The following is a 72,089-nucleotide window of genomic DNA, read 5'->3' as shown; positions in this document are numbered from 1 at the left end:
CATCATTTGATAACTATTTCAGATGTGCTGATAGCTATTTCAACTCTAATTGGAGCTATTGCTCTTGTTCTGTGTTGGGGACTGGCCTCCAATTTTGGAGCTACAACGAAGGAAATTTCTATGGTCTGGTCCAGATCTTTTAAACACTTTTGGATGGCCTCCTCTTGTCTATCAGTCCACCCTTCTAGCAGATTTATTAAAATCTTCTCAAAGGGGCATGTTGTTGCAGCCTTTTTTTAAGCTTCCAACAGACCTTATCAAACACATAGACTCTAAACCAATCCTTCTTATCACTAGGATGCTTCATTCCTTCAAATACATTGTGTTGACCTCCTCATCTTGTCCTTGTACTTTCAATTTGCCATTGTCAACATGAATGATGACTTTGGCTGCTTTCATGAGAGGTCTCCCTAGGATGAGCAGTACTTCTAAATCTTCCTCCATATCCATGATTACAAAGTCTACTAGGAAGTAGAACTTGTCTACCTTGAACAGTAAGTCTTCTACAATTCCATATGGATATTCAATAGATCTATCAACCAATTGCAATGTCATTCTAGTTGGTTGAACTTCAACATCTTGTATTGTTTTTAGCATAGACAAAGGCATTAAGTGGATACTAGCTCCAACATTCAACAATGCCTTGCCCACTGTCAAGTTGCCAATTGCAACACCCGTTTCAAGATGTTACATGGAATTTAAAACCACAAACAAAATCCACAACACTTCTCTGATACTATCCTAATTAAATAGGAACTTCTCAAAACCTTTATTTCATAAACCACCTACCAAAGTTTCCTCTGAATAAAACTTTATTTCTTCAAAATAAAAGAACATTTAAACTCAAGCCAATCTGGTTTAAGTTATCAAAGAAAACTTATTACGAATCCTTACAAATGAAAATAAACTTCTAACAAAGTCAAACTAATACATCTTAACGAGTCTCCTCACAACTATGCTTCTCCAACTACATCTACATCAACATCTACTCCCGTATAACACAAGTTATACAATCATCACAATTGGAAACCACAAAACCGACAGACAAGCGTGAGCTAACTATATAAAACATCACATAACAAATATATTACCAACATACAACTCACCTAGCATGATCACATATGTTCATACTCAACCATTTCATATTACAACCAAGTATTATCACACGGTATGACATTCTCTCCTAACCAACCATTTTCCTTCCCCGCGCACCAATGCCTCTTGAAAATGGCCTTTCCCCTACTTTTCATAAGACTTACAAGCAATAAATGTACCTGCTCACCAAAAACTTAGGTAAGAGCACTCTTGATAAGATCATGATAAAGCCTTGTGGTTGAAAGAAACTCTTTTACCTGACTCACCAAAGCCCTCTAAGCAAATGAACCAAGCTGGCTTTACAATTACAAGAGAATCCATACACCATCACACACATACATGCATATCATACTTACATGCATATCATGACTCATCATTATACGATCAACCATACATCATCTTGTCATACATATTCATCACAAAATATCACAACAACCATACCATTTTTGAATGATCACTTTAGGACATGCAATTCCATTCAAATCAAACAAATCAGACAAAATAGGCACTCTAACGCTCAATGCCATTCGCCTTGTAAATTCCACCACTTAGTGCCAAAACCAGCGCTCATTGCCTAAAGCCTCGTAAATCTACCGATCACTGCCAGAGAGCTAGCGCTCAACGCCCCAATTTCGCAAAAATACAAAAAACTAACAATTTTTATGCACAAGGGACCTATTTCAATACATCAAGTATCAAAAAATACACAAAAAAATACTAAGCATCCAACTATTTATTGACTTGACTATTGGAACCATTACCACATCCAAAAATTCTCATTCCAATTTTCCCACCTACCAAAATGATATAATCTTTACAAGTTCCTAAAATAAGAGGAAAAATATAATGCACCCGCAATCCATTTAAAATTGTATACACTTAACCACATTCACTCCATAAACATTCATCCAATTGATCAAAATTAACCCCACATTGACTAACTTAAAACACGAAACCATTCTTCAAGCAAAAATCCCCTATTTCACTATGCATCACAAACCCCTAATTTATCATGACCAGAAAAATTTCAATGTGCTAAAAAGGACCAATATCCATGTCACCAATTGTAGGTTTAAAATGACTTTCTTAGCCAAGAAAGGAGGAGGGGGTTGAATTGGTTGAGTACATAAAAAATATGCTCAATTAAAACTTGTAAAAACCCTTTCTATTTGAATTCAATTGACCAACCAATTAGATGTTTATTGCTGCAAGACCATACATTTCAGTCGATTGAAAAACAAAAACAATAAATTAATTTGTTCATATAATATGATTTAACAAATTGAAATATAAAATCAACTAATTAATATTATGGGAAATTATGCATAAACATGAAAGTCAACAAACTTACTCAAACAACATGCTTTATCATGCAAGATCGATTCCAATTGATATATCATACTTATTTATATCCCCAAATTACATTAAAGCAAATGCAAACCTCACAAAAATTGATTAAATGAGTTTTCTTGAGATTTAAATGAAGAACAATATAAGGGAGAGAGGATTACACAATGATTTTTATACTTCTTCACTCAATATCTGAGCTACATCCAATTTATCAGGATAACTTGAGCCTGATCATGCATTATATTAAAAGAATTACAAAATCCCTAAAAAATTACACTTTTGAATTAAGCAAAAACAATAAGATTCTTAAATCCTACAAAAATCTTAACCTATACACAGCAAGATCCTACTTGCAGACCTGAAATCACACCAAGAAACACCAAGGAGCAAAAGAACAACCAAACCACGGTGGTGGCTCTCCCTAGCCAACCAAAACGTGTTCTTCAACCTCCAAAACCAAGCAAAATTTTCTCTAATATACAAAGACCTTCCACTCACGAGTTGTACATTGGGATTGAGAGACAGTTTTCCAAATTGGTTTCACTATTTACATACTCAAAAATATTGAAAGTTCCTCCACTCTCTAAAAAACCAATTAATATAGCTTGATCATTAGTGAATTCAACATGTTGATTTATCTATACAATCTGTTGATTTCACTTGACTTAAGTGAAATCAATAAATTGAATAACAATTCAAATAATTGAATATATTCATACTAGAACTATACACAGCAAGCCCTTTAACATGTTAAAACCCTTTTTAAAATATTAAAAAGGACAAACACAAGAAAAAAGGGCATCTATACATATGTTGTACAGTCTACGAATTGTGTCCAATCTTCAAGATTTGTGATATTCATGTAAATTCCAGATTCAATATACATCTAGCTTGATCACCAATGAATCACATCAATTCCCTATCAATCACACATGATCTCATGCATTAGCTTCATCAAATCCATGTACTAAGGTCACTTATGCTAACACCAACAACATGACCACAACACCAAAGATAAAAACAAATATATTCCGTGAAGGCTTTTCATCTCTTTTTCTTTTAATGATAAATTCAAGCCAACAAAATATCTAAAATATTTCTAACCAACTTACCTTGTAACGACATGCACTTCATAACACCATAGGTACATCCATAAAGAAAAATCATTATCAAATTATACTCATCCTTAAACTTTAATTACCATCCTAAATGACCAATTACAACCATTTTCCTAACCACAATATCACATAGTAATGAGACGAAGATTACTTTCCCCCTACACAAAAAACTTAACTTAAAAGATCATTTCATATTACCTCACCTTAATTACGACCACTTACTCACTTTAATTAACCTTTATTTCTTGTGCATGTATCCAAATAAAATGAATCTACTTGATCGAACTCACCACCACCAAGTTCCAAACCAACACTCCAAACCAAACTGACTATCACATTTATCTTACCATTCAGATGCACGTCAAACATTACAATTAATAGCCATACAAATGATGCATCTGACCAGAAAATATAAACTATAATCACACCAATTGCATATAACAAGAATCGAACACAAGACCACTAACCCATAACAAAGCTTTAATGAACCATGCTACACTTCACTTCAATATATAATATTATTTTCTTAATTTAAACAATACCTTCGATGTCCAAACTGCCTTTATTAAAATTTTAATTATTTTCCTAGGTCTTACACCAATAGCCACATGCAATGTAAAAGTACCTAGATTGATAAGTCCCTTCTCTTTAGAGTTTTTATTAGCCAATTGCATTGTTTTGGGTAGGTTTAAGGTATTAATTAGGAATTGTTAGCCTAGAATTAGTTTAATTAGGTTTCTAGTCTAGTTTTGCAAAAGTAGCTTAATTGATGTTTTTGATGCATTTTTAGCATATTCCTTAGGAGTACCAATAGTTAGACCTGATTTAATATGCAAAATAGCTTTATAAATAGATAATAGCATATTATTTTAGTCTTAGTTTAGATATAAAATTCAGAAGTAGAATTGGTCTAGTGTAGTCTAGCTTTAAGAGTTTTTAAGTAGAGTTTAATGTGCTTAACATTCACATTTGAGGTTTCTGAGTTTGATGCAGAAATAAAGATCAAGAAAGGCTACAATAATCTAGGGGAAGTCATGAGAGAAAGCTGATCTAGTCAATTTACTCAAAACTGGCAGAGTTGACTTTCTAATTCAAGAGTTGACCAAAGTTTGACCTAAAGTTGACTTTTTGATTTTCAAATCCAAATGAGATGGCCACCACATAACCACTTTTGTTGATCTTCTTCACTCTTCTTCGCTGTTTTCTACATATTTTGTTGTTGTGCTACTGTTCTTGCTAATTCCTGAAGTGTTTGTATGCCTACTTTTTTCATTTCACTAGTTACAATTGTTGTAAGCATGTTCGTCTATGTTAGATTTGTATTTTTCTTTCATTTCCACCGATTAATTGCTATGCTTTAATTTTCCCACTATTGAAATGAATTCATGATTCAAGTTTGAATGATTGAGTGACGTTGATCTACCACAACACTGAATTCGACATGGAGACAAGTTGAATCTTCAGAGGATGCATAACCATTCTAGTTAGATATCAAAGGTCATTTGATTATGATCAATCATACATAAATCATCAACATGAATCATGAACCTCATTTCTATAGAACATGCACACTGTTCCATTCACACTATGATTTCGAGTTTATTTGTGTTTCTAATATGTATTCCCGTTTGCAATTTACTCCTGATAGTATACTTAATGTTTGTGAACTAATTCCACACTCAATCCATCACACAATGCTTCTAATTCATCACTGACGCACATGTTCGTTAATTCTGTTATTTAGGGTTTGTATTTTGGGATTTCGACTAATACTCGATTGTTTTGAACAATTTTTGTTTCTATGTTCTATTGAGACCATTTGCAAATTTTCTACATCATTACATTTTCATTTCATGCATTATAATTTTTTGATTTGATGTTGCCTTGCACTTTCGAGGAAGAAGTCGTCTCGGGAACTTTACAAAACTGTGATTTCTGTGTTTTTGAGTTTTAATCTGTGTCCAATGGTTCAATTGTGTTTCAATTAGGTATTAGAAGCATTCTATATAGTCTAATTGCATTTAGGATTCTCACATTGCATAATCATACATAGACACACTTAGTTAGTTTTAGCCTTTCATCAAACCCTTTAGGTGCATTGTAGTTCATTTAGGCATTTCATCGAACAATTTGCATTTGGACATATTCATGGCATTTTAAGTTTGTTTTAGTTTTAATTTTAGTAGATTGTACTATATTTCCACCCATTTCACAAAACAAGTTCAATAAATCATTCATTTCCCTTGCCTATCATTCAGATTGATCCTCGGTTGTCCACTTTGCTACATTAGTTAGTTTTAAATGAGGATATCGAGTTTTGCGTGTAGGCCAACCCGGCCCGCAATATGTGGGCTTTATGTTGGCCAAGCTGACCCACATTGTGTAAGACCCGAGAAAAATTAAATAGTTAATTAAATAATTATTTAATAAAGGCAGGTAAAGAGAACCTTTAAGGTAATAAATGCGAAATGTTATGACGTGGAAAAGTACTAACTCAAGTGGTTAAGAGTACTTTGATTGTGTGAGAGAACTTGGGTTCGAGTCTTATGCATGCCATTTTTGTGTGTTAGTAAATTAGTATTATATATATATATATATATATATATATATATATTAATCATGTTGTGGAGTGTTATAATAATTGAATCATATTGGTTAGCATAAAACATGAATTGGTTGAATGGTTTGGCATTGGCTTGGTATGTGCATGAGTGTGGGTTCAAACCTTGGAGGACCCAAATGAAACTCTATTTTTGCCATTTTTAGGCTTGATTTGAAGTTGAAGGGTTAAGGGAAATCCTAGCAGACATAACACTCAAGGGTAGTTGGGAAATAATCTAATTAAGTGTGCTTGAATGGCAATTACACCACTCCTTAATGCAATTTTCGTTTTAGGGCCTTAAACCACCATTAAAACATCATTAAAAAGCTAATTGTGAGAGGGGAGAAAGGTTTCTGCAGAGGTTATTGTGGGATAGGCAGAGGAGTGCGAATTTCAGTGAGCAATTGAGAGTGTGAGGGGATTTTTGGGGTTGTATTGAGAGAAGCCAAGGGAGGTCATTTTGGAGTCAAAGGGAAGAAGTACAAAATCACTCAAAGAAAGCTTTAATCCAGGTTAGGTGCTGCCCGCCAGGCAATACGAACTGGCTGGTCCGGTTCTCGCGGGTTTGGGGTGTTTCAGTGATGCTGGACGTTTTGGGTTAAATTATATGATATGTATATGATTGAGGTGTTGTGTGATTACCTATAATCGCGAAATTGGGGGAAGATTTCATGAACTTTCACTTGAATTGGGATTTTTGGGTTCCGCTTGGGTTTGGGAATGAATGTTATATGTGATGATTGTGAGCGGTGTACTGTTTTGTGTGATTGATGATAACATGATTGTATTCTGAATCTGGGATGTGGTGCGTGTGAAATTACATCATCCTGAGGGTGAGCTGTGAAACAATAGAGTTGGTGAGTCACGTCGAATGCGGGAGGAATATGGGCAAAACCCAGTTTTTTAAGTACCGCCTGGCGGTACTGAGGTTGCCGCCAGGCGACCTGTCAATAAAGCAGCACTTTCGCTTTGGTTGGCGTTCTTGCCATGGGGCACGTTGAATGGGGTCCTTATTGGAAGTGTTTTGAGATGGGATAGGTTGGGATTTCATTATCTATGATATTTAAATAATAAATGAAGGATTAAACGTGTTAAAAGGGTGTTTCCTACATGTTGGTAGCTGTAGTGTTAGTTAGAGTGTCCAAGTATAGTTACAACACTGATCAGATTGGAGAGGAATGAATAATATGAATAATAGACTGTAAGAATTTAGAATCCAAGGTACATTGAATATGAGAACCGGTTTAAGGTAATAAAAAAAAAAAGGAAAAGGATGGGTGCAAGATATAATTGAATAGGAAATAATTGTGTATATTGCAATACTTTAGGTATGGTAATGTAAATTGAATAACTTGTATAATGGTAAATGGTAGGGATACTATTGTTGTTTTGTGGCTTGTTCCTTTAGAGAATCAATTGAGGTATGATAAGACATCATAATATTTGAGTTGGACATGAATTAATTGTACTTGGTGTGTTTTAGTTGTGGTGATATGTCTTAAATAGTATGATTGGTGTGTGAAAGTGGTATTGCAAGTTCGAGGCCCTTAAGACCTGTAAAAAGTGCCAAAATCAGTAGCATTGCGCTGCTGGTATGGTGCCTGGCGGTAGGGTCCAAAATAGTGGCAGTGGCCATTGTCAACGCTAGGTGCCTGGCGGCAGGGTTGAGTTCGCCAGGCGGTGACGGAGCTCTGTGGCTCTTGTATGGATAGTGTCGCCTAGCGGTAGGGGTTTGGCCGCCGGGCGGTTTGCTGCCAGTTTTCGCCTAGTAGTGTCTAGGTGGTGCCAGGCGATTTTGGTTGCTGTATAATTGGTTGTTGCTTTGATCAGTGAACTTGAAGGACTAAGTTCACTTACCTTTGTGCTTGGGCTTGACGGACTAAGTCCAATAGGGGTCTCGGATGTGGTTGGTGGTGGAACGCATGATGGGCATGGAATTGGTTAGTTCCCGTCGGCTACTATTGGATGAGGAGTCCTTAGTATGGTGATTACATGTGTTGGACGCACGATGGGCAAGGAATAATTTTATTCCTGTTGGCTGCTATTGGGCGAGGAGTCCATGGTATGGTGATTGCGTGCGTGCCAGGGTCCAATCTGGGAAGGCTTGGATGTTTTACTACAAACGTGGAGTCTGTGGGGTTGGACTATGAGCAGGATGAGCTCGTAGGGTTGGACCACGAAAGGGATAGTTTCATGGGAGCACGGTAAAGTCCCAAGACCCAGTTTCATGCATATGACTCATGAAGGAATATGAGATCAGGGGTGGAAAATTTGCAGTTAACACATATCAGTAAAATTTATTTCTTGGGATGGGTGTCATACTTATTTTATATTCATATGTGCATAACTCTCCCTATCTGTTTGCGTGTGGCGATGAACGGATAATTTATTATCCGGGAGCAGATGTTTTGATAGGTGAACCAGAAGACGCTTGAGATTAGAGAGCGGGATTATATGGGCTTTTGAAGACTTGAGTTTTTGATAATTTCATGTTTTGAACATTAGCCATTTTGGGCTTTTACAGTTGTAATAACTTTGAATTGCGAACATTTATAATGTAAGCAATTTTGCGAATTTAATTTTCCTGTATTTTTTGGAACATGTGATTATAAATGAGGCATTATCAATATTATCGCGTTTTAATTTATTCTATTTAATTGTTCATGTTCTTTTCAAAGTAATATTCGTTAGGGATGTTACACATTGCCACCCAACTCCTAAATAGACACCCATTTTATTAGTCAGCTTAATGAGTTGGCTAAAAAACCTTAGTCCTCGTAGTCTTCCTCTAAAAATATGTTAGGATCAGGATTAAAGTAAGTGTGACCGTACTATAAAATTTTAATTAACTTATAAATATATTTCATAAAAGACTTATCTCTATTTTGATACAAACCGATTCAACTTGACTTTTGATATAAATTATTGAATTATTATTTACTGAAAAATAATTGTCATATTTTTCTAATCTGAATATTTTTAATTTAAATATATGTGGTTAATTACAGTAATATTTACCGAATTATAATATGGAAATATATATTTTATATATAAATGTAGAGAGAAAATCACTCATTTCTTAATTATTCCTACCAAGAAAGAGAAATCCCATGTCGTTTTTTTTTATACAATCATCTTTATCAGGTAGCACTTAAACATGAAAGTTCTTTAATGTTTTATAGCTTAAAAGGACAGAAAGAAAAGAAAAAGGCACTTATGATCTTTAGCCACAACTCAGAAAACACAAAATAAATATACTAATAAAACGCAACTTTCCACTTTTTAAAGCATGTTGTCTATAACATCACCCATAACGTCATTGTCACCTCTTGAAATTTTATAATTCTAAGCAAAGAATTTTCATCACCATCATTAAAGTTGCAGATTTCTCTCACTCTCTCTTTCTTACATGTGTGCCTCATTCAGATTCCTTTCAGTATATAGAACTGCTAAAGGTGATTAGGAGCATGAGAATCAGATGAAGTTCGCACACACAAATAATATGCAATTTGGAAAATAGAAGAAAGATTTGAAACGAAACTTTGTCACATTATCAGCTAACGTGTCGAAGTTGGCGTCATTCTTTTCTTTTCTTTGGTGGAAATTGTTAAGTGTGACACAACATAACAATGCTCATACAATGGCACAGAGCCACTCCTGCTTAATTATTACATAAACGAATGGACCAACGAAGTGAACCCTACTACAAAAAAAGATGATAAAGCAAGGGATATAATTTCATTATTCTTTAAACTGTGTAAAAGGTTATTGTTATTATGGAATATCATATTGGGTGGGATGCTTATGAATAAATTGAGTTTTGACTATCGGACTTCCACGATACGTGATATTGAGCATGCAGAAAAAGAACTATTTTATTATACGTGCTAGTTTTTCTTCAAACCAAGATGGTTTACAAGAAAAGTATTGTGTTAACTTACTATACGGTTTAAAAAAAATAAAAGTATTGTTTTGTGATGGAGCACAAACTCCAATCGAATAATACCTTAAATGCATGGCTAATGAAGGACAAAGGATTTATGGGACAGATAGTTCGTATTAGAACCTCGTTATCAGTCACAAGGTGGACAACAATGTTCCGATCCCAATTCTGGTGATAGAATTACTGTAATACAATGCATCCAAGCTATTGTCCACTTTGGAATATATACTACATCAGGGTGGAAGGAGAAAAAAAAATATTTAAACTATCTTAGGCCCCAAATTACTAAGTGATGTGAGACTATTGGATATTGTGGGAACAAATATAAAGTTTCTCGAGAAACAAAGTAGGTAATATTTAAACAAAATGATCTCTACTTTAAAATATAGTAGCGAACTTTTAATTTGATCTTTATTCATAAAAACTAATTAAATTGATTCTCATATAGTAAATCCCATTTATTTAGTTTATGTCATATTTATTCTCTTACTCATTCTTTATTTTATATATATATATATATATATATATATATATATATATATATATATGATAATTTGCTTTATCATGTTTTTATTTTATTTATTTTTATGTTTAATTGTTATTTTATTTTATATTTCAGGTTTTATTGAATAAAAAAGAAAAGATCAATGTGTGATTATACCTTGCAAATAAGTGAAGATCTCAAAGATTTAGGAAGATTATCAATCTTATCAACCGAATGAGTGAAATATTGAATAGTCGAATATTATGAATAGTATCAGATATCCACAAAGTTGGTTATTCAAATTACAAGTTAGAATAATTGAAGAATAATTCAAAGATATGAAATCTCCAAGGATTAAAAGATATATATGTTAGAAATATTTTAATATAATATAAAAAAATAAATAATTAAATTAAAAAACTTACTGTTACTGAAGTTTTTATAGACCTTTAATTTATGGGTTAATGTGTTTTATGGCTAACGATTATATTCTTATTACACTTTACTGCTTTGTCTCCTTTTGCTACCTATAAATACCACCTAGGTGCATGGAGAAACACAACAACAAAGACAACGAACACTAGAGATTTTCTTAAAAGTCTTCTTATTTTCTTCTCTATATTATCTTTAAGACAATGGTGTTCATAAGGTTCGGAGATCCTGGTTGTTGTATCTTGGGAGAGAAACGCATATGATAAGAAACACATATGATTGTGTATTGACATATTTGTTTAGCCCTGTGCAGTAGGGACGTTTTCTCTCTAAGGATAGCGCTATGCGTGCTTCAACCCAGAATATTTCTACTTCTTACCTTTTATCTATTATTTATTATTGTTAAAATAATTGTTGATCTCTGATTAATATTCATTATTTTATATATTGTCTTAGTATTATTATTGATTTAATAATTATTATTATATCATTTTATATTTTTATTATTATTAGTATTATCTAAGTAATAATTTTCTAACAATATATCAAAGATTTTTTCTTACAATTTATTCAAGTACCAAATCAAGTCCAAGTCCAATTATGAAAGTCTATAAATAGAGAGTCTATCATCAGTAAAAAAAACACGCACTTGGAGAAAAAGAAACTTGATATCTCTACATTTAAAGGTAGAAGGGTATTCTGAAGGATGAAGACATTCAATTTCAACCTCAGTCTAGTATTTAGTATGCCTAGGAGTAGCTAATTCCCTCATTCACGGGAGTTAGCGTAATGTATTCTTAATTCTCTCTAAATTTCATTAATCAATATAATTCTTTTCCACCACTCGTGTTCAATTCTTGCTTTAACGACATGATAATTATTTATTACATATTTGTAGGTATCTAATCATTGGACACATATTATAAAATAGACTATAATAGACAACTGATTGATTGCGCATCTAGACATAGAGTACATCATTGGTTATTCATACCATCAAAATTTTGATCAGTAATGCGAACTCTTATGATGTGTTTGGATCTGATTGAGTACTGTTCATGCGGATGGAAAGTGATATACAAACATGTTTGGTTCTACTGATTTGAGAGGACGGATTTGCACATGAGTTGTAGATTTTACCACTCTATAAAATGAAGAGAAATACAAGGAAAGACATCACGTTAAAATTACTTCATTGTCCTTGTTTTTAACAATTTAATTTACTTATATTTATTACTTTCTTTCATTCATATATATATATATATATATATATATATATATATATAATAATAAAATATATTATAAAGATAATATATATAATAATCGTTATATATATATATATATATATATATATATATATATATATTATATATCTATAACTATATATAAAGGGGATTCCCTCTTTTGTGTCCACATTTCATAATTCCAACTTTACCCTTTACAATTTAATTATTTATTAAATTTTTAAAAATTAACGGTTAATTTTACAAGTTTTTATAAAATTATTTACTTATCTCCTTTTTCTTTTTTCTCCTACTATTCATCAACAGTTATTTTTCTCATATTTTCTCCATACATTTCACTTTAATTTTTATAAATATACTTTTATTTTGTTCATTAACTTAATAACATTACAATATCATCAATTATAAATATAATCCAAAAAATTCGTACACACAGGCGCGATAGCGCCTGTGTTTACGCTAGTATATATAAAGGGGATTCCCTCTTTGTGTCCACATTTCATAATTCCAAATTTATCCTTTACAATTTAATTATTTATTAAATTTTTAAAAATAAACGGTTACTTCTACAAGTTTTTATAAAATCAGATGTCTCTGCTTCTTCTTTTCGTCTTTATTTATTAATGGTTATTCCTTCATCTGTTATCATATATTTCACTTCATTTTTAATAAATATAATTTTAATTTATATATTAACTTAATAACATTACAATATTATCACCTACTAATATAATAACACACATATTTAAAAAATAGATACACAGAGGCGCGATAGCGCCTGTGTTTACGCTAGTTAACAATAACTATAATTATAATTATTATAATAATTATTATTATATAATATAATATTATATATTAATTATACCTATACTATGATAACACTTTATATTATAATATATATATATATATATACTATATAATATAATAATACTAATTATTATTATTATAATAATTAGTATTATATAATAATAATAATAATAATAATATTATTATTATTATTATTATCGCGCCTGTGTGTACGCATTTTTTAAATATGAATGATAGTATGTTTATATATAAAATAAAGTAAAATGAATAGAGAAATTAATTATTGATAAATAAATAAAAAGAAAAAATGATAAACAATTTTATAGAAAATAGGTAAAAATAACCGTTAATTTAAAAATTTAATAAATAATTATATTATAAATGGTAGAATTGATATTATAAAATGTGGACACAAAAGAGAGAATCTCTTTATATATTGTTATAGATTATTTTTCAAATAAATATTTTTTGAATGAATTAATTATATAAAATAAAATAAATTTAAATAAATATGTTGATATAATTTAAATACTCTATATTTAAAATTATTTCGAGTTATCATTGAAAATATTAATAATTTATTTTAAGTTATTAAGTTATTGATGATAATATCAATAAATTATATTTTTCTAATTTTAAATAACATTTTTAATCTTATTTTAATATCATTTCTTCTATTTAAATTGAAGGGTAAAATGGTAATCATACAACTCACTCTATTAAAAATTATAATTTATTAAATTTTATCAATCACATCGTAAACAAACTTTCATCAACTTTCCAGTCATATTCACTCAAATCTTACCATCTTTTCCTTAATCCAAATAACTTCATCTTTATCTACAAATCAACACAAATTCACTCCCTTAGATCCACACCCCAATCCAAACACAACATTAATAAGGAAAGGTTTAAGACATTAGGATTCTTATTAAAGTCTAAACTTGCCGCTAAGACATTGGGGCTTGTTACATAAGGTTTGAATGCAAGAGTAGCAACGGTGGAACTTGAACCAAATATTCGGGGTGCCAAATTAGATTTTTTATATATAATTTTTTTAATTAAAAAATTCTTCCTTTACTTAATCCATGCAGTTCAAACTTTTCAATTTTTAATCTTCTTAATTCATTGAATTCACATAAATGAGTATTCTAATTTCTATTTCAATTCAAGACTATTCAACTAATTCATTGTATGCAGCAAAAAATACAAAATATCAAGATTTTATAATGTTGAGTTATACTAATTTGAGAAAAATATAATTAGGGTTCATGCCAATTTCATAAAAAAATTCCTAAAATCATAGTTAGGGTTCATACTAATTTAGGTAAAACTTAATTTGGCAGAAATATCATAATGGAAGAATCATAAATTTAACATACATAAATCATACTAGGATATTGATTCATGAAATCGGTTGAGTATGCATTCTTCGTTTTCTCTTTTCTCCAATTTCTTTTTCCCAATCTATCTTTCTTTTATTTCACACTTTCTTGATGACTTGTGAAAAAACCTTATAACTAGATATAGAACCTTAATCTCTTTAATAGTTATTAACCAAGGTCCATGATATTAATTTTTATTTTACTTTTTAAATAATAAAAAATATAATATATATATAATTAAATTCAAAACTTGGGGGAGTCGTGGCTTCCCTTAGTCCCAAGCAAGGTCCGCCAATGGAGAATAGGAATTATAAGAATATTTGTTTGGTGTTTTTGCTATGAATTGGATCATGAAACCCAACCCAATGAAGCTTTTATCTTATATTTTTCTAAATCAAGTTCTTTATTTTCATTGTGCCAATTCTTTTTAGTCTTTAAAATTTAAATATGAATTTATTTTATTTTATCTCAACCTAAAATGTTTTGTTGTTCTCTCCCTTTATCAATAACTAACTAATTAATTTAAACCACATTAGTCCTGTAGAATACAATATATGGACTTGTCCACTTTATATTACTTGTAGGATTTGGTACACTTGCCAATCCCCTAATAATATATAAACACATTATTGCTTTGCTCTACTACATGTATATATTAAAAAAAACATGTAAGGATCAAATTAAGAATGTTCAACAGTTACAAGAACTAAATTTGAACACATTTTTTCTTATATGTTTTCTTTCCTTTTCAATGCTTCATTTCTTCTAACTAGTCTTAAGTATGGTAAATGATAGTCCAAATTTTGACATACAAATAGGGGAACTCTAATTTCCATGAAGAATGGTGGTATCTAGAACGATAATATGTTTAGTGCAATCACAACAAGTTAGTACCCTTTGAAATCGAAAGTTTGGGAGAATGAAAATGCAAACAATGTCATAGGATTTTTATGTTGATTGTACAATAGACTCAAATTGACCCAAAAGGAAAATGTCAAAATAAGTACGCCTAATTTGAGCTTGAGATTTTTAGAGTGTGATACTTCAAAGTTCAACACACATGAAGATCCTTAACAATATGTCAAGGTTATAATAACCTAAAGCATCAACCATAGCTAGAGCAAGAGACATGAGAACCATGATCTTAGATGAACTTCTTAGAGCATTAAGATTTCATCAAGTAGACATTGAGAAGATATAAAAGGGATTTTTTCTAGCATTAAATGATAAGAAAAATAATATATAAGACACATCAATATGATATATTCTAGTATGAGTTCAAAAGATTTTGTACCCATAATCAATGAAGGATCCATGGAAGCACGTGTGAGACGTTACTGCTCTCTTCCTAATAGGTTATTCTAGAACGTATATCAAAAATGTGTTTTACATTGTCTCTTCGAACTGACTAATGGGGTTTCAGTTTTATATCCCTACCAGCAAAGACCAGGGACCTCTACAAAAGTAATTGATTATTCAAGTCTGTCACAAACCATTTACTGAACAATCCAACCCATCACAGACCGTTCATAAAAAACTCAAAATTATATATTACCCATAAAATTAATAACCATGTGCAATATAATTGATACTAACAAATAATTTAATTTATTGATTAACATTAATCCATGATAATAACAAAATACAAAATAATACTTTTATATAAGAAATTATATAAATACAATATTCTCCCACTTGGATAACATTAATAAATAAATAATTTATATCAATTATAACATAAATAGAAATACCAATTAGGAAATCTATACATGAATCGCAAAGATAATATCCAATAGGGATGATTACCATATGCTTAGATTTCAAAAATAATGGATAATAAATAAAATAAAACCTAAACATAATATATATGTGATCCCAAAATGGTTCATAAATTTTAATATGTTAAAAGAGATGTAAGGAAAATGACGTCATTGATAAATTTACATCCCATGAAAACCATAATAATATAAAACGTAAATCTCAAACTCCCACTAACCCAGTATACTAAAAGATTTAATCACAACCATATGAGTTACATGATTTTGAAAAAACTCTAGTAGCTAAGCCTTTAGTTAATGAGTCTACTAACATATTTTATGTATCAGTATACTCAATCCGAGTTTGATAATCCAAAAATTTCTCTCTAACAAATAGACATTTTATATCAAAATGCTTTGAGCGAGTAGAACTTTTTTTATTTTGAGAGAAATGCACGGCAGTAGTGGTTTCACAATATATCACAAGTGGCCTAGAAATACTTTCAATAATTTGAAAGCCATAAATCAAATTTTTAAGCCACATAGCTTGACAAGTAGCTTCATAAAAAGCAACATAATATGCCTCCAGAGTGGAAGTAGCTATAAGATTTTGTTTAACACTCTTCTGAGAAATAAATCTTCCTGCCATCATAAAAATAAAGTCAGAAGTAGATTTTCAGTCATCAGGGCAACCAGTAAAATCAAAATCAGAATAACCAATGACCTGAAGTTGATCAGACTTCTTATAGGTCAATATATGATCCTTAGTTCCCTGCAAATATCTAAAGACCTTTTTAACGGCTTTCCAATGATCCAAACCTAGGTTGCTCAAGTATCTCCCTAAAGCACTAACACCAAAAGCAATATCGAGACGAGTACAAACTTGAGCATACATTAAACTACCAACAGCAGAAGCGTATGAGAGCTTTTCCATTTCAATTTTATCATTATCATTTTGAGGACATTGAGCATTAGAGAGTTTGTCACCTGTTTGAACATGTGTTGCACATGAGGAGTAAGAATGCATGTTAAACTTTTTGAGGACTTTATCAATATATCATCTTTGAGACAATCCAAGAATGCCACGTGATATGTCACGAGAGATCTGAATGCCCAAAACAATAGAAGCATCACCAAGGTCCTTCATATCAAAATATAAAACATGAATGATGAAATGACTCTTATTTTTCTTCAAGTAAATTCATTGATCTGAGGTATTTCCTTGAAGCTAAAAGAAGTGACTACCTGGTCAAATTTTAAATACCATTGTTTAGAAGCTTGTCTCAGCCTATAAATAGACTTTTCCAACCTGCAAACCAATTGCTTGTTTCCTTTTCTAGCAAAGCCATGAGGTTGAACCATATACACTCCCTCAAATAAATCTCCATTCAGAAAAACTGTTTTGACATCTATTTGATGAAGCTCCAAATCAAAATGAGCTACTAAATCCATAACAACACGAAAACAATCCTTTGTAGAGACCGATGAGAAAGTCTCTTAATAATCAATGCCATCCCTCTTATTATTGTAACATCTCAAAATTTAGACCACAATGTTTTCAATATTTTAACGCCTAAAATTTTATAATACATACTTTTCATGTATATTGTATCTAGTATAATAAATTAAGAGCGTGCAAATATAAAAATATAAAAATTATAAATATTCGAGGAATCAAAATTAATTAAGTGTTAATAATTACAATAAAAATATTACTACAAAATAATAAACTTCAAATAGTAAAATAAGTTATAATACTTATAATATTTTACGTATAAACTACAATAAAATATATAAATTTATATATATATATATATATATATATATATATTATAATTATAATACAATGAAAGGGGAATATAAATAACCTACCCCACAATTTTTTCCTCCACGTGCATACACTAGCAATGGATAATACAAGATAAGATGGACAAATAACATTTAATTTCATGTTAATTTTTAATGTAATGCATGATAAAAATCTTGAAATTCTAATCTCTAACCAACTACACTAATCTAGTGAAAATTGAAAAAAAAAATAGTATATTCTAAACTAAAGGCAATGATTGCAAGATTGCAATAACTATTATAAATAGGGATGAGGTAAATGAAAGGGGAGATGAGAAGATAGAATTTAAGAAGAAAAAAGGAGAAGTAGAGTTTGTGAAAGGGTGCGAAAAGAAAGAGGAGAAAAATAAAATACAGAGATCATCTTCAAGCTTTTCAAGCATATCTTCCTTAACTAAGGTAAGGGAGGAGACATTTATCACTTTATCTTTTTAATTTAATTATCTTTCTATATGTTCATAGTTATTTTTATTTCTATATTTACCTTAACCTCATTCTAATTTTTATTTAGTTCTCGTGCTTAGGGATGACAACAGGGCGGGGTTGGGCGGGGCGGGGACGGGTTTCGATATCCCATACCCATCCCCTAGAAAAATTCATCCCTATCACCATACCCAAATCCAACTGGTATCAAACTTTTGTCTCATCCCCATCCCCATCAGGTAACGGGTATAATCTCGTACCCATACCCGTACCTGTTTTCTTACTACTTCAATATTAATTTTAATTCATTTTTATAAAATAATAAAAAATTATGGTGAAAGAAACACAATATTATCAAATATTCAATATTAAGAGAATGGTTGTTTCTTCGATGTCAAATACTTTGAAATAAATTATAATTGTTTACATTTTAGATTAGAATACCAGATATAAAATTTCATGAAAACCAAAACATTTATTAAATTTGTAAACATGAATGAAACCTAGTTGATAAATTTAAAAATATAAAAGGAAAACAAATATTCAAATTAAAATATATTTTAAATATTTGTTTATTTCAATTTTTTAAATTCTAATGAATCTCTTTTTTATACACTAATAAAAGTTATAATACATCACTTGATTAAAATGACACAAATAACAAATAATAAACATAATAATAAGATTTTAACATAGATCTTGTATCTTTTGAACTTCGTTTAATGGTGATAAAAAAATATTAATGGCAATTACATTAAATTTTTATATTGTAATAAATAAAAGTTATTTATACAATTATAGTGAAAAAAATTATAGTATGATTGATAATGAGTTAGAAAATAAGAAATAAATTAGATAATATATATCGAAATAGTATTCTAAATGATGAAAATAAACAACAAATAAAAATATTAAAAAACTAAGAAATGTGAGTCTTATGAAGAATTTGAGAGACTATTGAAAGAAACCGCACAAAAGAAAATAAATGTATAATTAAAGGTATGATAAGATGAAAAATACAATAGAGATCTCAGAAAACTTTTCAAATACCAATATATATACTCAATGGTTGAGAAATAACAAAAATTGTTTTAGCGAAACAACAAGTTCTTCAAATGAAACAAAAATTAATAATAATAAGTAAACTTTTTTTATTTATATTACCTAGTAAATGAAAGGTTTATGCTAATAAATAGTTAAATTCAGAGTATTAAACATTCTCATGTGATACAATAAATAAAAATATTAAAAAATAATAGAAATTCAAATGTGAGACATAAAAATTTTTAATTGACATACATCATTTTAACATAATTACACAAAGGTTATGATAAGATGAAAAATATATTTAGAGATGCAAATGAGGTTCATAACAAACCAAATAATTAGAAAAAAAAAATGAAAACTATATATATATATATATATATATATATATATATATATATATATATATATATATGGTCACTTAATTAATTGTGAATATTTTAATAATTTAAATGGAGATGGAGATATGGCGGGGATATGTACATCCTCATACTCATCCCCATAACTAATTGAAAAAGTCGGAGATTTCCTATACCCATACCCAGTCAATGCGGGGATCCGTCAAAACGGAGACGGGTTCGGGCAATACCCACGAGGATGAGTTTATTTGCCATCTTTACTCGTGCTTATGTATTTATTTATATTTATCTCCATTTGTGTCCTATTTATCCAAGTTACATTTACTATTATTTATTGATTTATATTTATCTCAAGGCATGTATCGATCCTCTTTATTAATTTATATTTATTTTTGTAACATCCAAAGATAAAATAAAAGAATATATAAAAAATATATATATTATTATTATAAATAACAATCTATCTATAATAATATTTGGTAAGTATATAAATAAGGCAATTATAAATATAAAGGATTAATTAACTAATACTATTATATATATATATATATATATATATATATATATATATATATATATATATATACTACACATTAAATAATAGCCATCAATTATTTTAATTTTAAAAGTAATTTCAAGGTTAACGTCTTCAAAGTTTTTGATGTTATAAAGAATTCAGTAGCGTAAACTATAATATTGTATATATACTATAAATTTAATTTTAATATAATTATTTGTTTATACAATTATTAATAAAAAAAAGAAAAGAAGAGAGTGATAAGGTTGCACATGGTAAGTGCAATCTTTATCTATTCTGATGAGCATTGATGTAAGAAAAAAATATCAGTAACCAAATGTTAAAAGCCAACCTAAAGGGAATAGTATTTACAAAATATAGTTAAAATTAAACTACTTGTAATGATTACATTAATACATATAAATAGGGGTGAGAGATGAATGGGTGAAAGTGTGAAAGTGGTGAAATGTGACAAAGGAAGAAAAAAAAACAAAGAGTTGGTGAGGTGAATCAAGGTCATTCAAAAATAGGTGGTGGGAGTGCAACTAATGTAAGGGGAGGAGATATTTATCATTTTTTTTCTTTGATTATTTTTATCTATTCATAATTATTTTTATCTCTATAAGTGAGGTTTCCCTAAGCTCATTCTAATTTATATCTAGTTCTCGTTCCTATTTATTTATATTCATTTCTAGATATGCATTGGTCCTATTTACTCAATTTATATTTACTCTCATTTACTTATTTATATTTATCTCCAGTTATGTACTGGTCCTTTCTATTTATTTATATTTATTTTAATTATTCATTGATCCTATCTATTTATCTATTTATTTATATAATTATATGGTTTAATATTGAAATAAAATTTATGATAAATAAAGATTTGATTATTGTAGTTGGAGGTATGACCTTAGGGATTTAAATGAGTTAGTATTACTCAAGATGAGATGTTCTTGAATTACTTTGTTGGCCATGAGCTCATTTATCCTGACTAGTCACTACAAAATTAATCAATGTCTTTATAAAGTATAATAAAATCCAGTTTTATGGATTTGGGGAGAATTTTCATTTCATTTTTATCTTATTATGATATACTGTATATTTTTTATGTGATATTTGTCTCACTTCCCTATTTTATGATTGGGTGTGAAAAACAAAATTTTATAACATTGTCATAGATGGCTGCTCCCAACATGCCTAATCCATTTTTTGCCGACATTGTGGTTGTTTTTCTGGAAAATGCATATGATGAGCGTGACCACCACCACCACCTCCTTAGAAGTTCCCTCAAGAAGGATCACTAGAAGCATGTCTAGAAGGGAGTCTTCTATTCCATCATCATTATCTTTGTTTTGCATTTCTTTAGTATGAATTCCCTATGTTGGTTTAGAGTTGACTTATTTTGGTTGACTTATTGACTTTGACCCAAGTTGACCTTTTGACTAAGATTAGATTAACTTAAACCAACATGCTAATCCTTGTTTATCTTGTTTTTATAGGTAATTAAGAAGAAGTAGAGCATGGCTAGATGGCACATGATGATTGGAGCACTTGGATGATGTGGAAGAGAGAGGAAAGCAAAAAGCATAAAGCAAAAGCAAAAGTAGACATGTACCTTGTCTCCTTTTGCCTTTTTGGTTTATTCCTTTGAAGGCTACTTGGTCTCCTTCCTCTTTTGGCCTAGAATCCTCATGGGAATGCATCCACCAATCATAATCCATCACTTGGCCGAGAATGCACATGTGTTAGGTTTCTAGGGTTTGCTTGTTAGTCCATTCCATGTTTTTGTAATTGCTAAAGGACCCATATGAACTCCTATTTAAAGGATGCTCCTTGCCTTTTAAAAGGGTTGAACATTTTGAAGTAAAAATACTCTTGTGTCTCAACCATTTGTGAGAGTTTTCTCCCTAGGGAATGAATATTCTTAAGCCTTATCTTGCATAGCAAATGGCGACACACATCCACTCATATTCAAGGTTGCCATGGCTTCTAGCCTAGCCTTGTAGTGGCGTGCTTCTGACATTTTTTTTTACCGTTTCTTTCCTTTCCATTTTATGTTTTCTTCTTCCTTTAATTGTTCTTCGTTTTCTATGGTTTATGTGCTTTCAATTTCCTTTTCGTTTTGAATCAATCCATCATCTTCTTCTCTTGAGCTTTGTGAGAGGAACCTTCACATCTAGATAACTTGCTATCTTAATGTTCAGTGGGGATTTCACTTAGCTTTCTTAATCACATCACACCATATTCAATAATCTTAAAAAGAAACAAAATAATCCTTCATCAGCGTGGCAAACCAATGTAGTGAATAATTCTGTAACATTTAAGGGAACAAGAAATTATACCATTACTTTTCTCTCTGCTCCAAACGTGCTGATTGTCATGAGGGGAAATTTCCAAACTCTACCATTACTTAGTACAACCTTGGTATAATTTCCACAATAACTAAGGTAAGGGAAAGATATATTTATCATTTTATTTTTTTTTCTTTGATTATTTTTATCTATTCATAATTATTTTTATCTCTATAAGTGAGGTGTCCCTAACCTCATACTAATTTATATCCAGTTCCCGTTCCTATTTATTTATATTCATCTCTAGATATGCACTGGTCCTATTTACTCAATTTATATTTACTCTCATTTACTTATTTATATTTATCTCCAGTTATGTACTGGTCCTTTCTATTTATTTATATTTATTTTAATTATTCATTGATCATATCTATTTATCTATTTATTTATATAATTATATGGTTTAATATTGAAATAAAATTTATGATAAATAAAGATTTGATTACTGTAGTTGGATGTATGACCTTAGGGATTTAAACGAGTTAATATTACTCAAGATGAGATGTTCTTGAGTTACTTTGTTGGCCATGAGTTCATTTATCTTGACTAGTCACTACAAAATTAATCAATGTCTTCATAAAGTATGATAAAATCCAGTTTTATGGATTTTGGGAGAATTTTCATTTCATTTTTATCTTATTATGATATACTGTATATTTTTTTTATGTGATATTTGTCTCACTTCCTTATTTTATGATTGGGTGTGAAAAACAAAATTTTATAACATTATCCTAGATGGCTGCTCCCAACATGCTTGATCCCTTTTTCGTCGACATTATGCCTGTTTTTCTGGGAAATGCATGGAAAATCAATGCAGTGAATAATTCTGTAACATTTCAGGGAACGTGAAACTCTACCATTACTTTTCTCTTTGCTCCAAACGCACCGATTGTCATCGAAGGACAAATCGGAGTTACCTTCTATTTACCCCCAACAGTCCAAGTGAACCCTATTCATAACCTTTTCCCTCCACCTGTTTGAAAGCCAGTATATGAGGGAAAAAACTTAAATAAATAATACTTTTTCCTCTACTAGTATAGGAAATATAAGATGTACTAAACGTGTGGATATAAGATGTATACAATATATTAAATACATATATATATATATATATATATATATATATATATATATATATATATATATATATATATATATATATATATATATATATATATATGTGTGTGTGTGTGTGTGTGTGTGTGTGTGAATATTTTAAGTATAATTAGATATCATTGTATAATTTTGCCTCTAAATTTTATAAGTATATTGTAGAAAATAATAATAATAAATAAATAAATGGAATTTTTAATTTTCAGTTATGCACTGATCCCATTTATTTATTTATACAATTATATGGTTTAATGTCAAAATAAAATTTTTGATCAATAAAAATTTGATTTGGAGGTCTGACCTTGGAGATTTAAATGAGTAGTTATTACTTATGATGAAATGTTCTTGGTTTACTTTGTTTGTCATGATGAGACTCATTTATCTTGATTAGTCACTACAAAATTAATCAAAATCTTTATAAGTATGATAAAACAATCCAGTTCTATGGATTTGAAAAAGTTTTCATTTTATTTTATTTTATTGAGATATATTATATTTTTACATGATATTTGTTTCACTTCCCTATTTTATGAATGTGTATGAAAAACAAAATTTCATAATCTCGTTCGTCATCGATGGCTGCTCCTAATATGCATGACCCCTTCTTCGCCGACATTGTGGTGGTCTTCCTGGGAAATGCATGATAATCAAATGTAGTGAATAAACTCTATGATATTTAAGGGAACGAAAATTTTATTATCACCTTCCTTTGTACTCCAAATGCCCCTATTATCATCGAAGGGCCAATTGGAGTTACTTTTTATTTACTCCCAATAGTCTAAGTGAATCCTATCCATAATCTCTTTCCTCCAAATGTTTGAAGGCTAGTACATGAGGGGAAATTGTAAATAAATAATATTTCTTCCTCTTCTACTGTAGACAATATAATGTCTATCAAATGGTGTAAATATAAGATACATAGTCTCTAATATATATATATATATATATATATATATATATATATATATGAATATTTTAAGTATGTTATATGTTATTGTAGAATTATGTGTCAAAATTTTATAAGTATATTATAGAAAATAATAATAATAATAATAATAATCATCATCATCATTGACTATGACATAATAATAATAATAAATAAAGAGTAAATAAAAAAATAGGTCATCACATAGATGGTATCAGAGCAACGTTTCATGTGAGATTTGTAAAATGTGCTCATCATAATTTTGTTTACTATCTCATATAATTTCTAGATGGCAAACAATAGGAGAAACAATGGATTGACTAAAGTAGTATAAGCTATTAGAGACATAGCTACAACTCTATCAAGAAATCAAATACCTAAAGGAACCCCTGAATCATAAGGTTTAACCGAATTTAGGAGAAACTAACCCCCACAAATTTCTAGAGGATATGCTCTGGAAAAAGCTGAGTTATGGATTAAGGAAATGGAGAAAATATTTCGAACTGTGAATTGTGCTGACAACTAAAAGGTGAATTATGTTGTATTTATGTTGATTGGAGAAACTAAATATTGGTGGGGTAGTAACAGAAGATTACTTGAAGGAGGGAGAATAATAATTACCTGAGAAATATTTAGAACAAGGGTTTTAGAAAAATATTACCCAAATAATGTGAGGAGAGCAAAAGAAATAAAGTTCATGCAATTGAAGCATGGAAGTATGAGAGTGGGGGAATATGCTTCCAAGTTTGAAGAATTAGTAGAATACTTTAATTTCTTTTACCACCCAGCAGAAAGTATGAAGTGTATAAAATTTGAAAATTGACTTAGGTCTGACTTAAGAAAAGTAGAAGGGATACTAGAAATTTCTAACTTTCCTAAGCTTATTCACAAGTATAGATTTTTGGAGGATTTTGAGAACAACCAAAACAACAAACCAAAACATTTTGGACCCTAGAATAATAAAAATAAATGCAATGAGGGAAAACCTTATAATTGCCCCTAATGGAGGTCCCAATCCAGTCAATTGGCATAAAGGAATTCTAGTGGACTTTTATATTATCATATTAGATGTTTTAAAGGTGGTCAAGTCATCATGCTACAAATTGTCATCTTAAGAGACCAGTCTATTTTAAGTGGGGAAAAATTGGTCACCTATCCTCTAAGTGTGGACATTAGAAGCCACATTTCAGTCCAACTGCACCCAAGGCAAGACGTACCACAACAGAAAGAGTCTACACCATGATTGGAGTCGAAGCCGCTGAAAACCATGAACCGATTCAAGGTATGTGTTTTATTAAAGGTAAAACTTAAATGTACTATATGACTCTAGCACAACCAATTCATTCATTTCCAATTATTGTGTTCAACACCTTAATTTTTCGATCTCTTTTCTAAAAACTAGTTTGGTTGTTTCAACCCCCACAAATGACTCAGTAATCCAATAAAGTTAGTTTATATTGCTCACTATTCAATGAGAATAAAAAATTCATTGTAAATTTCGTATGTCTACCTTTATCTCAATTAGATGTAATCTTAGGTATGGACTAATTATCTTCCAATCAAGTCTTTTTGAATTGTGTTGAGAAATTAGTAATATTTCTAAACTCAGAATCTTTTGAAATCACCTACCAACTCAAAAAGTGAGCCTTTAATGAATGAAATTCAAGGATACTTGTTATTATCTTCTATGGAAATAAAAGAGGAATTTGAACAATATAACAGTTGTTCAAAATTTTCCTGAAGTCTTTCTCAATGATATTCCTTGTTTACCACCCAACAAAGACATTGAATTTTCCAGAGATTCGATGCCTGAAATTAGACCAATCTCCATAGCACCATATAGGATGTCACCCTCTGAATTAGCAGAATTGAAGAACAATTGGAATAGTTACTTAAAAACAGTTCATTCATCCTAGTGTGTTACCTTGGGGAGCCCCAGTTTTGCTAGTTGAGAAGAAAGATGGAAGTTTTAGGTTGTGTGTAGATTACTGTAAATTAAATAAATTTACCATAAAAGTAAATACCATCTTCCTAGAATAGATGACTTAATGGACCAATTGAGGGGAGCCTTTGTATTTTCTAAAATAGATTTGAAGTCAGGATATCATCAAATTAGAGTAAAAATAGAAGACATATAGAAAAATGCTTTTAGAATTAGATATGGTCATTATGAGTATCAAGTGATGCCTTGTGATGTAACTAATGCTCTTACAATATTTATGGATTATATGAATAGAAATTTTCGTCCCTTTTGGGATCATTTTGTAGTTGTTTTTATAGATGATATTCATATTTATTTTAAGACTCCTAGGAGCATGAGGAGCACCTTCAGACTATCATACAAATTTTGAAAGACAAACAATTGCTTGTTAAATTGACTAAGTGTGAATTATGGTTAGAGGAAGTGAAGTTCTTAGGACATGTGATTTCAAAGAAGGAGTGTTAAGGGATCCAACCAAAGTAAAAGCAGTTTTACAATGGGAATCACTAAAAACAATAATTGAGATTCGTAGTTTTCTTGGTTTGGTAGGCTATTATAGAATATTCTTTGAGGGATTTTCCAAAATAGCTATGCCTTTAACCTAACTCACCAAAAAGGGCCAAGCTTTTATACAGAAAAAAAATGTGAGAATAATTTTCAAAAATTCAAAAAAGATTAACCACTTCTTCTGTTTTAGCTTTACTTGATCCTATCGAACACTTTGTTATATTTTGTGATGCTTCTAGAATGGTATTAAGATGTCTTCTTATGCAAAGTAGAAGAGTGGTGACATATGGTTCTACGCAACTAAGAACACATGAGAAAAATTACCCAACCCATGATCTAGAACTAGTTGAAATTGTTTTTGCACTTAAGATACATAAACATTATGTCTATGGTGGTAACTTCGAAGTGTTTAGTAATCATAAAAGTCTCAAATACATATTTGACCAAAAGGAATTAAATATGAGATAAAGGAGATGGATGAAATTTCTGAAAGATTATGATTTTGAATTACATTACTATTTAGGAAAGCAAATGTAGTGGCAGATGCTTTAATTAGAAAATCTTTACATATCTTCTCACCAATGATTCATGAAATGAATTTGTTAGAAACATTTAGAGACATGAATTTGTCAGTCACCTTAACCCATGATAAAATGCAATTAAACTCCATTCAAATCACTAACAATTTACAAAAGCAAATCCATGAGGCACAATGAATTTATTCAAAAGAAAAAGAAATTGATAGGTAAAAGGGATAGAGAGAATTTTGGCATAGATAGGACATGAACTTTGAGATTTAAGGAAAGGATGTCTATACCCAATAATGAAGAAATTAAGAAAATGATTCTAGAGGAAGCACATAAAAGCAAATTAAACATACATCCAGGCACGAAAAAAAATGTATTAAGATCTTAAGAAAATGTTTTGGTGGCACAAAATGAAAAAGGAAGTGGCACAATATGTAGCAAAATGTCTAGTTTGTCAAAAAGTTAAGATAGAACACCAAAAGCCAACAGGAATGCTACAATCCATAGATATACCTGAATGGAAATGGGATAGTATAGCAATAGATTTTTTAGTCGGCTTACCATGAACCGCTCACAAATTTGATTCCATATGGGTGATCGTGGATAGGTTAACAAAGTATGCTCACCTTTTACCCATTAACATTAGGTATATATTCATTAGAGAAATTGACCGAATTGTACATAAGAAATTGTGAGGTTGCATGGAATTCCAACAAGTATTATGTCTGATAGGGATCCTATATTTACTTCTATGTTTTGGGAAAAATTACATCAAGCCTTAAAGACTAAACTCCATCTTAGTTTAGCTTCTGATCCCCAAACTGATGGACAATTAGAGAGAACCATCCAATCTTTGGAAGATTTGTTGAGAGCTTGCGTGTTAGAATATTATGATAGTTGGGATCAATGTCTGCCTTTGATTGAGTTTAGCTATAACAATAGTTTTCATTCTAGCATAGCTACGGCATCCTATGAGGCATTGTATGGGAGGAAATGTAGAACACCTTTGTGTTGGTTTGAGACTAGTGAAAATTTAGTATTAGGTCTTGACATGATTCAACATACAACAAAGAAAATCAAAATTGTACCACACCTAGCCAAACTCAACCAAATAAGTAAACGATACATATATGCCAAGGTAGTCAAGTAGTCAGCCTAGGCCGAATTGGCCTAAGCCTAACCAAATTAAACCGATAGCATAAACCGTCAAGGAAAGTAGTCGGCCTAGGCCGACTACTCCACTATACTTAATAAAATCCAAGCCCTCCTAGCGTTCAGTAGGTCTTCCTAAGGGCCTGGGTTAGGGCCCAAACTAGAGCCCAAGCCAGGGCCTGGCCCATAACATAACCAAAGATGATTAATGCTCTATAAATACACGTGGACCCCAGTAATTAAAGGTACGCATTCATTAATCACTGATTTGACCTTTTAAGAGTTTTGACTCACTTGAGCTTCGGAGTCCTTTATGCAGGTAACCCCTCCTAGGTCCAAACTGACATGTACCAACCAAGAAGAGGCCAATTGAGGAGATAGCGGACTACATGGTAAGGTGACGCTTGTGCCTAATTCATCTTATTTGTTCTCTGCAGGAACAAAAATGATTAGGAAAAAATCGAGAACGACTCAAAGTAGACAAAAAAATTATGCTGACAAGAAAAGACGACCTCATGAATTTCAGGAAAGTGATATTTGTTAACATGTGAAGCCAAGGTGGTATGTCTCTTAAGGATTTGATGAAGATTTGATTAAGCTTTTTGAACTACTTAGAAGCCATTATCATTGGAATGAAGCCTACATTGATGAAGATAAGGAGATTCGATGGTATTCATGTTGGTCAAGGTTGGAACGTGTGCTTTCCATATTGTAGACCTTGCAGCATTAATTTGATATATTTGGTCTTTGTTGTGTTTTTTAATCTGTTGAATGGATTTTAAACAAGTTAAAATGTCTCTTTTAATCTGTTGAATGGGTTTTCAACAGGTTAAAAGGTTGGCTGCAGTAGTTTTAAACTGTGACTAATTCAATTAGTTGATTTATTTTTGAATTGACTAATTTCACTTAAGTCAAGTGAAATCAACCTGTTGGATTTTGTGACAGTTTTACTATAAGAGCTGTGATTTTCGAAAGAGAGGGAACTTGTGGAAACTCTCTCTTTTATGATCATTCATACTTTACCAGTTGAAGATTGATCTTGGATCAATTCTTTGAGCTTTTGGCTTATGTTTGAAGCTTGGAGAAAGTGGTTTGTGGTAGGATGGGCTATGCTACCACTGAGGTTTGATCTTTCTCAAGCTTTGTGTGTGTGCCTGGTGGTTTTCCAGGTCTGCAAGAGGGTTCTTGTTGTGCTGGTGTGATTCTTGTGTGATATAAGAGTCTTGTTTGTGGTTTTTGCTTATTTTGAAATTATAAGGGTGGATACTTTGTAAATCTTTTGAAATAGTGCAAAGTCAAGCTCAGGTTACCTTGACAAACTTGATGTAGCTCAGGTTTGAGTGAACCAGTATAAAAATCTTGTGATCCTATCTTTTTTCTAACCCTTCTCTCTTTCATAATCATTTAAAGTTTAAAGAATTTGAGTTTTAATCATCTTTTTCGTGTTCTTGCATGTTTTCATGACATCTGCAACATTGAGCATGTTTGCATAATCAATTAGAACCTGTCTTGATCATTCTTGTGCACTGTTCCTGGTTTAAAACTTGAATCTGCATTTCTGCATTTTTCCCAGTATTTCAATCGACTATTTTTCTGTTTCAATCAGTTGATTATACCATAATAGAATCTGTTTAGTAAAATCAATTGATTAACTGTGTTTTTGACCGATTGAAAGTATACTGTCCAGTAGCTTTTTCATCCTAACTTGGTGATCGAATTGATTCAATTAAAGGTGTTTTTTAGCTTTCTAATATAGCCTAAATTTTTAACTAGCCAATTCAACCCCCCTTCTTGGCATTTCAACCATTTCAAAACTAACAATCATATATTCTTGAAAGTTACACCAACAATTGGAATTGGTAGAGTGTTGAAATAAAAAAAAAAAAAAAAAAAACTCACTCATCGATTCATTGGTCCTTACCAAATTCTTAGAAAAATAGGTCATTTTGCTTATCAAATTTGTTTACCCCCTTTCCTTTCCAACCTTCATAATGTTTTTCATGTGTCTCAATTAAGAAAATATATTTCTGATCCAACTCATGTGATAAGACCTAATATAGTACAATTAAAGAATAACCTTACATTCGACGCGATGTCTATACAAATTATGGACAAGAAGGTCAAAGAACTAAGAGGTAGACATATCCCTCTAGTAGAAGTCATTTGGAATGAAGTTAATGGAGATATTACATAGGAATTAGAAGAGAAAATAAGACATGTTTACCCTAATTCATTTTAGTCAACAAGACAAAATTTCTATATCTAGGAGAGAAAATGTAACAGCTCAAAATTTAGACCACAATTCTTGTAGTATGTTAAAACCTAAAATTTTATAATACATTACTTTTCATGTATATTGTATTTAGTATAATAAATTAATAACATGTAAATATATAAATATAAAAATTATAAATATTCAAGAAATCAAATTTAATTAAGTATTTACAATTTAAATAATTATAATAAAAATATTACTACAAAATAATATACTTCACATAATAAAATAAGTTATAATACTTATAACATAATATACGTATAAAATACAATAAAATATTTTTTTTCCAATTATAAAAAAATGTATATACACGTAGACAATAAAATATATAAGTTTATCGACGTATATATATATATATATATATATATATATATATATATATATATATATATATATATATATATATATATATATATTAATTATAATACAATGAAAGGGAAAAACTATGTAGCAATACAAAAGTCTCTTATATAAAAGGACCTGCATCACAATTTTTTGCTTCACATGCCAACAATGTATAATATAGGATAAGATGCACAACTAAAATTTAATGTCATGTTAATTTTTATTGTAATGCATGATAAAAATCTTGAAATGCTAATCTCTAACTAACCAGACTAGCCTAGCAAAAATTGAAAAAAAAAATTAGTACATTCTAAACTAAATGCAATGATTGCAATAGCTATTATAAATAGGGGTGGGGTAAATGAAAGAGGAGATAAGAAGAGAGACTATAAGAAAAAAAAAGAGGAGAAGCAAAATATGTGCGAGTGTCAGAAAAGAAAGAGGAGAAAAATAAAATACAGAGATTATCTTCAAACTTTTCAAGAACATCTTCTTGAACAAAGTTAAGGGAAAAGAAATTTATCATTTTATCTTCTTAATTTTATTATCTTTCTATTTGTTCATAGTTATTTTTATTTCTATATTTTCTTTAAGTGAGGTCTCCCTAACCTCATTCTAATTTATATTTAGTTCTTGTGCTTATGTATTTATTTATATCCATCTCCATTTATGTCCTATTTATCCAAGTTATATTTACAATCATTTATTCATTTATATTTATCTTTAGTCACGTACTAGTCCTCTTTATTTATTTATATTTATTTTCAGTTATGTATTGATTCCATACAATTATATGGTTTAATGTCAAAATAAATTTTTTGATAAATAAATATTTGATTATTGTAGTTGTGTTAGGTTTTTAAGGAGGGGGTTTCACTAGGGAGATACAACACCAATGAGATCTGAGCCCAACCACATAAGGAATTGACATCACTCTCAACCCAAAACCTTAAGGCAATGGGTTTATGGGTCTTTATTCTTATATAGTGCGCTACTTTCTCATTTCTGGTCAATGTGGGACTTAGACTCACACTTGGATTCCTAACAATCTCTCCCTCAAGGGTGAGTCCCTTCAACCACATTGGTACACTCCCCCTCCAGCGGAAGCATTCTCAACCACGAGTACTCCTTTTCTACCCTTTTCTATACCGTTGTTTTTCTTAACGGGACACACTTTACCTGACCCACACTGTCAGGAAGACTTTCGATACTAGGACCGTACTGCACTCGTCTGAGCTGGTTTTAACCATCGGCTCTAATACCACTCTGATGGGGAAAACAATAACACAAACAATATACCAGAGAATGCAGCGGATATAATTTCCCCTAACTTGCAAGAATCTATGAGGAGCAATAATCAAATAGCAACAATAATAAATCACCAAAGACACAAATAAAGGCACCAAGATTTTTAACGTGGAAAACTCCTCAAATCAAGGGTAAAAACCACGAGTCATCCAGACCAAAGAAATAGCTCCACTATGATCAACAAGAGTACAAAAGAGTTTCAATCAATAGCACAAATTAGTGCCAACACCCAACCAAATAACAAAGCAACAAAGCTTTCAAAATAGAGAAGAACAAGAGAGGAAAACCTATAATATCACTGCTGCAATGCGAAATTAATATCTCCCAACTAAGACCTCGTATCGACGATCCGACCAGTCATAATGAAGAGCAATGAGTTCCGAACCTGAAGGAAAAATTTCAGCCCGATCCAACGGTGAACGAATCCTAAGTGCCGAATTTACGATGACAGCTCTGTGAAAAACGTGAACAAAATTTTCCCTCTATCTCTCCCTCTATGTGTTAGGGCTTTCAGTGTGTTCTGACTCTATTGTTCTACCTCTCTATTTATTTTATAGCCCCCTCTCCACTAGGTTAAATGAGACATGGGCTTTTCAAGTTTTGGGCATTTTCTCCACATAGGAAGGGAGCCCAATACCAATAAATCTCCCCCTTACAACTATGTGGAGATAACCGCTAAACCGGCGATCTCACAACAAAAAAAGACTCAAACTTCTTATACCACTGCCTTGGAGCCTGCTTCAAACCGTATAGACTCTTCCTTAGCCTACACACATAATCTTCCTTGCCTTTAACAAGAAAACCATCAGGTTGCTTCATGTATATCTCTTCCTCCAAATTACCATGAAGGAAAATTGTCTTCACATCCATCTGCTCAACCTCCAAATCAAGAGTAGCAGCTAAACTTAGCACAGTTCTGATGAATGACATTTTAACCACAGGTGAGAAAATCTCATTGAAATCAACACCCTTTTTCTGTCTGAAACCTTTCACCACTAATCTGGCCTTGTACCTTGGAAGTGTAGAATTTGAATCTTGTTTCACCCTGAAAATCCACCTAGTTTCCAATGCCCTTTTTCCCTTAGGCAATTTTACCAAGTCGTAAGTGTGATTGTCATGCAAAGATTTCATCTCATCTTGCATTGCATCCATCCACTGTTTCTTCTCTTCACCATCCAAAGCCTCTTCAAAACACTCAAGTTCTCCACCGTCAGTCAAGGTTATGTACTCATAACAAGAATACCTTGTAGAAGGTTGTTTCTGTCTATTAGACCTCCTAAGTTGGACTTGAGGTGATTCAAGTTCATCACCAAGATCATCATCATCATGTTCCTCTTGAGCATCATCAATTGAAACCTCTACTCCACTTCCAACCTGTTGATCATCAACATCACCATGTTGCTCATTGTCTTGAGCTTCCGTTTCAACATTCTCCAAATTGTGAGCGGGCAACCTCATCGGATTACCATCAGTGAGATTACTATCTTTCTCGGGTGTGGTCTTCTCCACCTTATCAATGTCTTCAATGGTCTGGTCTTCCATGAATTGTACATCACGGCTTCTAACAAGCTTCTTCTCAACAGGATCATAAAACCTGTAGCCAAATTCATCCTCACCATAGCCAATAAAGATACATTGTCTTGTCTTTTTATCTAACTTGGATCTTTCATCCTTAGGAACATGAACAAATGCCCTACAACCAAAGACACGCAAATGATCATAGCTAACATTCTTAACAAACCAAATTTTGTCAGGCACCTCAGTATTCAAAGCAACTGCGGGACTGGGATAACATGCACAGCTGCAAGCAATGCCTCTCCCCAAAAGTGCTTAGGCAACTTTGCTTCCGAAAGCATACATGTAACCCTTTCAACCAAGGTCCTATTCATCCTCTCCGTTAGACCATTCAACTGAGGAGTTTTAGGAGGAGTTTTCTCGTGTCTAATATCATGCAGTCTGCAATAAACATCAAAGGGTCCATGGTGCTCACCACCATTGTCACTACGGATGCATTTCAGCTTCTTGCCTGATTGCCTCTCAACCATAGCATGAAATTCCTTGAACTTTTCAAGTACTTGATCTTTCCGCTGAAGAGCATAGACCCATAGCCTGGAACAATCATCAATAAAAGTAACAAAGTAAAGTGCACCACTAAATGACTTTACCTTTAATGGGCCACAAACGTCAGAATGCACCAATTCAAGCAATTCTGACTTCCTTGAGGGAGGATGCTTCTTAAAAGATACTCTGGTTTGTTTACCAGTCATGCAATGAGAACATTTCTCCAATTTTGCATTCCTCAATCCCATAAGCACATCCGTTTTAGTTAAGCAGTTAAGCCCTTTCTCACTTTTATGACCAAGCCTCCGGTGCCACAAAGATTCCTCCATATACATAGCATTCACACTGTCTTTAGCAACCAAAGCTTTAGTCCAGTACAATTTAGATTGTTTCTCCCCTCTGGCCATAACCAAGTTACCTTTAGTGAGCTTCCATTTACTAGAACCAAAGTGAATGTCATAACCACAATCATCAAGCAACTGCACAGAGATTTAATTAAAATGGACATCCGGAGCATGTTTGACTCTTTTGAGCAACAACTGCACTCCCATGTTGGTTTGCAGGCAAACATCACCAACACCAATCACTTTAGACTCATCATCATTACCCATCTTCAACACTCCAAAATCACTAGAAGTGTAAGATGTGAAGAACTCCTTCCTAGGTGTAACATGCAGTGTAGCACCACTATCAATAATCTACATGCTCTCATCAGATGCAAGATTAACGGACTCAAAGTCACGGAGAAGAACAAGATCACCATCTGTAGTAGTGACACGATCATCATCATCATGGTCATTCTCTCTCTGCTTGCCCTTCTTGTCTTTGTTCTCTTTTTTCCACTTAAAACAGTATTTCTGAATGTGATAGTTTTATGACAAAAATGGCATTCTAAATTCTTGTATCTTGACTTGGACTTGCTCCTACTCTTCTCTCTACCATTTTTATGTTCCTTTTTCTAACTTCTCCCCCTATCTTCTATAACAAGCATCTCAGACTGAGATGAAGAACCATGTGCCTTCCTTCTCATCTCTTCATTAAGAGCACCACTCTTTGCATCTAAAAAGAAACAACACCATTTGAGGCAGAATTCGTAATTGAAACCCGAAATACCTCCCAAGACTCTGGTAGAGTATTAAGCAACCATAATCTCAAAACTTCGTCATCAAACTTTATGCCCATTCATGACAATTGATCTAGGAGCCCTTGAAACTCATTTAAGTGATCAGAAATAGAAGAATTCTCCTTGTACCTCAAATTCATCAAGCAATTTAACAAATATAATTTATTATTGCCCGACTTAGAAGCATACAAAGACTCAATCTTCTCCCACAAAGCTCTGGCATGTGTCTCATTAGCAATGTGATTATAAACATTATCTTCAACATATTGCCGAATAAAACCACATACCTGTTGGTGCTCAAAGTCTCATTCTTCTTCAGACATAGAATCTGGCTTCTGTGTAGTAAAGACCGGAAGATGCAATTTCTTGACAAATAATAAATCTTTCATCTTGCCCTTCCACAAATGATAATTTGTACCATTCAAAGCAACCATCTTTGCATTTGCCTCCATCATTCAAGCAAGTAAATATAGCCCAACCAAGAGCTCTCACTCGTTAGGTTTTTAAGGAGGGGGTTTCACTAGGGAGATACAACACCAATGAGAGCTGAGCCCAACCACATAAGAAATTGACACCACTCTCAACTCAAAACCTTAAGGCAATATGTTTATGGGTCTTTATTCTTATATAGTGCTCTACTTTCTCATTTCTGGTCAATGTGAGACTTAGACTCACACTTGGATTCCTAATAAGTTGGAGGTATGATGTTGGGGATTTAAATGAGTAGTTATTACTCAAGATGAAATATTTTTGGGTTACTTTGTTAGCCATGATGAGACTCATTTATCCTAATTAGTCATACAAAATTAATCAAAATTTTTATAAAGTATGATAAAACAATCCAGTTTTATGGATTTAAAAGAGTTTTCATTTTATTTTATTTTATTGAGATATATTGTATTTTTATGTGATATTTGTCTCACTTCCCTATTTTATGATTGTGTATGAGAAACAAAATTTCATAATATCGTCATACCAAGAGTAATTATTTTCATTTAAATTTGAGAAATAAGTATGAGACCTAAATTTTGTCCCGAATGTAGGCAAAAAGAGCTTAAAGGGTTTAAAGATTGATCTATGTTGTTATTGTTTTGAGTAGAATTCACTGAGTTGGTGTTGTTTTGTATAGATGGTGGATCCATTACACCAAAAATCAAGAAAGGTAGTTATCACAACAGATGCAATCAAGATGATTAGAGGAAGATACAACAGAGGTGGAGGAGGCAACCAACCTAGCTCTTGATACCATATTTGACCTGATGCTTGAGAGCATGACTTCCAAAGCCAAGGAGCTTCTAGAGAAATCAGAGGTGGTTAACGAGAAACATGAGAGGGTGCACAAAAGGTAAGAACTTTATCATTGATTATGATTGTTCTATGTATTATAGAGCAAAGGAAAATTTCTACCTTAAACAACGTTTCCGGAAAACCTGAAAAAAGAGGAAAAAGGGAAAAACATACTTCGTGCCACAATTTGATCTCTCCCCTTTAACATTTACCCACTATAAGAATCAAACTCGTATCCTTGACTCTAATACCAATTGATAGGATCAAACACTTACCACTTGACCAAAAGTTATAGTTGTTAGTCAAGGCGTAACTCATTTTAATTAAGAGTGTAACACAAGCTCAAACGTCACGATTCGATTGTGAGCCGACTCACTTGATCTTTACCACGAGATAATTAATACCACCTGCAACACAATCATATTGCATCATCCCAAGTGTTGAACATATGATCATCATGTGTCTATTTTACGATGTTGTCATCGATAAGTTTGACTTTCTTCTTCACAAAAAGACCATGTTTCATTCATATGCTCCAAATATGATAGTTCGTGCCATATTGTGAATCCATGCCAAAGTTTTCAACTGAATGCAACTGAAAAGGGTTCAATATGTTGCTATCATTGATTGGAAGAAAAATAGGATGAAATTAATCCATTCACCATATTGTGAATCCATGATGTTCTTCTGAACAAAAAAGGGAGAAGAATATGAAGAAAAAAGATTATTAAATGTGAACATAGAAAAAAAAAAGATTTTACTATATTATTATATAATATAAGGTAAAAGGAAAGCAAAGAAAGAAAGAACAGAGAAAAACAGAATAAAATTATTCCACTCTCATACCATATTGTGAATCCATGTTCTTGTAAAAAAGAAAAAAAGAATACGAAAAAAAATATTATTAACCACATAGAACAATAAAAATGTTATTATATTATTATATATGTGAATATTTTACTTGCAAAGCGACGTAAGTCATGGGTTGGACATTTTAAGAAGGCCAAAAACAAGGTTGGAACATCTTTTAATAACTAAAGAATAATAATAGTTCATATATATAATAGAGATTGAATTAACAATATCATTTCACTAGTTGGAGAAAAGCAAGGATATACTTTATGTTAAGTGGAGTGCATCATAGTTCATTTAATATTGTAATCCTTTTTAAAGACAAATCTTTTCTATTTTGACACGTGACGTCAATATATGATCAGCTGAATATTTGTTCAAAAGTTTTAGAATATTATATCATACTTCAAATCATCTTTAAACCTCTCTTTAATATACAACTGTATGATAGAATATAGCAAATACGGAGAATATATCCCCCTTTTTTAGACATATTTTATTCTTCCCACTCATCCAAGTTTTTTTTTTTTTCTTTCTTCGATTAAACACCATTTTTTAACCCTAAATTAGAGCCATCTCTTCTAAGTAAATTTCCAAATTTATATAAACAAAACAAATGAAAGAAATGAATTATGCATACATGATTTACTGTTTGTATGATTTTGATGTTGGTGTTAATTGAAAATAAGATTATATTATATTATATAAATAAATGTAAATTTCATTTTAAAAACTGCTTTTTACCAGACATAATTTTATTTTAAGTTCATTTTCTAATAATAGAAAAGCAACTGAAAGATTTGACGATGGAGAAAAAATGGCGTTTCAATATCTTCCTCTAGTTAGAAGGGTCTATACTTTGGAGAGAAAAAAAGGGATATAGGTTCTACCTGAATACACTTTTTATCCCATTTTGAATAAAAGAAAGAAAAATATTTATGTGAGTATAAAGATAAATACATACATATATATATATATATATATATATATATATATATATATATATATACATATATATATATACATATATATTTATACATAGCATAAAAAGTATTTATTTTTTTGTTTTCTTCCATATTATATAACCTAATAAATTACATTTCAAATTATATTTTCTTTCATTATTTTTCTTTACTTTTTCCTTCATAAACTAAATATACACAAAATATAGAAGATAAAGATTCTAGCTTAGCTTACTGTGTGTATTCCTGTGATCAATAATTATAAATAAATAAATAAATAATATAGATATATAATAACTACGTGGATAAATTGGTTGCAGTCATTTTAACGTAACTAATAATCGAACTCCAATTTAACTATGCCTTTATGCTACGAATATTCATAAAATAGTTTTGTCGAAAGAAAAATAGTTTAAACAATTTAATAGATCGTGTGATACAAGTAATTTGCTAACATATGTTCTATCTCATTTTTCTTTTTGTTAAGATTCATTTCAATCATTTGTCTTAAAATATTGAAATTGATCTGTTATCTCTTAAATGTTAGATTAGGTTAATATTGCTGGCCTTTCGAAACCAAGATTTTTAAAATTTTTAAATATTTAAATATTATTTAACTCCTTTTCAACTTATTTAGAACATGATATTTTTGTCTTAGTAAATTTCACCTGTTAATATTTCAATAAAAAGTTAGAAAATCTATATATACCTTGTTATTTAGGGCATAGAGGTGGGTACTATAAGGAAATAAAAATGAGAACAATCTGAATGTTATAGTTGAAATTGGAAGGAAATGGAATACTAAAGAATACACCCTCATGAAAGTGACTCCATGGTGCAACAATGGCTTTTTATGGGAAAGAGGACACCATTTTATGGCACTAGGTTTGTGGGTGAATAGGTACCTGACACATATAAAGCTCTTTGGGGAACCCTACTTTTTCTGTCAAACAGACACCACTAAAGGAGAGACTACCCTCTCAAAACAAACCTAAAGTTAGGCAAATCAAATACTATTTATTATGGGACCTTTCTTTACCATTTTCTAAACTAAATTTAATCTAAAACATTAGGTGTATATAAATGTTTACATGACTTGTTCATGATAAAGTAAAACTGCTTTTTGAAATTTATATAAACGTTAAAGACTCAAATTTACTTAAAAAATAGATTTTAAATCTAACTCATTATCATAAAATATATGTAAGGTAAGATTCATAACTATTTATATACTATAAATTTATTTTTATTTTTAGTTAATGTAGGATTTTCAATCCCTGATATTGATATCATGTTAAGAACTAGACTTTAAATTTAACGCATTTCTACAAGACTCATTTTTAAGGTGAGATTGTACCCAGTTATATATTATACACTTGTCTAACCTCTGATCGAAGTAGAATCTTTAACAACTCAAAAATATTTTCTTAATGTAAAATAAAATTTGAAGAAACAAAGTTGAGTATATCGGATGAAATGTTTTTTTATCAAATTTATTCACCCCAAACTCCTATTAAAAATAAATTAATATTTATATTTGTTTTCAGTAAAATTATATATATATATATATATATATATATATAAATACTTTTATAAGCTTAGCTTAAAAGTATATATCTTAAATTTAATGCAGTATGTCTAAATTTAATTGAACTACACATGAAAATAATATAGTAAAATTAAATATTTGTAAATGAAAATAAAATTAAATAGTCAACCTAAGAGAAAACACATTACTTAATTAAACAAAAAATGAACTTATGTACTCTTATTAAAAATAAGGACTCATCTACATTATATATGCATGAACAGAGTAATACAATGAATTATATCCTTTTCTTTTTCTGAAGGTGTAACGTCCCATTTAATTATTAAACGAAATTAAAGGAAACGTCACGCGACAAAGTATAGCAGCGTAGTCTTGGGGTCCTTAACGCAACCCCTACAACCTGGCACACCACGATGCCAACACAAACAGATACAATTCTAATGAGGGGAGTAGAGAAAGAAATCATAAGCTGATACAAGGGTCGTAGCCCTAAAGAAATCATGAGTAAAAGACTCCAGCCCAGATGGCTAAGTTGCCGAATCGCCATTCCCTTGCTGACCACGAGAACCTCGCCCATCTGCTCCCATCAACCGAGTTGATGATCATCGCAAAAAAGAACAGCCACATACATCACAACCATGCAACAAAACGGGTAAGCTAGAGCCAATCAACATATTCACATGCAATCAAATATATTTTCATCATCTCCTCCACATAGCAACCAAACATGTTATGACTCTTCATTCAATACACTACGACTCGACTCGACTCATCCGGATACGTATAACTCGGTCGGATTTAGCGGATGCTTGCACTTGTGGTGGATACCCCTGCTCGACCCTGAGTTGCTCGATCCTGAGCTATGTGTTACCAGTGTTACGATGAATCAAAATCTCTCCCACCACAAGGTTAGCCCTTAATGAGTTTCAGGCCTCCTGCTACTCCCACCACAAGAGTCAGTTCGCTCTAAGTGAGACTAACTGACTCCTCGGAGCGTCAGGATGCAACCTTACCTTGAATCCTTACCCAGTTATACAGATGGGGCACCACCATGAACACCCACTAACCGGGGCCATGGAATTACGTCCCGACCACTGAAGCGCAACCCCGAAGGTCTCACCTAGAGACCCCAAGGAATTACACGCTGACACGGACCAACGTTCATAAATCAGCAATAAGAGAATATTGAATTATATTTTTCAATTCCATATCAACCCTTGAAGTTTAATCCTCATATCAATCACATCTCAAATCCATACCTCCGATCATCACCACCCCAATGAGTCTGGGGTCTAGTCTCATGTCAATATCATGTTCCTTTAATTTCAAACCACACATTCTTTTCTCACGCTAAGCCTCATACCAACCCATTCATCCACAATTCATGAATCATGCCAAAAATATACTTCATGCTCCATTACATACATGTTCATCATCATACAATCATACTCAACCAACATGGATCACTCGGGAAGCATTAAACATCCAAATCACAGCACTGTCTCGCCCAGCATCTCGCTCAGGCGAGACGTGCTCGCTCAGGCGAGCCTCTCCCTCGCCTAGGCGAGACCGCCAAAAACAAGGGGCATGGGCAACACGGGATCTCGCTTAAGCGAGATCCCTCTCGCTTGGGCGAGTTGCCTGCTCGCTCAAAAGTTGAGCGAGCCGCCTGGGCGACTTTTCGCGCAAGAAACTTAGGCGAGCTCCCTGTTTCATCTCGCCTAGGCGAGATGGACTCGCTTGGGCGAGATTAACAGGTCTCGCCACTGTTCTTCACTGCACAGCCATGTTCTTCATCCAAACAACTCATGCAATACACTCTTACATATCAGAACGAAACATCACACCATAAAATCAACAACCAACTCATACACGGTTCAGAATAATGACTCGAAACTAAAACCCTAACTTCCCGTACCTGGAAAGCGGCTTAACAGAACTTCGACGCAGGACCTTGGAGCACGGCAGTTCGAGAGACGGGCTGGAAAAACTGGCGGAACGACTGAACAGTAGCAGAACAACGTTATTATGGAACCTTAAGTGAAGGAATACAGAAAATGGCTCTTACGTGGAAAAGGCATGAGATTGGGGATCACTTACAAGGAGCAGAAAATAAAAACGGAGCTTGAGCGGACTTGTTCGAGATGAAGAAACGAACCCTAGCAGAGCTCTTTTTGGTGAGAGGGTTGACGGCTGATTTCTGAAAGAGTGAGTATGAGATGGGATTAGGGCAACATAGCAGGGTTTATATACGTTGGGCCAACCCTTAGGCCCACTTACAAGGGCAGCCCACTAACGTTAGGGCAGAAATAAAAAGGGGGCCTTACATTCTCCCCAACAAGAAAATTTTCGACCTCGAAAATAAAGACTCACTAGGTAAACAGGTGTGGATGTGATTTTCTCATGTCCTCCTCTAACTCCCACGTCGAGTCACTCGTCCTCCGATCCCAAATGACTTTAACAAGACTAACGGTCTTTCCACGGCGTTCCTCAACCTTGCTATCCTCAAGAGCGATGGGTGGTACTTCCACTGTGAGATCTTCCCTGATCTGTATATCCTCAGCTTCCAACACGTGAGCCGGATCAAACACATACTTTCTCAGCTGCGAGACATGAAACACTGGATGTAGGTTCGCCAACTGCGGGGGTAAAGCTATCTCATAAGCTACTGGTCCGATCCTCCTCGTGATCTGATATGGGCCAAGGAATTTAGGTGAAAGCTTCCTTGAGCGGAGAGCCCTCCCCACGCTTGTGGTTCGGGTCACCCTCAAGAATAGATGATCTCCTGGTGCAAACTCCAAAGGTCTCCTCCTACGATCAGCATAGGCCTTCTGCCTACTCTGAGAAGCCAGCATCCTATCTCTCACCATCCTCACCTTCTCGGTGGTCTGCTCTAACAACTCTGGTCCAACTAATACTGTCTCCCCATCCTGATACCAACAGAGAGGAGTCCTACACCTCCTGCCATAAAGAGCCTCGTATGGCGCCATGCCAATGCTCGCATGAAAACTGTTGTTGTAGGTAAACTCTATCAAAGGCAATACCTCGTCCCAAGCACCTAGATGATCCAATATGCAAGTTCTCAACAAATCCTCTAATGACTGGATCGTCCTCTCAGACTGGCCATCAGTCTGAGGGTGATAAGCCGAACTCATGGTGAGCTTGCTACCCATAGCACTCTGTAACGTCTGCCAAAACCGGGATGTGAACCGCGGGTCTCTGTCGGAAACTATACTCGAGGGCACTCCATGGAGTCTTACTATCTCTTTAATGTACAGCTGAGCCAACTTGGCCATGGACATCCTCAAGTTCATCGCCAAGAAATGAGCACTCTTGGTCAACCGATCCACTATCACCCAGATGGTGTCATGTCCCCTGAAAGTCCGTGGAAGATGAGTCACAAAGTCCATGGAGATGCTGTCCCATTTCCACACTGGTACCTCTAACGACTGTAGAACTCCCCCGGGTCTCTGATGCTCCACCTTCGCCTTCTGACAAGTCAGACAGGCGGATACAAACTGTGCCACATCCTTCTTCATCCCCTGCCACCAGAAAGTTTCCTTGAGGTCCTGGTACATCTTAGTCATGCCAGGATGCAAGCTAAGACGACTCTTGTGTCCTTCCTCAAGGATCAACTTCCTCAACTCTGCGTCATCAGGTATGCATACTCTGCCTCGAAACCTCAGTATGCCATCATCACTCACAGCAAAGTCTCTAGCCTCATCTGATCCAAGCTGTTCTCTAACCCTGTTCAGACTAGCATCCAACAACTGTCTCTCTTTGATCGATCCCAAGAAGTCACTAGATATAGTAAGGGTACTACACCTAATGGACTCGGACCCCAACTCCACATGTATCCTCATGTCTCTGAATTTCTCTAGTAGTTCCACCTCCTTAATCATAAGGTGTGCAGTGTGTACCGTCTTCCTGCTTAGAGCATCTGCCACTACATTTGCCTTCCCCGGATGGTATAGGAGCTCAAAGTCATAGTCCTTAAGGAATTCCATCCACCTCCTCTGCCTCATGTTCAGCTCCTTCTGATCAAACAAGTACTTTAAACTCTTATGGTCGCTGAACACTCGAAACTGAGCACCATACAGATAGTGCCTCCAGATCTTCAAGGCAAAAACTATAGCCGCCAACTCCAAGTCATGAGTGGGATAGTTACGCTCATGTATCTTAAGCTGCCTCGAAGCATATGCCACTGCCTTCTTTTCCTGCATCAAGACGCAACCCAGTCCAAGATGAGACGCGTCGCAGTAGACCTCAAACGGTTTCCCCACCTCTGGAATTACCAATATAGGAGCACTCGTCAATCTCCTCTTTAGCTCTTGAAAGCTCTCCTCACACTTGTCCGTCCAAGTGAAGGGTTGGTCCTTCCGTGTAAGCAAAGTCAGAGGCGCCACTATCTTGGAGAATCCCTCTATAAATCTCCTATAGTAGCCCGCTAACCCCACAAAGCTCCTGATCTCTGTGGCTGATTTAGGACTTTCCCACTTTACCACTGCCTCGACCTTTGTCGGGTCCACTGCAATCCCCTGAGCGGATATCACATGCCCCAAAAACTGAATCTCATCCATCAAGAACTCGCACTTGGACAACTTGGCATACAGCTGCTTCTCTCTCAAAACACCAAGCACCAACCTCAGGTGTTCTGCATGCTCCTCCTGAGTCCTGGAGTAGATAAGGATGTCGTCTATGAAGACCACTACAAATTTATCTAGGAAAGGTCGGAAGATCCTGTTCATGTAGTCCATGAACACCGCTGGGGCGTTGGTCACGCCAAAAGGCATAACCACATACTCATAGTGGCCATACCTGGATCTGAAGGCTGTTTTATGTACATCATCAGCCTTTACCAAAATCTGGTGGTAACCTGATCGCAGATCTATCTTTGAGAACACTGATGACCCATGTAACTGATCCATCAAGTCGTCAATCCTCGGGAGAGGATACTTGTTCTTGATGGTCATCTTGTTCAGTTGCCTGTAATCCACACACAGGCGCGAACTCTCATCCTTCTTCTTCACCAACAACACTGGTGCTCCCCAAGGTGAAGTGTTGGGTCGGATGAACTGTTTCTCCATCAGATCCTCTATCTGTTTCTTGAGCTCTACCAACTCTGCCGGAGCCATGCGATATGGAGCCATCGATACCGGACCCGTCCCTGGTACCAGGTCAATAGAGAACTCCACTTCTCTACTGGGAGGCAACCCTGGTACTTCATCTGGAAACACGTCTTCAAACTCATGTACCACAGGTATGACTGATGGTCTCTCTCTCTCTCCCACCTCCATACGAGCGAAGATTATGAAGCACTACGCGCCACTCTGAATCTCCCTCACCGCCCCCTGGGGGGACACTAACTCGAGATCCTCTGAATCGGGAAACAACAACCTCTTCTCCCGGCAGTCTATAAGGACGCGACTAGCAGAGAGTCAATCCATCCCTAAGATCACTTCCAAGTCTTGCAGAGGCAAGCAGATTAGATTCACCTTGTACCTGCGTCCCTCTACCTCCACTGGACACTGAGCACACAAAGACGACGTCGTGACCAATCCCGACGCCGGAGTAGACACCGCGAGCTCGCACTGTAGCTCGCTTATTGGCAAACCCAGACGTTCCACACAAGCAAAAGACACAAAAGAGTGTGTCGCTCCAGAATCATATAACACACAGCAAGAAGAACCAGCTATCATGCAACTACCCATAACCAAGTTACCTGAGCCTGATGCCTCCGCCCCTGACATGGCGTACACTCTGCCCGTCGCCTGAGGCCTGTTGCCTCTGTCTCTCCCCTGATGCTGCTGGGGTGCCTGAACTGGAGGGCGTGTCGCTGCCCTGGCAAGGTTGGGACAATCTCTCCCAAAGTGGCCTTCCTTGCCACAGTTGTTGCACCTGCGGTAACCCTCCCTACGTGGACAAGCATGCCTCGGGTGGGGTCCTCCACATGTATAACACTGCACTCGACCCTGCTGAGGAGGAAGACCCCTAGACCCCTGAGACTGATGGTGGGGCCTATCGTACGGTCTCCTCCTCTCCTCATGTCTGAGCCTGGATCCAGATGGTCCACATATCCTCTGCGACGGCTGTGGCTGCTGTGGGCGCTGACCTTCCACCTCACGCTTCATCTTCTCCATCACCCTGGCCTTTTCTACCAGAGCAGCAAAGTCCTTGATGGACAAGGGTGCCACCATCAAGCGAATATCCCCCCTGAGGCCGTTCTCAAACTTACGGCATCTCCACTCCTCATCCAGTGGCAGTGTGTAGAAGCGGCTGAGATGCTTGAACCTCTCAGCGTACTCGGTCACGGTCTTTCCTCCCTGGGTCAACTGGAGGAATTCCACCTCCTTAGCGTACCGGATGCTGTCAGGAAAGTACTCTGATAGGAATCTCTCCCTGAAAATCTCCCATGACACGGGCTCATCCCTCTCCTCCAGGATGGATCTGGTGCTGCTCCACCAATGCTCCGCCTCCCCTGTGAGCATATACACAGAGAACGCCAACCTGTTCTCTGCAGGGCACATCTTCGCATCATAGATGCGCTCCAGGTCCTTCAGCCATTGGTCTGCGGCATCAGGACTAGCCTTCCCGTCAAACTTCGCCGGGTGGTGCTTCAGGAAATCCTCTAGACTCCACTCCCTAACTGCAGGTCGTGGTTCAGGACCAAACACAGGGGTAGCCGCCCTGTTCTCCTCCAACTGACGGAGAGCCTCCATATGCTGTCGATGAGCATCCTCAGCAGCTACTCTCGCAGCCTCCATTTGCTGCATCACAGCCTGCTGCTGCTCAAACGACGCCGCCTGTCGCTGCATGGATGCCTCATGCTGCTGCATCATCGCAGCACTCTGCTGCGTCATAGCTGCTACCATAACCTCTATGGCTCTGGCGATATCTGGTGTGTCCCCCTGGGATGACTGAGAAGCTCGGCGAGGAGGTGCCATAATCCACTGGCACACAGAAAATCACTTGGTTAGCTTCGATAAAGGCAAGAATTTAACAAAGAACACTCAGAAGATACACAGAGAAAGCTAAGCGGACATCCAAGTCCACAGACCTAAGGAATGACCGCTCTGATACCATAAATGTAACGTCCCATTTAATTATTAAACGAAATTAAAGGAAACGTCACGCGACAAAGTATAGCAGCGTAGTCTTGGGGTCCTTAACGCAACCCCTACAACCTGGCACACCACGATGCCAACACAAACAGATACAATTCTAATGAGGGGAGTAGAGAAAGAAATCATAAGCTGATACAAGGGTCGTAGCCCTAAAGAAATCATGAGTAAAAGACTCCAGCCCAGATGGCTAAGCTGCCGAATCGCCATTCCCTTGCTGACCACGAGAACCTCGCCCATCTGCTCCCATCAACCGAGTTGATGATCATCGCAAAAAAGAACAGCCACATACATCACAACCATGCAACAAAACGGGTAAGCTAGAGCCAATCAACATATTCACATGCAATCAAATATATTTTCATCATCTCCTCCACATAGCAACCAAACATGTTATGACTCTTCATTCAATACACTACGACTCGACTCGACTCATCCGGATACGTATAACTCGGTCGGATTCAGCGGATGCTTGCACTTGTGGTGGATACCCCTGCTCGACCCTGAGCTGCTCGATCCTGAGCTATGTGTTACCAGTGTTACGATGAATCAAAATCTCTCCCACCACAAGGTTAGCCCTTAATGAGTTTCAGGCCTCCTGCTACTCCCACCACAAGAGTTAGTTCGCTCTAAGTGAGACTAACTGACTCCTCGGAGCGTCAGGATGCAACCTTACCTTGAATCCTTACCCAGTTATACAGATGGGGCACCACCATGAACACCCACTAACCGGGGCCATGGAATTACGTCCCGACCACTGAAGCGCAACCCCGGAGGTCTCACCTAGAGACCCCAAGGAATTACACGCTGACACGGACCAACGTTCATAAATCAGCAATAAGAGAATATTGAATTATATTTTTCAATTCCATATCAACCCTTGAAGTTTAATCCTCATATCAATCACATCTCAAATCCATACCTCCGATCATCACCACCCCAATGAGTCTAGGGCCTAGTCTCATGTCAATATCATGTTCCTTTAATTTCAAACCACACATTCTTTTCTCACGCTAAGCCTCATACCAACCCATTCATCCACAATTCATGAATCATGCCAAAAATATACTTCATGCTCCATTACATACATGTTCATCATCATACAATCATACTCAACCAACATGGATCACTCGGGAAGCATTAAACATCCAAATCACAGCACTGTCTCGCTCAGCATCACGCTCAAGCGAGACGTGCTCGCTCAAGCGAGCCTCTCCCTCGCCTAGGCGAGAGCGCCAAAAACAAGGGGCATGGGCAACACGGGATCTCGCTTAAGCGAGATCCCTCTCGCTTGGGCGAGTTGCCTGCTCGCTCAAAAGTTGAGCGAGCCGCCTGGGCGACTTTTCGCGCAAGAAACTTAGGCAAGCTCCCTGTTTCATCTCGCCTAGGCGAGATGGACTCGCTTGGGCGAGATTAACAAGTCTCGCCACTGTTCTTCACTGCACAGCCATGTTCTTCATCCAAACAACTCATGCAATACACTCTTACATATCAGAACGAAACATCACACCATAAAATCAGCAACCAACTCATACACGGTTCAGAATAATGACTCGAAACTAAAACCCTAACTTCCCGTACCTGGAAAGCGGCTTAACAGAACTTCGACGCAGGACCTTGGAGCACGGCAGTTCGAGAGACGGGCTGGAAAAACTGGCGGAACGACTGAACAGTAGCAGAACAACGTTATTATGGAACCTTAAGTGAAGGAATACAGAAAATGGCTCTTACGTGGAAAAGGCATGAGATTGGGGATCACTTACAATGAGCAGAAAATAAAAACGGAGCTTGAGCGGACTTGTTCGAGATGAAGAAACGAACCCTAGCAGAGCTCTTTTTGGTGAGAGGGTTGACGGCTGATTTCTGAAAGAGTGAGTATGAGATGGGATTAGGGCAACATAGCAGGGTTTATATACGTTGGGCCAATCCTTAGGCCCACTTACAAGGGCAGCCCACTAACGTTAGGACAGAAATAAAAAGGGGGCCTTACAGAAGGTCCATCAAATTACTTCTTAAAATTATAGCTATTAATCACTCGATTACGCCCGTAAAGTTATAAAATAAATAAACGTAATACTTAATTTTGATAATTATTTATTAATTTAAGTTATAAAATCAGCACCAGTCAATTTATTCTTTTATATTGTATAATCAATCAATTTATTCACTAAAGGTTTCTTACTTTATAAGTCGTTTTTGATTAAAAGTAATCATTTCTTTATAAAAAAAATGTGCGTTGGAAAAACAGTGCGTACAAAAGTGTGATTTTAAATATTAATTTCATACAATTCTAATTAGGTAACTCAGTCCAAAAAAAAGGATCGAGTTAAAAAAAATGGCATTCATATTTTAATGCATTCATTTTATGTCAAAAGGAATACTTTATTTTGTCTAATTTTAAATGAAATTAGAAAACACACTAAAAATTTTAACAAAATTTTAACGTTAGATATTTTTTGACATGTTCAAATTTCAGTTAGATATTTTTTGACATGTTCAAATTTCAATTTTATATGTGTGGTGGGTAATGTTATATTGGGTTCGACCTCCTTTAACGTTGGTGCTGAAGGGGTTGAACGTCTAATTTCGCACAATTTGAAGTTAAAATAATGTTGACTTTTGGTGTGACACTACCAGACGTTAAAGGATGTTGGCTATTGCACAATTTGATGTTTTTTAACGTCTACCAGCTCCGCCGTCGACCAGCTGCAGCCGCCCTTTGTCGCGCATCGTCGCCTCCGTTGCGTCATCCATTGTCGTCGATTAAATTGTCGCCTCTTGCTACCGGTGAGTTCAAAAAATGTGTTTCTTTTGCATTTTTGATTCGTTTGTGTTGCTTTGGGGTTCACAGATTTAGTGTTCCAAACACATCATTGCCTCGTCACGAAGATACACCGCAAGCGAAGAAGTTTCTTTACCATCGTAACCCACCATTGAACCAAGTGGATGTGACTGCTTGAATGAGGTAGCAACAAATTTGATGAATCTTGTTGTGATTGTTGCCATATTGGAACCTTTGGTTTTTGCAGCATGTGTGCAGAGTGATGACTTGTGTGTCTCTCGACGAATGGCCAACCACTACGATGAAAAACTATTGCGTCTCCCGGCGACCACCGCTGCTGCAAGAGCTCCAGATTTTTTACAGAATGGCTTCGGTTCACATTAGAACCGAGGCAGAAGAGTAGCTTTATGGCTTCGGTTCACACCCGAGACCAAAAGGGGATGACTTTTGGCCTCGTTCTAATATGCCTCAATTCTGAAACCGGGGTAGAATATAAAAAACAATTGGGGCCAAAAGCCCTTACTGCACTAGTGAAATGATTAAAAATTCAATCATTTGTACTAAATCTCAAACGGGAACTACGGTGACCTTAGGGTCACCGCTGTTGGCAAATGAAATGTTTGACGGTGGAATGGAGATTAAGACAAAAAGCAATTGGTTCAAAATGTCTAAACCAATCCAAAAATGAAAGCCTTACAAGTTTAGCGGTCGAAAATGAAGTCAAACTCTCCAACAGAGGTTGTTGGTGGCAGCAATGATGAAGGAGAAGATCGTGCGAAGGAATAATGAAGTGTTTTCTAGTTCATAGCGTTACTTTAAAACACTTTTGATGTTGGGGAAATGTTGGTCCGATGTTGAGTGATGTCAGGGAAGTCTTCAGCCGATGCGCCGGGGTTGTGGTGTCCGACGTCTTTTTTTAAATGACTTTGGGGGAGGAGCTGACCAAGATTAAGTAACATCTAGACTGTATAGGTCGACATCAAACTTATCCATTTATTTAAAAAAATGTTACCGATCATTTTTGACATTGAACTTCTTTTGGACACACATTAAATCGGTGACGTTATAAGGACTTTTGTGTTGTGACATTTGATGAAGAAAATTTTCAAGAAGTATAAACCTTGATAATGATCATTTGAAAATTTAAGAAAATTATATATTATTAACTTATAATATTATAGGTTAAACAAATTAACTTATAAATATTATAATATTTTTCTTTCAGATAATAAGACAAGTTGAGAATTCAAATTCATTCAAAATATATTTAGATGATTTTTATCATAACAACTTCATAAAAAAAAAACTAAAATACATTATATTAATTTTGTATAAGTTAAAATTAGTTGACATATAGATTAAAATAAATTTTTAGAAAGTTATATATTTTTTCACAAAATAATTTAAAAATAAAAAATTTCTTTTAATTTAATTTTGTAATAGTTCTTATTGAAAAATGAGTTAAAATATAAATTGTAATGCTGCAACAGTGACAGAAAGTAGAAAATGAAAAAGTCTAAGCTAGCAAAGCATCTTATGACCCAAAGATGCAAAAATCTTAACAACTTTACCAACTTTTACTATTAACCAACACTTTTCCATTATTTTTACTGTTCCAAAAATTGATTTGGTGAAAGAAATAATTTATGCTGGCATCCTTTAAGTACTAGTGGATATGATGAAATCCAAGTTGGGTCCCTCATGCCTTGTTTGGTTTTACACTTTCACTCGCTTATTTAGGTTAAATTTAATCACTTCTTTGCATATATACACGTTGCCAATGCTCAATTTTTCCTTCACTAATCCATAAATGTATGTAGATAGGTAAAATAATATCTTATGTCAAACTATTTATAAATTATTAAAAAAAGGGACAATTTAAAGTGAATAATTTTATTAAACATAATTATCTATGATTAAATGTTAATATATTCAAAATATAACTAAACAATGTATTTTTTATTACATATTAAGTTATATAAAATTATACACATATATTACTATTACTACATCAACATATTTAGGATGGTAAAACAAGTTTTGAATTTGAGCTATTTTGGGAATTTATCAAAACTGACGGATTGACTAGTATATTCAATCTATTTCTGATTCGTTCTGTTTAACTCATTAAATCAATAGGTTCAAGATAAAGAAAACTGATCTATTAGTCTCTTATTATTTTTTAAAAATTAAAAAGTAAAATAAAAGATAATTTAAAATTGTAACTTATTCATTAATATTTATAAATTATGTTTTATTATTAATTATAAAAATATAATGTAATATTTAAAAGTAATAATTATTTTAATTTATTTTGTTAAATACATAATTAATTAATTAATTAAAAACTTAAAATAATATTTATATGATTTGTAAAACCCTAGAAAATTGTGTTTTAGAATTGACAGTGGTTTAAAAATAGTAAGCCTCTATTATTTTAATATTAAAAGGTTTTTAGTATAAATAAAATTGTTATAAATGAGTTTCACTATTTTAAAACATACTATCTCTCTAAAAATCACTCTTCTAGAGTTCTTTGACTTCTCTCTAGAAGTTTTTACCTTTTGTTCATCTGTTTGAAGATCGGAGACCAATAGGGTGATCCTCTTGGCGAACTCTTTCTTTTTATTCGATCATTTTCTTCAATCGTGTAAGTTGAACTTTTGCTCATTTTCTTGTGGGTATTCTATGTTCTGACTTGCATGTGACCCTACTTTGGTTGCATGTGACATTTTAATCATCAATATGAATCTTTGTTGGTCAATGATAGGTCCTGATCGGTTTTATGTCATTCCTAAGTATAGATAAAGCATCTTGTAGAGCTAAATGTGTTTTGGTGTTCCTTGAATCGGTTGAGCTGTTTGGACCAGTTGAACTGCTTTGTCAAGTAAGGGAAGCTAGTATTCTTTTGCTTTGCAATTTTTTCTAAATTAATAAAGGCATGTTGATGAATTTGATCTGTGATAAGTATGGTTGTTTTGCTTGAATGGTTTGAATTATGCTTGTCATAGTTGAATCCACAAATTGTGGAAATATCCGTAGGTTACCTGTGGGATTCGTTGTTTGAATTATGCTTCTTGTAGTTGAATCCATAAGTTGTGAAAATATCCATTAGTGCCCTGTGGAACACACTAGTGTGAATTATGCATCCTGGAGCCAAATTCACATATTGTGGGAAAATCCATAGGTTAATTGTGGAACCTTTTGTTTGTTTTCTTCACCTTTAACATGAACTCTCGACTCTCCTCTATCATGTGTGACATTTGTGTTTTTTTTTATGTTTATGAAGTTTTACTAGTTGTTCTTGAACATTGATGTGATAGAGTGTCTATTACATGAAATTATGAAATATGATTTTTGAATATAATGAATAAGTTGTGTATGATTGTTTGGTATGAGGAACTCGGTGTGAGATCATGTTTTATAGAAAAGTGATGAGGTTATAAGTATAAAAGAGGATCATTGGAATGAAATGGTTAAAGTTGATTTGCATCTTTGTTTTAAGTCTTGGCTTCTAAGGAAGTGTGATGGTTTAAAAGAGTGAAAGTGGATCTTAATGGAATGAAATGAGAAAAGTTAATGTGAATTGTTTGTTGTATAAGGGTTGTGCTTCTAAGGAAGAAGTGTAGTCGTCACTAGTAGGTTGTTATGCATTGGCTAGGGATATGTGTTGGTTAGAAGTTTTCTTATACTTTACTAGGTTTACAAACTCATATAGAGTATCATGGCCTAGGTGGTGAGAGTTGAAGGAGGTTCTTATGGCAGGATTAGGGATGGGACCACTATGGCGCTGCCATAAGTAACTTACCATGTCTAGAGGAAATTGATTCATGTTGGTTATGCCAAGTGGATCTAGGGTCTTTGCCGCAATCCAATTTTATGATAAGTGCATAGTTTCTTATGTCTGAGTCAATGCATAGATCCAAATAATTGAATCTAGAGAGTTTGTAATTGTATGTTTGATATTTTTATGAATGTTTTGTGATATAATAAGTTTAACTAATATATGATTATTTCTTTTATACACTAGCTTACCCTCTTATGTTTGTTGTTTGTATGTGTTATGTTCTTCTTTTGTAATGCTCACCTTATTTGTGTAAGCAAATGGAGATACAGGTATGGAGGCACCTCTTGATGTTAAGGAGTTAGTGGTATAGGTGATAAGTGGCTTTAGATCAGGTATGGAGGCACCTCTTGATGTTAAGGAGTTAGTGGTATAGGTGATAAGTGGCTTTAGATCATGTTAGGTATAATATTGTAATAAGATACTAGTATAGTAGCTTGAGAATGTATATAAGTGATATTGTTATAGTTTTATCTTATAAGAATGTACTAATTTACAATGTACAATGATTTTATCTGTCTTCTGAATATTCTTAATAAAATGTTTTATTTTAGTAATATTAAACTATTAAAATGAGATGTTACAAAATTAAATATAATTGTGATATATATATATATATATATATATATATATATATATATATATATATATATAAGTTAAAAAAATAAAATTAAGAAAAACAATGATGGACTAGCCTTTAACCTGTCCATGTACTTTCTAATGAAATGGGTTAAGATTTTCAATTAATTTTACTACGATAAATCAATTCGTCCCATTATATTTGCACTTACCAATAACAAATCGAGTTAAAATAGGTTAGACTAAATGTCACTTCTAAATAGATTAATTCAAGTTGAAGAAAAAAACTGTTATGACAACAGGTCGGTAGATATGATATTTTATTAAATTTAACTTTGTGCACCGTGTATACATAGGGACAATTATTCCATTATATTAAGGTTCGTATAAAAAATGATACACAGGATTTAGATGAACAAAGGTATATTAAAGTTTACCAGAACTAAAATTACTTTTCAAAAACTAGATAAATAACTGTTTCCGTTGCTATTTCTTTTTTGGTTTATTACGTAAGTTTTTGTTCTTCCTCTTAGAAGCCTAGATAGTTCGGAAACAATAGAATCCTTTATAAACTGGTCACAATTATTTTATAAAGATACTGCTATCTATGTTTACTTCTTAAGAATATTTTGTGCGAGAAAAAAGTACAAAAATCACATTTCTCGTAATTTATTTTCATAAAATAAATGTGAAAGTACAAGACTACATGCATAAAATTTATTAAGAAAATTTTAGAATTTCAAAATTTAACAATTCAATTTTCTAAACTCATTTTAATAACTCTTACCTCCAATTTAAATAATAATGAGTGAAACATGATCTCTGATAATAAAGTTGTCATTTTTGTCTTTTGAAAATAAGTAATTTATTTCCTAAAACAAATGAATTAATCAATATTTTTATTTTCCACTAACAAAAATCAACCCTTAATTCTTTGAAGAATCTTATTCTAAAACTTATATTTTAGCTCATAAATTCTGGGAATCATAGGTTTGATAATCATTACACTGATTAGTTTATGTACATTTCTATTTTAATTTTAAAGTGTCACGTTATCCTGTAATCAGTTTTTTACCGATCAAAATTTATTAAAAAACAACAGAACTTGAGATTTTTATTGAAAATAATTAACTCAAATACATATCCTTAATATCCTTATTATATAAAATAGAAATTAAAAATAGATCAACTGATAACGCAAATTCTCAAGATTTTACATGATTTTTCTTTTCAAATTTATCAAAAAAAAAATTGCAATTTTTTTTTTTAAATTTCAATTGACAAATAATTTTTTAAATAATAATATTTTTAAAAGATTATAAAATTTAGAAGAAATATTATTTTTTTAGTAAAGAACAATTAATCATCAATAAAATCAGTGGTATTCCACACCGGTATAATAGCATCACACGACTAGGGGTGTCAACAGGACAGGTAAGGTACCGGTAGTAGCTCCCCCGTACCCTACCTGCTGGATAAATATCTGTCCCGTATCCATACCCATATCCATGCGAGTACCCGCATATATTTTTTAATATCCACATTACCCGCAGGTATTTTAAAAAAATAAAATGAAATATTTAATAAGATATTTTAATTATAAATTCAAATAAAATACAATACATAATCTTCATAAATTTCAAACAAAGTTCAAATAATTCATGTAAATTGTGTTGAATTACAATTTACCATGAAATGGAGATTTTTTTAAAACAAATTGATAAAAAATAAATAATTCAAAATCAATGTTTAATATTTTAATATATTTTTTAATTTAAATTATAATATAGCGGGTACGGATAATATAATACTCATACCTACCTCGTTAACATGTGGGTATAAAAAATACCCGTAACTATTATCCGCGGGTATCAATTTACGATATCTATTTTGTACCCATTGCGAATTTCATCCACGTATACCCGCAAATACGATTTTTTTTGACATCCCAAGACACAAAACAAGTTTCCAATCCTTAAACTTTTGAAAGAGAAAAGTATTTACAAAAATATAGAAATAAGAAACTTTTTATCTAACACCAACATTCCTTATAATGATCTTTTATATAGTTTTTTAAATAAATAGAAATAATAACACAAGAACTTTAGTTAGGTGACTCTCTTTTCCTAACCCTATATATATTGTCTTCCTTCATTCACTCCTTTGTGCCTTCCTCACTTAATAACTCTCTACCCTTTCTCTCATGCGACTGTTCTTCTCCACCTTCATTTTCTTCCCAAAAACACATTAAAATCTCAAAATTTCCTCTAAAGTTTCAACCACACCATCAAATTAATCTCCGATGATGCCCCCTCAGCAAGAAAAGACTGTCACACCTGACATTCCGGCCATCCCTAACCGCCCGGAGAACAGCTCCGTCCACGCCGAACCACCTTCCTCCGCCGCCAATCACATTCACAACACCAATAATTCTCACCAACAACCACAACCACAACCAAATATTTCAGCACCCAGATTTTCTGTTCTTCGTCAATCCCTTCGCCCAATTACCCTCAAAGTACTCATCACTTCTATTTTCAACGCACTCACACATGTTCATTCTTTCAGTGCCTTTAACTTTCTTCTCTTTTTTTTTTTCTTTTTTTCATTCTTATCAGCACAAAGTTTAAAAAAAAAAATCGAAAACTACCTTCTTCTTTTCTCTCTTAAGCTGCCAAAGTGAAGAACTATTCCTTTAAAATAAATGGAAAGGCACAGAAACAATTTATTTCTAAATATCAAGTGCTTTATCATTTTTCAAAATTTAACAATATATTTTTGGGAAAAAACCAAAAAGTTTGAATATTTTCATATTATAACAAATAGTCTTACAGATGGTTATGGAAGATAAGTTTGTTGAGTTTTATAAGTAGAGTCATACTACGCATACTTAGCATGATTTTTGATCGGTTGAGAGTGAAATTTTTTTGTTTTTACATTGTGAATGTATGAATGTTAAACCCTTGAAATGATTGAACTATATAGCATGTAATTAATTAACAGCGTGTTTTGCTTAGTTGTTGAGTTAATTAACAGGGTGATTTAGTTTATCTAACGTTATAACATTTTTGCATGTAGTTTGAGGATGTTTCCTACAGCATAACTTTTGGAAGGGACAAGAATGGTTGCGTATCTTCTCCAAAACAAAAACACACAAGGACAGTGTTGAATGGTGTGACTGGTATGGTGGGGCCAGGGGAGGTGATGGCAATGTTGGGTCCCTCAGGTAGTGGCAAGACCACTTTACTCACTGCCCTCGCCGGCCGGCTCACCGGAAAACTCTCCGGCGCCGTAACCTATAACAACCACCCTTTCTCAAGTTCCATGAGGCGCAACATAGGGTTTGTGTCCCAAGAAGATGTGTTGTACCCTCACCTCACTGTGATCGAGACTCTAACTTACGCTGCCATGTTGAAGCTTCCGAGAAGTTTGACAAGGGAAGAGAAAATGGAGCAAGCCGAGATGATCATCGGGGAACTAGGGTTGTCCCGGTGCCGAAACAACCTCGTTGGTGGCGGCGCAGCCGTTTTCCGGGGGATTTCCGGCGGGGAGCGAAAGCGGGTCAACATAGGACAAGAGATGTTGGTAAACCCGAGTTTGTTGTTGCTCGATGAGCCAACATCCGGGTTGGACTCCACCACCGCCCAGCGCATCGTGGCAATGCTTCATAGTCTTGCTCTAAGTGGTCGAACGGTGGTGACCACCATTCACCAACCTTCGAGCAGGTTGTTTTGGATGTTTGACAAGGTGGTGTTGTTGTCGGACGGGTACCCGATTTTCACCGGGCAAGCAGGTCGGGCCATGGATTATTTTGAGTCCGTCGGGTTTGTGCCCACTTTGAATTTCATCAACCCGGCTGATTTTCTGCTTGACCTTGCTAATGGTAAGTGATTTTACCCAATATTTAAATGTGTCAAATGTTTGATGTTGATAAAGTGATGACAAGGGAGGAAGTTTAGAATTTTGTTTTGTGCATGTTCATTTCTGAATGGTATAATTGACCCATTATTATATGAGAGATACTCACATGAAAGTAGTTTGCATTTGATTGTTATTAGCCATGGCTCTTTTTCAAAATGAAGATGATATGTTGACACTTTTTAAAAATGTACAACAACCAAACAATTTCATATGTTAATATTTTATTGTAATATAAATCATTATTATATGTTTATTTCTATATGGTACAATTGACCCACTAGGTAATGCACACCATGAGTGATAGTCAACTCAAAGTCCTTTGCATTATTTGGTCGTTATTAGCTATGGCTCGTTTTCACAATGAAGATGTATGTTGACACTTTTTAAAAGAATTACTATCACATATGACAGTTTAATATATTAATATTTTAATCATTTTTTATATTTTAATATAAATCATTAATGTATTTTATATTTATATTTTATAATCATGTTGTTAATTTCAAGGTGGAAGACGCTAATAAATCATTAAACTTTGTGAATTGATAAGACAATTCCACAATCTGGTCAACTTCACAATATGACTATCTTTTTAGTAAATCTGGATAAACTCGTGGGAAACTTTACGTGACAAAAGCTAAAAGGGATCGATATGGTTCAATTCCCCTCACCTCATTTTCCAATCGCAAACATCACAAGAAGAGGTTTATATTTTTAGATTTACTATTCTATAATATTATTTTTATGATGCTCTCCTCATTTTATTATTTTTCTTACCTTTTTGTAACATCAATAATTTTATTTAATATTTTTCTTTATTTTTTTTCTTTTCAATCATAAGTTACTTATTATTTTGTTTTAAGTTATTTTATTTTATTTCTCTAGTCTAAGTGTTTTTTCTTTTTCTAGTCTGTGTTTATTGTTTGTCTTTATCATTTTGGAAAACGATACTTTTATAAATTTATTCCATAGAACTCTTGGAGAGAGACTCGTGCTGAATAATCTAAATTTAGATTTTATTGAACTAAGGTGCCGTTTAATGACTTTTATTACTTAAAATTCATGTACAAAACTCACTCCTTATGCCTTTTTCGAGTACTTCTATTATTTTTTTTTCTTTCAAAAAGTAAATCTCCTTTGGTAGAGTAATTTCCTGTCTATAGTATTGTGCATGCATTTTAAAGGTTTATCATTGATCATCATTAAGCACTATCTTAGTGTGTGATGCTTTGTAGGTATAGTTGTTGATGTCAAAGAAGATGAACATTTAAATCATCATGAGGATCAAGCTTCAATCAAACAATTTCTAGTTTCATCGTATAAGAATAATGTATATCCTCTTCTAAAACAAGAGATTCAACAAAATCACAGAGAACTAGCATCCTTTTCCTCAAGAACATTTCGAAGTAAGTGAAGTTTTATGGTGATCTTAAATTCGTATTACATTATTTCTTTTACAAAAAGTATAGAGTATGAACAATACAATACCATGACAGAATGAATAAATAATGATCTTTAAATGAATGTTTGGTAGGTCCTGAGAACCAATGGACCACTAGCTGGTGGGAACAAGTCATGGTTCTGCTCAAGAGAGGTTTAAAAGAGAGGAGACATGAATCTTTCTCTCGCCTAAGAATTTTCCAAGTCTTGTCTGTCTCAATTCTTTCAGGACTTCTGTGGTGGCATTCTGATCCCTTACATATACAAGATCAGGTATCTTGTCTCTTGAACCTCTTTTTAATTATTTGGTTTTTAATTTTTGTAAGAATTAAAAAACAAATGAATATTAAATAGGATCAATTAAATCAACAATTTACTTTTAATTATTAACTCACATCGTCCAAATACTAAAAATTACAAGGTTAAAACACTAATTATTAAGAATTGATCTTTAAAGAAGATATAAGGTTGACATAATAATAAAGTTAAAAGGATACTAGGAGAAATTATGAGTTCAACTCCTCCAATTAACATTTAATATATATAAAGTTAGTTTAATGGATTTTGAAGAAAGGGTAGAAGAGGATGTGGGTTCAATCTTCTTAAAAAAATGAACTTAAAACATAAATCAATCTTATAAAATAAAATTCGTACTTGTTTATATATTGTAAAGACTTCTAACAATAATGTGCAAATTGGTAATCAATAATTCAACTATAACATGTATTGTAGTACTCATAACAATGTTTATATCCTTGAAACAGGTAGGTTTGCTATTCTTCTTCTCCATCTTCTGGGGTTTCTTCCCTCTTTTCAATGCCATCTTTGCTTTTCCTCTGGATCGACCTATATTGATAAAAGAAATATCGTCAGGAATGTATCATTTATCATCGTATTATGTTGCTAGGATAGTTGGGGACTTACCAATGGAGTTAGTTCTTCCTACTATCTTTGTGACAATATCTTATTGGATGGGAGGTTTGAAGCCTTCCTTAGTGACATTTGTGTTTACTCTCTTGATCATGCTTTTCAATGTGCTAGTTTCTCAAGGAATAGGCCTTGCACTTGGGGCCATTCTAATGGATGCCAAACAAGCCACAACCTTAGCCTCAGTGACTATGCTAGTGTTTCTTTTGGCTGGGGGTTACTACATTCAGCAGATTCCATTCTTTATATCTTGGTTGAAGTACATCTCTTTTAGTCACTACTGCTATAAGCTTCTTGTAGGAGTGCAATACTCAATAAATGAGGTTTATGAGTGTGGACCAGGGTTACATTGTAAGACTAGAGATTTTCCTGCCATAAAGTGTTTAGGGCTTGATAATTTGTGGAAAGATGTGGTTGTTTTAACTATAATGTTGATTGGATATAGAGTTGTGGCATATCTAGCTTTGAAGAAGGTGTTACATCATTGACTAGAGAGACTTCATGGTAGACCAAGGATTCAGAGAAACAATATTGATTTTCAAATTTTTTGTTCATATTGTTGCCCTTAGGTGAAGTGGTAATTCTATTCAAGCCTCAAGAGATGCATTTTAGATCCTTAAATGATGCAGCAAGAATTTAGTAAACTTGTAACCCTAATTTTTAATGTAATTTTCAATGTAATTTTAATTGTAAGAAATTTAAATCTTTATTATTAGTAAATTTATATAAATTGAAGTAATTTATATAATTATAGCCCATATTTATCATCTAACTTTTAATGTAATTTTTTAATAATACATACTTAAATCCTTGCGATAAATTGATATGAATGATGTAACGTCCCAATTTTTTGATGCTTAAAACTAATAAAATAGGATGTCTCAACTTAGTGTTCAAAACATATAAACTAATGTATAAAGTATATTAATACAGTCTTACAAATTATAGGACTATATAAATATATCAATTATACAAACCAAACATTTCTAACTCTAATCACAAACTAACCACTTAGCTACGTCTTCCCATTGAGACCTTCCTCCAATCTAATAGATGACTCCTCATCCTTTAGAGGTGCCTTTGAAACTACAACTACTGCTGCTCCCACCGAATAGGTGATCATCGCAGAAGGAAGCCAAACAACACAAGACAGAAACACAGAAGAAGGGTAAGCTAATGACTTTTAAAGAATATCTCAATCTATATAATATTGACATATAACAACTACAGACAAGCAGATATTCACATACATACGTACACACACACACACACACACACACACACACACACACACACATATATATATATATATATATATATATATATATATATATATATATATATATATATATATATATATATATTCTGTGACTCAACTAATCCAGATACATGCATTAAGGTCAGATTCAGGCAATTTTTCGCTTGTAGTGGCATCTCATGCTCTACAAAGCAACAGATTGTAACGTCTCTACCGAAAATTACTTAATTAATTTAAATAAATAACCAATTTATTTAATAACCTCATATTTTCATTATTCCCAAACGCGGGAAAATTCAAAACCAATTACCGAGGTGCCATAATTTAACAATATTAGTGTAATAACTTATTACAAATTCCAAAAATATTCTAAAAGGCAAAAGAAAAGACATAATAGATTTCCTAGCTCCAACCTAAGCTATCCCCTCTCTTTGTCTCATGCATTGGCAGCATCACCTATATCATCAACTGCTCCCGTGTAAAGAATTACACGACCAACTCCAAGCACAAATAGAAAGGGTGAGCTCAGTAATATAAGAAATCACACAACTTAAATAATATATAAACACCTAGTTATATTATCATAGTTAGACCTTAGCCAAGTCCTTAATACCCCAAGGCTTTTCAACCTTCAATTCACATAACAAGATTAACCATAGACTCAGAATTTATGATGCTCACACAAACCTACCCGCTCGTGGTCTTGCCTTTACGAACCTCTTCGCTCGTAGTCCTACTCTACAGACCTGCCCGCCCATAGTCCAACACATGTGATCCACCAGCTACGTACTTCCCCGCACACAGCATCTCTCAAATGTGAGTACGGAACATACGAACCTACCTCGCTCGTATCCCCACATGAGAGTAACTGGGTATGAACCTCCCCGCTCATACCATCACGTGTTAACCACCATCCATGAACTTACCCGCTCATGACACAACATCTCCTGATCCACATTCGCATAAATGCGTACAACAATACACACAAACTGCACGAAACTCACTTGGGCTAGGAGCCTTAGCTTAAGCGACCAGGCCTGTCTCACTTAGGCTAAGCGTCCTCACTTGAGCGAGAGTGCTACAGGAACTTAACGCGAGGTCTTGCTTAGGCGAGCCCTTCTCGCTTGGGCAAAATCGTCCCTCGCCCCACACCAAGTCTCTCGCCTAGGCGGCGAGACAAGCAGCATCACACTCATCCTATCACGATCTCTCGCTTAGGCGAGTACCTCTCGCCTGAGTGAGTTGCTCAGTCGCCCAAACCATGGACTCCTTGCCTGAGCGAGACCCTTGAGCACAACGTCACAATAACTCGATTTCTCGCTAAGGCGAGCTGCTCTCGCCCGAGCGAGATGCTCGAGCACAAACTAGGTTTTGCGTTTCTGTTATTCTCGCCTAGGCGAGCCTCGCTAGCTTGGGCGAGAATAACAGACATTCTCCCTGTCATGCATTCAGAAACCAAACAATTCGCCCAAAACCACATTCAACTTTACCAAGCAATTCATCACAGAGTATAAGCATTATGAACATAATTGGAACCCCAAATTGACCGGTAAAATTCAAAATTGAACCTTAATCCATAAACAGTACAGAAAATCCCATTATTCCCATAGACTCTTATGAGGGTTTAATCATACAACATCAAAACAAGCAAACCCCCAATTCACACCACAATGAGCACGAAATATCATGACAAGGATACATTTATTCATGCATATTTCAGAATAGGCGAATTTATTAACAATCAAAATTTTACATACAATAGAGCTCCCCTAACCTGGTTTTTCTCTGCTTAAAACAATGAAGGTGATAGCTCTTCTTGCCCCAAAATTGACTTCACCTTATGCTCTCCAAATTCAGCTCTCTTGAATCCCTCTAAGTCACTTTTCACTCCAAAACTCGTGCTCTCTTTTTACTCTAGGTTTCAGACTCCAAAAACCCTCCTAATTACCTAAATTTTCCTTTTTATATGGTTCCTAATTGTGGTAAATGGCAAAAAACGAAAATTGGTCTTTTTAATATCTATAATTACCATTATGGCTGTTTTTGCCAGCTCCCTTGGCTGCCCATTGCTTCTAAGGTTTTCTCCACCCTTTCACATTCAAGTCATCATTATATTAGCAAAAATAAAAAATCAATTTTGTTCTCAGCAAGGTTTGAACACACAACCATGGAATCATAAAGTCAAAGCACAACCAATTCAACAAATCATGTTTTGTGATAATTCCTAATATTCTATAATTATGTTATCACTCACATAATCATGCATATTATTAAAATTAATAATAAATCAAACAAACAATACATAATTGGCATACATAGGACTTGAACCCAAGTCCTCTCACACAATCAAGTACTCTCAACCATTTGAGCTAGTACTTTTCCAGGTCACAACAATTAACATTAAATGCCATAAAGGCTACTACTACCCGCATTTATTAAATAATTATTTATTTAATTATTTAAATTTTGCGGGTCTTACACAGATTAAGAGTAAAACTCTACCACATACAAGGTTAGTCTGTTAACACCTTTGGTCAAGGAAAAACTCCAGGTTAGGACCTCTTGTTCCTCTCTCCACATACCACATTCATATTTAATTTAGAATTTGAATTATTATTAGAGCGTTAGGATAACTGCCAAGACAATCCCTACTTCAATGCATACACTACCATAACCACTACTAATCCTCCTTGGATTAGCATCAACTAATCTCAACTCAATCTTATTCAAACAATCTCATATCATATGCTCATCATTCATAATAGTTACAAAGCTTTTAAATAGACAATCAAACAAAATTAAAAAAATTACCAAAATCAAAGTCAAACAATATCCAAAAAAATGTTGATATTCTTGCTTAGATTACACGTTTTCTTACTTAAGCAAGAAGTACATTCTCGCCCAACAAAAGACCAGTCACCCAACGACTATCTCCCTACACCTCCAAAGGAAAATAGAACAATTAAATCGCCCAGCGAGTAAAGACTCGCCCAAAGAGTAAAGACTCGCCCAGAGAGTAAAGACTCGCCCAACGAGTAAAGACTCGCCCAGCGAGTAAAGACTCGCCCAACGAGTAAAGACTCGCCTAGCTCACATGCAACAGAAAACATAAATAAACCAAAAAGAGGGTAGAATCATAACTTACACGAACGAAGAAACTGATCGGTCCAACTTGAAAAGCTCACCGAGAGGATCAATCATATGATCTTGGTTCTTCAATTAGATGACCAGATAGACAAAAGTCCTAGGGAGAAGTCAAAGAACTCTAGAAAAGTGGTTTATAGAGAGATTATGTGCTTTCACATTATGAAACTCGTTTATAACAATTTTATTTATATTAAAGCCTTTTAATATTAAAATAATCGAGTCTCTCTATTTTTAAACCACTATCACTTCTAAAATACAATTTTTTGGGGTTTTACATTCTCTCTAACAAGAAAAAATTTTATCTTAAAAAATTCACTTATCAAGTAGAAGAAAACTATGTTCTCTTCATTTTCTCTTATAACAACCACCTATATGTGTCTTTCTTGATGACCCCAAAACCTCAACTAATTGGAAACTCTGCCTCTGTGCTGAGCAATGTAGTGTTCAATAATGCAGATTGATCTAGCCACTACTCTCAAAAAAAATTTTCAACTCCAAACCTCAAACCTGAAAGATCCTTTACGTCTGAACAACCAAATAAGATATGATATGTTGACTCACCTTTCATATGCTCTCCACTATCTCTTGTAGGTTCTTACCAAAGTATAAAAATAGTATCATATCTCAACCTAAACATGTTAGTTATCACTTCACTTCACCCTATTCCTTTCTTGAAACATCACTCCACTAACTTGATCACACAGGACTTCTAACCTACTACCATACGCTAATACTCTTAGCCACTATTATTCATAACTATCCTTATAACATCTTGCTTCCTTTACTGACTTTGACCAAGGATAACAAAGTTCATAACCAAGTTATTCCACTTTCAAACTAAAGATTTTAACTGATGCAACTACCAAATCCACTATGGCACTCCATCTCTAATCCACTAACTTATGACCATGTCTCCAAAGAAACTTTAGAACTACATCTTTTCTCAACTTGAAACCACCAGTTTGATTATTGCCTAGCAGTTCCATGATACACTTCAATCTAAGATTTGTCCAACTACCTTTTCCCCAATCATTTTGAGAAACTCACTAATTATAGTCAAAGGACTACACTAATGAAACATCTTCATCACTCCACTTCTCAGCTCAAATTCCTATACTTCCTCAACTCTTACTTTTTGCTCATCAAACCAAAGTTCTTGAACCCCTTTCTAGTTAAGCATCCCTTTTCACTTACTCGTTTCTATATTGGCATCCCATCTTGAAACCATAGTTATGTTCATCTTCCACTTTTCGTGTCCAACTTCCTTTGTGCAACTTCACACTTATGGCTTTGGATGATCACTGAACACCTTTAACTAGTCCACATACGAATGATACCTTTGCTAGTTTAGAGAACTTGTTATCGCATCAACCACCAGATCATGAGTAAGAAAACAATACTTCTCTTCACGGACTCCCACTATTGATAAACATGTCCCACCATCATTTTGTTGCACCACTCCTCACACCTGGGTTTTAGTCATAGAAGACCTAAAAGACTTATCTGTGCCAAGAATGATCAACATTGAAGCGCCAATTCTGCTTTTCTTCAACATCCTGATGAAACTCTTCATACATGAGAAACTTGCCTCAAAACCTTGATAACAACAACAACCTGCTTGAAAAACCTTGCTTAGAGTCACTGTTAGAACTCCCTTTCCTTCCACATGTTTCCACTCATCCTAACCATCCATCATAAAAGATTAACCACATGTAAACACACTTACACCTAACTATCTTAAAAAATTGTTACATTGTAATCCTTACGGTGACACACTACAACTAACCACTCAACTCCTCCACCTATCGTCTCTACTCTACACTTTCAGCAGAAACCATCTAATATTGAACTATTGATACTGGTTCTACTTAGACACCAATGCAATAGTGAATCTCACCTCTTCTAGGTAATAGTCCTAGTATCTACTTAGGAACATAACCAAAAACTTATTCACAACTGAGATCCTTTACACTGTTATTCATTGGCCTCTGCTAGATAAACACTCATACATGAAACACATTGTCTTCACTTTTCAACTTATTCCACACTTGATGCAGAACCACTTACTCACCTTTTTAAAACAAGGAATATCTCTTCCTATGATATCACAATCCATAAGAAAGAGCTTGGAAAGCAACCAAGTCACCTTTAAGATTATACTCCAAATTTTATAAAGGAAATGATTCACATTGACTTTGAGTTTGAATCCTTTGATCACCATAAGACATAACACACCAAAGAAATGTTCACTTGTTTGCAACTTGTAGCAAAACCGCCAACTCAAGCTCCAACTCACCCTTGTAGTTAACGATGACTCATTTACTATACCAGCGACACCAAAAGGTATGCAACCCTAAGCGAAACTAAAATCTTTAGTCCAAGCACCGCCTTTATGCCTTATATCCTTGAATCTGATCATTTGCGCTAACTGTTCTAGCACCAACTATCGTGAACACCACCTCATCTACTTCATACTTTTCTTCTCCTTTATTGTGCTCTTTCTTCACTAGTTTTTTCCATTCTTACAAGATCAAGTTTAACGATGCGCTTTATCTTTCAATACTTGAATTCCTCTACCTCATCCCAAGATCAATTCTTCTTCTCATGTGAACTACTTTCCTTAAAACATCCATGTTATTCTCAACTTTGATGCTACTACCAATTGAAAATATCTAATCATCTCTTTTTGACTATTGAACCTAGTATGAAACATTTATGCCACCTCAATTTTGTCCATAGATTCTTTTCTCCATCTACTTAGGAAACATCAGCCTACCTGATTGATCCTTAAACTCTACTCCATCTTAACCTCCCACGAGAGATTCGTCGTCTTTACACATATTCGTGGTCTCCTCTTTCTTTTTTAGCTTGCTCGGTGCCAAATCATCATTGTTTCCTACAACCTAGGATCTGCCATCTGCTTCTCTTTTACCAATCTAAGAAAATCACTAGATATGGTCATATGACTATATCTAATGACACTTCTCCTAAAATCGTTTGTATTTACATATCTTTGAACCTCAACACTACCAGAATGAAGAACTAAGTTGATTTTCTCCTAAAATCCCAACTTTTTGCAGCTTAAAACTAATTAAAAAGGATGTTTCACCTTAGTGTTCAAAACAAATAAACCAATGTATAAAGTATATTAATATAGTCTTATAAATTATAGGACTATATGTAAGACCCGTGAAAATTAATTAATTAAATAATTAATTAATTAATAAATGCGGGTAGAAAGAGCCTTTATGACATTAATTATTGTTTGATGTGATGTGGAAAAGTGCTAGCTCAAGTGGTTGAGAGTACTTTGATCGTGTGAGAGGACTTGGGTTCGAGTCCTATGGTATGCCAATTATGTGTTGTTGTTTTATTATCGATTTTTAATAATATGTATGAGTATGGAATTGGTATTGTAAGCTTATCATGAATGGTGACTAAGTTGTCATGGGTTCAAACTTGGTTGGGAATGAAATTGGAATTTTATTTTTTAAAAGTGTAGTTCTGGAGGGAATATGAGAGGGCAAAAGAAAACCTAGAAGGGGGAGCCAAGAGGGGCTGGAAAACATCCTATAATGACCCCTAAATGAGAATTAAACACACTAAAAAGCCCAATTTTTTGTTTTAGTTTTGGACCAATATTAGGAGACCTATAAAAGGTAGAATCTGGGAGAAAGAAGGGTTTTCTTCACTTTAGTTTGTTCTGGCTTGGGAGTAGAGCGAAATTTAGAGAGTGAGAGGTTGAATTGGGGGTGCAAGGGCTGAAGCAAAAGGCAATTGTGAATCAAGGGTTATTCGTCTCTCTCAATTTTGATCAATAATTCCAGGTTAGGGGTGCTGAACTTGTGTGTATTTCAATACTGTATGTTTGTTGTGTTTTGCCCTCAATTGGTTTCTGTTTGATTGGGAAATTTGTGTGGTATTTGATGTGATCCAGAATTTGGTTGATTGAGATTGTGGGCAAAGTCATGCTATTCAGTTGTATGAATTAGATGAGGGTTTTGGGTACTATTAATTTGGTTTATGCTCACCACTGCGTCTTGAGGGTCCAAATTGTGTTTGCAGTGTGTTTTATGGCTTGATTGATGAATTAGAGATAAGGAATATGAATGTATCACAAATTAGTATTGGTTTGGTGTTTCTGATGCACGAGCAGTGGCGAAACTCTGCACGTTTCGCCCAAGCGACTCCTTCTCGCCTAGGCGAGAGTTGCAGGAGTCCATTCAGTGATCATACTCGAGCAATTCGCTCAAGCGATCAGGGTTGGGTTTGAGCGAAATACAGTCTCGCTTAGGCAAGATTGGCTCGCCTAGGCGGGGTTACGAGGAATCTTGGATGATTTAAGCACGACTTCTCGCCCAGGCGAGAAGTTATTGTGGTTTTGAGCGACAGGCATGCTCGCTTAGGCGAGAATGGCTCGCCTAAGCGAGGTCGCGATGAGGATTGATGTTGGTTTGATTGAATCCTCGTTCAGGCGAGGTGTGGGTTAATTTGAGTGATGGTATGGCTCGCCCAGGCGAGAGGATCTGCACAATGTCTTCCATGTTTCACAGTTGAGGAAGTACGTGGCAGATCCTAGTCATGTGCTGGAGCAGGATGACGTCCAGGTGCGTGAGGATCTAACTATGGGAGTTGGACCAATGAGAATCTTGGATTCTCAAGTGAAGCAGCTCAGAGGGAAGGAGATCAGAATGGTGAAGGTGCTCTGGGATGAGGCAACTCAGGAAATGACATGGGAGATGGAGGATGTCATGAGGAGGACTTATCCTCATCTTTTCGCTGGTAAGTTCTCTTTTTTGAGGACGAAAAATTTTAAAGGTGGGGGTAATGTAAGACCCGCGAATTTAATTAATTAAATTAATAATTAATTAATAAATGCGGGAGGCTAGTGCATTTATGACATTAAATTATGTTCTGTATGACATGGAAAAGTGCTAGCTCATGTGGTCGAGAGTACTTTGATTTGTGTGAGAGGACTTGGGTTCGAGTCTTATGGATGCCAATTGTGTTTAGTTTTGTTATTATTGTTTTAATGGTATGTTGCGCCCCATTTTGTATGAGATAATGCTTGAATTGTGTGTGGTAGCAAGAAACATAAGTTGGCCTGGTGGTTAGCTTTGACTTGGCATTAGGAAGGTCATGGGTTCAAACCTTGGTGAGTCAAATTTAACTCTTTTTGGCTTAAACTTTAGCTGTGGGCTGAATATGAATAGGTGGAGAAACCTAGCAGAAAGTGGGCAACTAAAGGGCTGAGAAACAATCAAGTCATAGCCTTGAAAAGCAATAAAAACCCAAATTAAATCATATTCACGTTTTTTTTTAATTTACCAAATATTAAGACCTATAAAAGCCACTTTTTGAGAGGAGAATAGGGTTTGGAAAGTTGTTTTTCTAAGAGCTCTAGAGGGAGGACGAAATTTGAGAGTGAAAGGAGAATTGGGAGTGAAGTAGAGAGGGTAAACGAACGTGGTGGTACTGTCAGCCCTTGGTGATCAAAGGAAATCCTTTAATTTCAAGCTTAAAGCGGGGAAGTTTCAGGTTAGGGGAGCTAAGCCGAATTTCTATGCTTATGATGTTGTTTTGCATGATCTGTGATGAATTGGGTTCTGAATTGTCGTTTGCATATGAGGAAATTAAGGGTTTGGGTTTGGGTACTGTTATATTGAATGTTGGCCTAAATGCATGAGTGGTTTGGGGTTATGGACTGTATATATTACAATTGTGCAAAGTTGTGTTGTTGGGGCATAATTTCGAGTTCAAATATGTGCATAAGTTAAATGAATTGGTGTTGAATGAAATGGTAAGTGTGAGTGGTATTTTGGGTCTTTGGAACAGTGGGTGCGTGCGTGAATCAGTGCCAAAACCTGCAATTCTCGCTCAGGCGAGTTAGGCTCGCCTAGGTGAGACATGCAGGAACTCTTAAACCTCTCTCTGCTCGAGCAGTTCGCTCAGGCGAGGTGATTTGTTCTTGGGTGACAGACCATCTCGCTTAAGCGAGGGTGACTCGCCCAGGCGAGAATCCGTACGTGCCTTGAGTGTGTTGGTTGCACATCTTGTGTAGGCGGGGTTTGTTGTTTAGGCGAAGATGTGTCTCAATCAGGCGAGAGCCTCTCGCCTAAGCGAGAATTCGAATCGCGTTCTAATGGAGGTTTACCACACAGCTCAAGCGAGGGATTAGAGTCTTAGGCGAAACGTGATCTCGCCCAAGCGAGTGTCACTCGCCTAAGCGAGGGTTCGTGGTTGGTTTCATGTATGATGCTCGCTCAGGCGAGGTAACCTAGCCTGAACGAAATGAACTGGAATGCTTAGGCGAGAGTTGGATGTTTAAGCCTAGAGGTGGA

At 34.2% G+C, this 72,089-nt stretch overlaps 1 protein-coding gene and 1 pseudogene across 1 annotated transcript; one reads left to right on the top strand and one right to left on the bottom strand.

Moving 5' to 3' along the window:
• Positions 1-16,893: 16,893 nt before the first annotated feature.
• Positions 16,894-48,060, bottom strand: LOC146888315 (uncharacterized; annotated as a pseudogene).
• A 9,173-nt stretch (positions 48,061-57,233) lies between these two features.
• Positions 57,234-62,091, top strand: LOC114169694 (ABC transporter G family member 21-like). Its single transcript, XM_028054961.2, has 5 exons — positions 57,234-57,573; positions 58,134-58,938; positions 60,212-60,382; positions 60,511-60,689; positions 61,181-62,091. The coding sequence occupies exons 1-5, from the start codon at positions 57,358-57,360 to the stop codon at positions 61,829-61,831; spliced, it is 2,022 nt and encodes a 673-aa protein (XP_027910762.1). The 5' UTR covers positions 57,234-57,357; the 3' UTR covers positions 61,832-62,091.
• Positions 62,092-72,089: the final 9,998 nt, after the last annotated feature.

This window comes from Vigna unguiculata, chromosome 2 (genome assembly GCF_037176805.1).
Source record: "Vigna unguiculata cultivar grain cowpea cultivar isolate G323 ecotype 2 chromosome 2, ASM3717680v1, whole genome shotgun sequence".
NCBI lineage: Eukaryota > Viridiplantae > Streptophyta > Magnoliopsida > Fabales > Fabaceae > Vigna > Vigna unguiculata.
Note: the sequence above shows the minus strand (reverse complement) of the source record. Positions and strands in the feature narration are given on the sequence as shown.

Coding starts and splice junctions, on each gene's coding strand:
- LOC114169694 (XM_028054961.2), top strand. CDS start 57,358: ATGATGCCCCCTCAGCAAGAAAAGACTGTCACACCTGACATTCCGGCC. Junction 58,939..60,211: donor TCTGCTTGACCTTGCTAATG/GTAAGTGATTTT, acceptor GATGCTTTGTAG/GTATAGTTGTTGATGTCAAA. Junction 60,383..60,510: donor TTCCTCAAGAACATTTCGAA/GTAAGTGAAGTT, acceptor AATGTTTGGTAG/GTCCTGAGAACCAATGGACC.